Source organism: Lampetra planeri, chromosome 10, assembly GCF_965212315.1.
Source record: "Lampetra planeri chromosome 10, kcLamPlan1.2.h2, whole genome shotgun sequence".
Classification (NCBI taxonomy): domain Eukaryota; kingdom Metazoa; phylum Chordata; class Hyperoartia; order Petromyzontiformes; family Petromyzontidae; genus Lampetra; species Lampetra planeri.
In genome coordinates, this window is record NC_136116.1 from 11,134,190 (window position 1) to 11,206,278 (window position 72,089).

The following is a 72,089-nucleotide window of genomic DNA, read 5'->3' on the forward strand; positions in this document are numbered from 1 at the left end:
ACGAGGCACAACACGCATGTTAAAGTCATTATTCGCCTCTTGTGAAGCTGCTGGTTTTATAAGAGATCTGGACATCTGTGGAGAAAAAGCTTTATAGCTCATCGGGTTTCTCCAGTATAAATATTTTGATGCTGGGATAAATAACACGTGCCCTCCCTTTTGGCATTGGTGACTGCAATCTTCTCTTCTTGCGTATGGTAAAACCTTCCTTCGAAGGGAAGCGCACACTTACTCCACTTGCAGCAAGCAAGAGCCTCGGTGTTAACACGGCGGGGCGCAGGGCACACACATGGGGCCACCGTCCAACGAACATTGGCCGCATTGTCCCCATTAGAAGAAGCGCATTCCCCGATATTCTCAAGCAAAAAGATAGAGAGACCCGGCCTGTACTGTTTAAGTTTAATTGGCACCGGGCTACAACGTTTGGGCGCGAGTCTTGGTGGGTTTATATGTAATGTCTCCGAATGTTTTACGACGTGTAAACAGCCGGAGAAAACTCCGCTAATGTTGTACTTTTGAACCCAAGTGGGTGAAAAGATTTCGATTTAAAGTTTTCGTGACTGCAGGGATTCATGTTCTTGGTTCTTTCGGTAAAGTCACGTAGAAAGGAAATAATAAAAGAATAAAAATAAAACAGCGTCCTAAATTAGGACGCTGTCTTTCCGACAGCTCTGTTCTTCACCTGAGGACGGCTGCTTGCGTTGTGGCCGAAACGTCGTGAGAATTTAAGTTTTATTTTTATTATTTCATTATTTCCCTTCTACGTGACTTTACCGAAATAACCAAGAATATTGGTGAAAAGATGTCATAACATTATAAAATATACTGTTGTGCACTCGGAACAATCGGAAGCTTGTCGACTTTCACACTGACACCTATTATACATCTTCTGGGTTCTTTCGGTAAAGCCACGTAGAAGGGAAATAATAAAATAACACAAATAAAACATAATACATTTTTATTTTATTATGTGTTATTTTATAATGTTCTATTTGCATTATTTTATTATTTCCATTTTGTTATGTTTTATTTGTATTATTTTATTATCTCCCTGCTACGTGACTTTACCGAAAGAACCAAGAAGATGAATCCCTGCAGTCACGAAAGCTTTAAATCGAAACCTATTATACACCTTTCACAACGGAGTGGCTCTCTTCTTCTCCAGGGTTAACTGACTCTAAACTTCCCTTCCACCCCTTTTATCTACCCTTCAACTTCCTTAATTCCCCTTGAGCTCCCTTAACCTGACAGCCGCGTGGCTGTCCGCTTATCACAACCCATGTCACAACCACGTGTTTGCAGGGCTTGTTAGAAAATTATCATCACTGTAGTAAGTTTCCTGCTGGGGTGCCACATGCCATATAGCCCCTCAATTCCATTGTATATGAGGCAAGATCTTCAGAGGGATTGTGTTCCACTGCATGTACTATATACTCCCACGTCCAACCAGCAGCGTGGAAGAGTAGGCCAAATACCCTAGAGAGAAAAAAAACTTGATTAGAACTTTCGTGACTGCAGGAATTACTCTTGGTTCTTTCGGTAAAGTTAGCGTGTCTCTCTCTCATCATCATCACGGTGGGTATGAGATGTTAACTTCCTCGCCTGGTACACAGGAGGTCGTGGGTCCGATCCCGACCCTGACGCCTGTTGTATATTTGGAGTTAGCGTGTTTCTCTCTCTCATCATCATCATCACGGTGGGTATGATATGTTAATTATCTCGCCAGGCACACAGGAGGTCGTGGGTTCGATCCCGACCCTGACGCCTGCTGTATATTTTGAGTTTGCGTGTCTCTCTCTCTCATCATCATCACGGTGGGTATGAGATGTTAACTACCTCGCCTGGCACACAGGAAGTCGTGGGTCCGATCCCGACCCTGACGCCTGCTGTATATTTGGAGTTTGCGTGTCTCTCCCACTATGGTCGCATGGATTTTTTTCCGGATCTTTCGGTGTTTCTCTCCATATTTAGAATCAACAGCACGCGTTGAGCTATCACTTTTGATGGCCAGCTCGTCTCTGAAAAAGAGCTATACAGATCAGTGGGCCTTACCTGGTAAAATAAAACAGTTTAGTTTCGTTAGTTTAGCAATTGCGGGGCTGCGCCTCTATCCTATTTCAGTGCCTCGTAAATTAGAGAATACGGGACGCGAGATCCTCGGCCCTTCCGCCAGCAGTGTCCGTGAGCAGGCAATTGCATGGCTGTACCTTTACCCTACGGCAGTGCCTCTTAATCCAGAGAATACGGGACGCGAGATCATCGGCCCTTCCGCCAGCAGTGGCCGTCAACAGGCAATTGCAGGGCTGCACCTTTACCCTACGGCAATGCCTCCTAATCCAGAGAATACGGGACGCGAGATCCTCGGCATTTCCGCCAGCAGTGGCCGTGAGCAGGCAATTGCAGGGCTGCACCTTCACCCTACGGGAGTGCCTCCTAATCCAGAGAATACGGGACGCGGGCACCTCCCATTGACGCGGATGGGGATCCTCCTCTTCCGGTGGCAACCGGACTCCCAATAAAAGCCCGCGGTAGGCCATGACGTCACCCGTCACGTGCTCACGCCCCGCCCACACCCCCCCCGAGCTCCTCCTCCCCCCCCACCCCAACCGCGCGCGCGCATCACTCGGTCCCGGGAGCCGCCCGACGTCCGATTGGCTCCTCGTCCTCACGTGACTTCGGAATGGCCGCTGCAGGTGGGGAAGGCTGCGGTGTGTAACGGCAACCGCGCAGTTCTTGTGATGAGAGAGAGAGAAACAACCACCGGGGCGGTGTGTGGGCTTCATTGTCTGCGAGCGTTCGTGTTACCGCTCGCGATGTCGTTTTTTTTGGGGAGGGGGAGGGGAGAGTTGCGTCAAGACTTTTAAATGTCGCGAGTCCGCTCGGGCATTTATCGCGTCGGCTTCTTTTTCCTTCCCTCGCCCTTCGCTGCCTCAAACCTCTTCCACCCCCCCGCCACCCCCCTCCATTCTCTGTGAACGCGAACGAACGCCGCGTTAACCCGCCCGCCCGCGCGATCGTATTCCGTAGCGCGGATAAGACGCCGTCGCCGCGGATCCGCGCTCGTGATTGGTTCCTCGCCGCGCTCCCGCTCACCCGATTGGCTGCGCGCCCCCTCGCCGTGAGCGGCGGCAACCAATGGGATGGCGCGGTCGCCGATGCGCTGCGGGGAATGTAATGGCTCGGCCGCACAGGCCCCAGGCCTCACCCACATGGTCTCTCGTTCCCTCCCCCGCCCGCCCGCCTGCCCCATGGTTCCCGTGCGTGGCTAAAGGCCCTCGGTAGACACGGAGCAGAAATAACGAGGAGGGAAGGGTGGTGATGGTAGTGGCGACCCGCTGCAGTCCCCGGGAATGATTTCGGGGCTGCAAGCTGCTCGCAGGATGTCCCTACAGCGACCGCTAGTTTAGAGGGCCTAGACGCATGGCCCCCCTATGGTGGACGCGTGTTCACTGCAGCAAGTAGCAAGCTGGTCTTTGGGGCGTATGCATTAGGTTTAAACGTCTATTGTTGTAGCTCACGATATGTTTTGTATCGTGCGTGTCAACGTCGATGTTTGTACTGTGAAAGGACAAGTCAAACTCTGAGTACATACCAGATGGTACAAAGGGTGAATTGAGTGGGCTTCACGACCCACAGTTGAGCGTCATGTTTATACAATGAGACTAGATTTCCCGACGGTATTTTTCGTGAATCAGCCCATGAGCCTTCTGGACCTACGTTTTTAGCATTTATTAATCCTGATTAAATTTTACGCACTGGACTATACACGTTGACTCATGAGTGCTGGTTGAGTGTGCTTCCAAGCATTCAACCTCCGTGTTTTGCGCGCTTGTCTGCGTTTGTTTCATTTTGCAATACGTTTCTGATTATATTGACTTTAAAATGGGCTTGGGCAGGACTCCTTGAGAAGGGATTATGGCCAGTGATCGAAACCTACGACGGAGTGGCGAGCGTAAGATCTCGATTGAGTTTTGCATTTCTGGATAGTAATGCCACGTGGTCGTGGATGCGTGCTTCCAGCAGTGGCTAGATCATGGTTTAACATGAAGACCGTTCATATTAACCCCATACACTTGATATTGACCAGCATCCTAAACATAACGAGCCAAAGTGAAAAAAATATGAATAATTGTCCAGTGGACGTCTCATTTTCCTTCTACCTCATGAATAGCCTTATAATTGCACATTTTTTAAATCCACCGCAGGTCCATACATTTGTAAGTACCTGTATATTTGCAATATATGTAACTCAGTCGTGTACGACAATCCTAACCAGCACTATGGGGATGCGCATTTTTCTGTGTACTGAGGGAAGCCTCATTACGAATGGAGCCTTCAAAATTTGGACCATGACAGCACACAATTACATAATCTTTGCGAATTTTGTTTCAGGAAGGAGCTTTATAGCTAATCAGATTCCAATATAAATACATTCTGATTGACATACACTGAAGCAGACAATGTCCATATGTTGGTTTATATTCCTGCAGTAATAACCAGGACAGTCGCTGAATTCAAACTGTGAACCCTCTGGAGCATGTGTGAAACGTACTACTCCCCTAGGCCATGTTACCATCCCATTATGGCTGCTGATCATTAATTTTAAACAGGATAAGAACAAAGTATGTTTTTTATTAAAGTTTATGCCGTTGTCCAAGCTCTTGCAAACAAAGCCAAATAACAAAAAACATTTAACAAAAATTGAAGTGCCACTAACATTTCATGAAGTACAAAAATACACATTTAAATTGGAGTGGATACAATTAATCATCGTGACAAGATAGTAAAAAAACTGGATTGGTGAAATATGCATTAACATAAATGCAGAAAACATTAACCTTCTGATATTTTCTGACATGGTCATAACATTCAGTGGGAATTAACTGGAGGAAATTTTGGAAAAAAATTAATTGAAACAAAGGCTGAATCAAAGGTCATTTACACTAAGTTCGCTAAACAATTGGAAATACAGTATCTGCCGTAGAGACAACCTAGGACAGATTTGTGGATACAAAGTAAAATGGTGAAATCAAGAGATGAGCAGCTTGTGCATTTGAAAAGTTGCACTAGATAGTCAAAAGTAACATGTCTAAAATTCACGTTTTTAATAATTGTGTACCATTTGATATGGCATGGCTTCGAACATAGTAATTGACAAAACTATTTGGATGAAATGTGCATACAAGCATAGAGGTCGGCATTCTTGGAATTCTACTGAGACAGGAACACATGTATGAGGGAACATGAACAGGTTAATGCCATTCAAACTTTAGTGGGCTTGAACGTTAAATTTCGTAAGAAGAATATGGCTTGTGGTCAATAAAAGTGATGTAGTGGCAGCTAAGGAATTGAATGCATTCAAGACGGTTTCAATTGAGGAGATGGAGTGATATAAAATCTAGTGTGCAGGTGTGAGTGGACTATTACATGGCAGGCTTATAAGAGATGGTGCTGGCTTGGGGAGGTTTTCATTCAGCAATGGGTTGCTTTATGAATGATGAATTTAGACACGAGCTGTTAGGGTTGCTCCTTAGTGCAGCGGTTGGTGGTTTTTGCTATGTATCCGGCCACCGGAGTTGGATTTCTGGCCACGGCTATCATGAGTAGTGAGTGATAGCTCAACGTGGTCGATGGCTCCCCCTCTTTTATCAACTCATAATAACCAACGTGGTGAAGTATGGTCAGTCGATCCTCATGACTGGCGAAGGGTGAAGGTCTTCATCCAGCAGTGGTATAAAGGACTGGCCATAATCACTTGTTATATACGAGTCATCCCCATTATTACGCCCAGATGCTACCATATATTACGTATTGCTTTCATTTTGGAATTTGTTATTTAAGAACATTGTGCCAAATAAAATTTCAAAAATCGGCGTGATGCAGGGATGTCTAATCGCCATCATTGTTCACGTGTTCCCATGGGTTTAAATTATTATTTCAATGCTTAGCTTCCCAAACTATCCATTATGTTGTAAATTGGTTGTAACCCTCAATTCAATGGAGAGCTCGAACATGGTTCACCTTGCCACATTCCTCCATTCAAATGCAGGAATTGCATATTATGCATATGATAGAGGAAACAGTCAAATCTGGTTCATGGTGGGACAAAGATGACTTTAGAGAATTGTTATAGATAAGATTAACAATTAGGGGTTGTTTTTTACTAGTGAGATTGCACAATGTTTGTTTGAGTGTGAAAAACTCACCCAGGGTTTGCACAATATTAGCTCAAAATTTTAAGTCAAAAGAAAATATCAAGGAGCTGTCTGTAGGGTAAATAGTAAATATTTTATTTGGTAAAATTAGCACACTGACCATGTGTTGTTCCCTGACGGCATACTGTCCTGGGATTCACAATAAAAATGTACAATAATTTTTGGGTCATATTTAGAATTTTTTATAAATAGCTCTGCTTTATTTTTGTGTGTTGTTTGTTGTCCTTCCCCTGTACCTTCAATTAGTACTTATCTAGTATGATGCGAAAGAAGTTCAACAGTGTTAATAGTATTGAATGTAGATCTATCCATTTACAACTAACCTTTTTGTAAATGGTGTTTGAACGGGGTGAAAGACTTGATGAATATTGCATACAATACATTGTATATTTAAATTCACACGGGATAGCTTATTCTATCCATTACCATAACATGTTTTTGGTATTGCATGACATTTCTGACAATACATTATTGTATGTGTGGTCCTTGCTGTAAGAAACCCTTAGTTTATTTGTGTATTGCTGGAATCTAATTGTACACACCTGTGGCACCTTTTAGGCAAGAAAAAGCTGAAGACCAAGGGTAAGACGGTGAGTCTCAATGACTTCCTGGCAGAGGGGGGCGCACCAGCCCCTGCCATGGTCAGGGCTCCCGTCAGCTGGGCTGATGCCACCGAGGACTATGAAACAGATGGTGAGTGTTTTCTTCCACACTGCATTGAATATGTACAGTTGCGACATTTCCTTTTGCATGATTTTATAATGTATTTGTAGCTGAAAATGTTTGGTGACAAAATGGCAATTAATACTTTCTCAACTCGAACAGCAAGGATTTTAGCTCTGACATTATTTGCTTATAAAAAAGTATTTTGCGGTGCATAGTACTCGCAGTGATGCAGATCCGGTCCGGTAGCTGCCTGCTGACACTGCAGCTGGTTGTTGGATGCAAACGTACAGGGAGAAACTCCACAGTTAACGTAACTGGCATTATGTTGTTGGAATATTAACATATTACATTCAGACTACTAAAATAACAAAAGGAGCAGCAGCAACTGTATTCAATAAACATTTAAGAACTGAAACTAATAACCACAGAATTAAAAAAATGACCAACTCCACCGTTTGTACTGGTGCAAATTAACACTTTGTATTTTAATGACGGTGATCCTCAGATTCCCCGGTGTGGCCCTCTGGGGACAACTCTCCAAATCGGCGGCCTGTAATTGACCGCTCCCAGCTCCCCACGGCTCCACGTGCTGCCCGCGGGGCTGGAATTGATACTAGCCGACTGCCCAGCAAACCACCGTACACCGCTTTCCTGGGAAACCTTCCATACGATGTCACGGAGGAGTCAATTTTTGACTTCTTCAAAGGACTCAAGGTATGAGCCTTAAACATGTGCTATTGGCTTTGCAGTACTAATTCTCATTTAGACCATCATGTGAACTCCGGTCATCCTCGCAGCAACTTTTGGATAGCCGTCAAACAAAGACGGCCACTGCATTGCGCACTTTCAGATGCGCTTCTGCGCCCGTCTGGGACGCTCTTCCGATATTAGGAAGCCACTGGTGCTATGCACTTTTAAACCTATATAGAAAACAAATTTCTTTAGAATTGCTTTTTGTGCTTAGTTTGTGCTTCCACTGCACCTCCGATTTAGTGCGAAAGAAGTTCAATTTTAATACATAATACGTGGGAGAGTGGTAAAAGACTCGGATTCATATTTATTGAAACTTACAATGTAGGAACTACCAAGATAATAAAATGTAATTAATACAGTAGTTTAAAGAATGGGATGTCTTACGAATGGTGGAAGGTTTTTTCTTGCCATGTGGTTGGTGGCTGAAGTGATCTTGTCTCATTTAATCATGTGCACGGAGTACTTTACATGACTGGTAAATTAAATGAATGCATGCTTTCCTGTGGAAGAATATAAAAAGTGCATGTCTTTTGGTTACATGTCAGAACCACCCCATTTCTGTTGGCTTTTTAAAAGCCACACTGCATTATTTTCAGCACTATTCTGAGCACTTCACATTTATTTCAACCTTGTCATGTTTTAACACTAAAGCTTTTACTGAAATGGTTTTTCTGTCCTTGGAATGTCAATAAAAATGAGTACTTGTAAGTACATAGCAAGGAACTTTTGATCATGTACTTAATACGCTAACACATGGGTCAGCAACCAAAACAATATCGAGCAATTTTTTTGAAGCGTGTAAAAAAACTCAATATTTCAGAAACCGCAATGTACGTGAATACGAGATGGTCCTTTTTAAATAACATCATGAAGCAGTCCTTAAAAAGCCGCATGCGGTCCCGGAGCCGCAGGTTGCCGACCCCTGCCCTAACAATAAAGTGGAGAGAACAAAAAATAAACTTCTCAAATGCTGTGCACATTGGGGAACGAAGCGACATGTCTCGGACCGTGTTCGTGAACATAAGGCAGATTTGAAACACGGTAGGACCAATGCTTCTACCGTTGCTGATCATTATTTTAATGCGGCTGGCTCACACGAAATGTATTTCTTGAAGACGAAGGTACTTTGCAAACCCACTGGCTATCAACAAAGATTCGTTCATGAAGCCATCCATATATACAGACATAGACACAATTTCCACCGAGAAGATAGGGACGTTATCAACCAGTTCTAGTAATAAATGGTTGTAATGTTTCCATTTTAGACCTGGCAGCCCTTCAATTGGTGGAAGCCCACCACCAGGACCATCACTGCCCACTACTACCATCACCACTAGCAGTCGCACTTTATTGGTGGAAGCCCACCACCTGTAGTGGGTAATGAGGGATCATTACCCACTACTACCATCACGTCTAGCAGCAACCTCCACTGTCAAAAACATTAACAGCTGCCCCGCCGATGCTGCTACAACTGAGCTACGCCCATGTTAAACCTTTACCTGGCAGCCCTTTAATTGGTGGAAACCCACCACCAACGCCGCCGTTGTCCATCACTTACATTAACATTAGCTTCCCTGCTCATGCTGCTGACACTTGGGCTACGCCCATTTTAAACCTTTATTAACAGTTTTCCTTTAGAGGCTAATCCCCTTTTACTGATGACGACCGCTTGTCTTGCGATCGAAACATCATGGTTGTTATTTTTTCATTTTTATTCACTTTATTATTTTTTTTCTATCTCCGTGACTTTACTGAAAGATCTAACCCAAAAACCTCTTATGGATGATATTGGTCACTAAAGCGTACGTGTTAAACTTTACCGAAAGAACCAAAGAATATACATTCATAAAGGAAGTTGGAAAAATATTTTCAGTATTTGAATGCTGGGTGAAAAAGCACAATATCAATAATCATATGAATGAAGAAGCAACTTTTTTGGAGGAGATGCACTAATATTCAGACATTTTGAAGCACTTGCATAAACTATTTAAATATAACGCCTTGTTTACTTTTATTGTTTCAACAAACAGGTTTTGACTTTTCATTGTAAAGCACATTTAAATATTTTAGATTTTGCATTATTTTAAAGTATATATTTTTTACCAAAACCTGTGTTACACGTATTCTTAATTCACCTTTATTTTAGTGGCAGAATGCTTTTTATCCACAAGGTGGCGGTTGAGGGTCGTCCTTTGTTGAATATTTACTTTTTCGTGACTTAAAGCTTTTCGTGACTGTAGAAATTAATATTCTTTGGGTTTTTCGGTAAAGCCACGTAGATAGAAAAATAATAAAAATGTCACGACGTTTCGATCGCAACACAAGCAATCATCATCACGTGAAAAAATATAGCGGGCGAGCTACTGAGGCAGGATGTTATAAAGGTTTGAGATGGGTGTAGCCCAAGGGTCATAAGCAAAGTGGGAAGGGCTATAAATGAAATTTGCATGTAAATGTTAGATTGTAGAGCTGAGCTACCTCCACGACGGCGAAGCTGTGGAGGTGGCCATTGTATTGTGAGAGATTAGCATGTTCATGTAAGAAAAACGAAAACCACTGAGGAAAACGAGCAACGTTGGCTGTGTTAGTGAGACAATATGATTTACTTTTTCCACAAACAGCCCACCTTCACGAAAAACATTATTTTAAGCGTTAGCTTTGATCAACAAGTTCATGCATGTATTTATCAAGGTAAATTCCAAACAAATGTCTTATCTCGTGTAAATTGGCACCAAGTTCAGTGTGGAATAAAAAAAAATATGCAAGTACAATTCTGTTGAGTAAGAGACATGGTATGATATCGTGTGAAATTGCAGATACTCTATGACAGGCTTGGTGAATAATGACTTCCCTGTAATATATTTCTGATCGATGTATTGCACCTATTGATTATTTTGGAATTTAAATTTAGTTGTCAACTCAACATAACAAGCAGTGAATGTTAAGAGCATTTTTTCAGCATTAGCATTCCATTTGCTGGGTGCATTGTCTGTAGATTTGCTTCTCATGGAACATGGTTGGAAAACATGTTTGATAAATATAAAGCACAGGAGATATTTACATAAACAGGGCAGCAGGGTGACCAAGTGGTTATTACATTTTCTTCAGGGTGTAGGGTTTCTTAATTCAAATTCAGTGTCATACCTCTGATTATACACTGCAGAAATCATTTGTAAACAAGCACATTGCCTGGTAGTTTCTATTCACATTTAATATCAATCTACATTTACCACAAAGGACCATTGTGACAGTCAAATCTGTTTAATTACATTAACTTGCTCTAAATTAAGAGTTTGTGTCTTCATGATTGCTGGCCATGCACAGCTGTTACGGAACTATGCTAAGCATATTTTCGCTGGTCAAAACTGCTGCAAAAACGAGGGTCTGGATTGCCTACAGTACATTTTAGTTCATGATTTGTTTTATAAACTGGCTCTGACCTTGCATATTTAACCAGCCAAACCTCCACTTATGATTTTCATATGCAAAATGCAGTCATTTCATGTAGATGAAAATATGAATTACATCTGAAATGTGCGTTTTTATATTTATTAAAGATGACTATGCTGTCCCGTTATGTTTTGGAATGCGTGACACTTGTTTGTCTAGACAATAAACGTTCATTGTTACCATTGAAAGATACCCTTTTGTGCTTTTGGGTATTTAAGAAAGCCTGTGTAATACTTTGTCTAATACATGTAATTCCTCTCCACTGCAGATCAGTTCTGTCCGACTGCCACGAGATGCGCTCAACCCTGATCGGCTGAAGGGGTTTGGATATGCTGAGTTTGATGATATAGATTCACTTCTTTCTGGACTGGCTCTCAATGAGGAGGTGTGTGCAACTGCAAACACATTTTTTTTAATTTTATTCCTGAAATTACAAATGGAGTTGCATTTTGCCCTCCACATGCTGCATGCTTATATTTGCCTATTTTTACCAATACATGACTTTTTAAACTCGCATCACTGTTTTCTTTTACAGAGTTTACTCAATAGGAAAATTCGCGTGGATTTGGCAGATCATGTACAGGATAAAGGTACGAAGCATTCAATCTGGTGAACAGCGGAAAAAGACAAGCCTCCTTACACGCCTTCTATCCATTTTTTGCACCAATATCTGGACCTGCTGTTTATTGTGATATGGTATTTGCAGGTTACTGGGGCTTTGATAGCCCAATAGACGGAAGCAGTAACCCTGGCATTTGTTTTATGTCCAGATCGTGAAGAGAGATCAGGATTTGGTGGAGGACGTGACCGCGACAGAGACTGGGCACGGGACTCTGGCAAAACAGACTCATCCGACTGGCGTGTGAAGACGCCTGGCGAGGAGGAGGAAGCAGGCCCACGCAGAGGCCGTGACAGCTACTCGGAATGTATGAGCAATTCCATCCCCCCCACAATCCTTGTGTATTCGACTGGACATCTGTGAAAAAGAGCTTTATCATCATCGGATTCCTCCAGTACAAATACATAATCTGATTCGTAAAGTCTCAAAACTCTTTCTCTCTGGTTTCTACTTGTCCTAAACTTGTCGATTGATAGCTCAACTTGAGGTTACCAACACAGATTTATATTATAGTTACATTACAAACACATTTGTAATTAAGAGCCACGATTTACAACATGAAATATACTTTGTGTGTTTTTTTTAAGCCACCTGCATTTGTAAGAAGAGTGCAGCTTTTTGGCATTGTGCTTAACCCCAATTTTAGGAGATTAGTCTCTAATTAAACGTAAAAACGTTGTGACATTTTAGTGAAATGTATGTCTCATGGTTACAATGTGGGCTTTGCGCTGCTTCTCAGGGGGCCGAGATGAGCGACGGGGAGGCGAACGGGGCGGCGATCGAGGCGGCGATCGAGGTGGTGACCGAGGCGGTGACCGAGGCGGTGACCGAGGCGGTGACCGAGGCGGTGACCGAGGCGGTGACCGAGGTGGTGACCGGGAAGGTGGAGCTTTCGGGCCTCGACGAAACTACGATCGTCCTTCGGACAGTGCCAGCTGGGGCTTCGATAGGGAGTCGCGCGATAAAGGTGGCGGCGGCGGCAGTGGCGGCGGTGCCTTTGATGGTCCTCGAGACAGAGGCAGTGACCGAGATGGCCCCCCCAGAGACCGGGGCTTTGACCGCGATAGAGGCTTTGATCGAGATGGCCCTCCCAGGGAGCGCAGGGGCTTTGGCTTTGGCGGCCGAGACAGCTCTGGGGACAGGCGCAATGAAGATCGCTATGAGCGCAAGGACGAAGAAAGACGGGGAGATTCAGGTAGAGGCACATCCGCAAACACACAACACCTGATAATTTTTCCTTTAAATCGGTTACGTGCTTGCAAAACTTTTGTTTTTGGAGTGAATAAGGGACTTTCAGAAATGTGGAGATGAGGAAGGAGGCAAGAGTGTTACCCATGTTGGCCGAAATATAATTTAATTTATGACTGGGACATGTCGTAAGAGAAGCGGGAAACCCCACATTGGAAGAACATTTATGAACATGTTTGCACCAGGGTGAAGACTGAAGGGATGGTCTAGAGAGGGTTCGCTACTGTGAGCCAGCATATTAAGGACTCTGGAGTTGGTGTGGAAATTGAGCAGGATAGCAATGAGGGAATATAAAGGAGCAGACAGAAGAGCAATTGAGGGAATGTAATCAGTACTTCATAACTGATAATGCATCTAAACATAAGATGTCCCCATTACATGTTTCACAATATATCAATTTGTGTTTTGTTTCATGTCAGTGCCCTTTGGAGAATTAACCGGAATAAAATGCCAGCTCGTCTACTTATTGAATAATTTCCAAGGCTAGACCCCATTGGGCTGAGTTTGGGCCTAGCCTCTTTGCCAAAACCCCCTTGTATAATGGTGGTGAAGGTTCTAGTTTGGCAGAAAGAATTGTCATTTGTTGTTGTGGCCATCTAACAATGGTTATTACCACATTGTTGAAGTGGTGACGACTACGCTGTGTTTGTTATTTGTGGCAGTGCGGGGGGTCGATTGAGACCGTGTTGATGCTCTTGGCATGCGATGTTGACATTTGGTCTCGGCGGAAATGTATCGCAGGGCCTGTCCAGCGCCCCAGGCTGGTGTTGCAGCCACGCACAGCACCCAAGGAAGAGGTGACGAAGGCCCCGGCTGCAGCCGGCTCGAGTGAACCCGTCAGCCGAGCGGCTTCCATCTTTGGGGCGGCACGTCCCGTGGACACAACAGCTCGTGAGCGCGAGGTGGAGGCCAAACTTCTGCGTGAGCAGGAGCGGGGAGATCGCCCACGCGGTGCTGACAGGTGAGGAATGGCGGTGGCGGGTTCTGCTCGTTCTATTTTTTGGCTCCACACCAAACACATTCCAATTGTGGCATTTGGAGGCTGTGAATAGCCCATTCTTGGCAATGCTGCGCACTCACTTAAGTGCTCGTTGCATTGGAGAATGAACTCGTAAGACACCGCAGAAGTACTTCTTGTGTGACATAAACTTAATACCCATGAAGGCTTTGGCTGAATCTTATTAAACTTTTAGGAGGGTCCTGCATGGATGTTTGGTAATTTCTTTATTTTTCCTGTCGAGTATAGAGATAGGCTTTCTTTGGAATGCTGGGCATTGCACCTCCATGCTTTGCAGAGTCTTAAGTCATCACGTTTATCATTCATTTATGTAATACGGATAAAAACCAGACACCTATATGAGGTTGTATTAAATGAAATGGCAAATACTCTATTTTGTGAAATCATTGGTGACTAGGCTGAGAATTAACTCACTGCACTTGAATCACTTTGATTTACAGAGGTGAGATGCACTATTTTTTTTGCTCGGGTTCAGTTTAACAATGTTTTTTATTTGTATTTGAAATTCATCATATCCATGTGGTAATGGTATAATATTTATTCCCCTTACAGTTTGAACAACAAAAATACTCATTTGAATGGAGCCGGTGGTGGTGGTGGTTGTTGCCAGAGTGGTGTGTGTGTGTATGCAATGAGTTGAGCAAGCAGTTGAGTACTCGTCTGATCTTGCTGTGGAATCGATCAGTAAAGGTCACCTGTGCACTGATTGGAAACCAGTCAAGGAGATGTAAATGAGAGAGGCCTTCATCTCTCCACCCACGTGTGGGCGTGCATTGGCGAGTGGTCCTGAATAATAATCTGGAATCGCCATGGTAATGAAAGGCTGTTTTAAGTTCTGCCGTGGGCTGCATGGATTTTATGTTTATATAGCCGTAGTATGCATTATAGAAAGTCTAACTGTATATTTGTTGACTTTGGCAGATTACTGTATTCCTATCTGTCCTTGTTCCCATCTTCCTATTTAATGGCTCTAACGTTATGAGGCTTATTGATTGTATAATTGCATTACCATGTTCTCTTGCTGTTGTGCGGCTTAGCTTCAGTAGAAATTGAAATATCTGCAGTGATGAGATTTGACCATTCATGCAATCGTTTGTTATTTATTTTAATAGTAACTTCTCGCCACCAGATAAATGTGAGCATTATTAATCCTCAAAAGAAAAAAAAAAATCACTGCATGTGTCTATTGCAGGCAGTCGAGTTGGCACACTGACCGGGAGGAGAGGTCTGAACCCAGACCAAGAGAAGAAGAAAGAAGAGAAGGTGACGGTAACAAACAAAACTTTACACACCGACATCAGTCTGTGGCGCGCATGCTTTTGTTGAGGTTAAAGACCGAGTGGCGTCTCTGCCTGCAAAAAATGCTGTGATTCTATTGGCGCCCTGCCCCACCTCCCCCGTGGGTTTGCCTTTGGTACATTTTACCTGCGGGTGGAAAAAAAAAATTGCTTGTCTGCAAGATGGATTGACTGTGCTTTTGCCCAGTCACTTAACATCACCGACAGCAATGGTAAAATAATGGATAAGCCAAAATGTCAAACTCTTAGGTCTCGAGGTGTTGCGTCTTCTGCATGAGCACATGCATGCCTCAGGACATGATCATGGTGTTCCTCCTGTGGTTAGGTGGGGTTCTTGTCTACATGGCAGAAGAGAGATAAAGTCCATAATCTTACCTGCAATGACAACTGTAACCTCACTCGTGCATCGGCTATATTTTATGGGCTTTTTTTGTAGAGTAGTTGATGACATCACAGATGATGTCTGAAATGGAGCTTTAAAATCACTGCATGGTAGATTTGGTGAATCAAATAAATTATTCTGGCATTCCTGCGACAATCTTCGTTGGTTTTTTACATAAGCACGCCGACATCCAATGACGGTTCTTTTTCACTGCCCATTTCTCTCAAGCTGTTGGCTTCTCTCTACCTTTAGTATTTAAAACTAAAATGGGTAGCATAATGTTTTAATTGTGTGTTTTTAAATTATCTTTCAATTGGCTTAACTGTGAATGAAGTGGAATGTGGTGGCACAGTGGTTAACGAATTGCACGATGAACTCGGCCGTGATACATGGCCTTGGCTAACATCAGTCGCATTTGGTATCTGACTTAGTCCTGCTGCCTCTTTGTTCACCAACAGCAAAGTGGGGTGTGGTCAGACAACCTCCATGAATGGTGCAGCATGGGGGAGGACTTCATCCAACAGTGGATTGACAAAATGCTGTAAAATGTTATTTTCAGCTCTGAATAACTTCCTAAATTATTGGGCCTGGGTAGAGCTTACTTTGGGATTACGAATATTTATTTTAAATGTAAAAATATGAGTTTAAAGGACAATCCTAATGAGTATGCACATTTTAACATGTATTAAGGACCTTGAAGCTTTACCAATTAGGAGCAGCACCAATTATGACTTGGAGACTTTAAAGAGGGGTGGTAAATATGTGCGTATCTGCAAAGAAAACTGGAGTGTAGATGACAAGGCTTGAAAACACATGACATAGTTTTTTAAATTTATCATTAACGCCGTGTTGGAACTTTAGTAATTGACCCAAAATTAAATGTGGTTATGTTTGGAACACTGCGCAAATTTAAATCAGTCTTACGAAATGTATGCCTCTCACATAGATGTTTGGTGCTGTAAATGTAATGATTTTTTCCATCCCATTGATCACTTGCTATTTGCACTGGTTATGAACAAGAGAAATAGATAGAGGAGAAAAAATGGTATCTTATTCACCAGTTTCTTGTTGCCCGAGTCTTACTACTTGAGTTTTCAGATATGCTGAAGGCAACTTGCCTTACAAAGCACATGGATGTTTAGAATTCCCACTACAAAATACCTCCCGACTCAATGGCCCCTGTCGCTGGGAATGCTTTGATCTAACCAGTTGTTGCAGCGATATGCGAGTGTGTGAACCGTCTAATCGTGAGCAACTGGTGAGAATTCCCGTTGCACTGTGCTAAGCTGCCACTCGAATGGGTGAGCTTATTAATGCAGCCGGTGTTTAAAGGTGCCCTAGTTTTAATTACTCACTTGCTGAAAATTACAATAGCAATTACATTTCATCACAGACAGGGAATTAAGATCATTGAATTATTGATTTGTGCTTTTTCCAATTCTGTTAATTGTAGTATTACTTGTGGAGGAAAAGGGCAAGGGTCTTTGATGGCAGAAAATGCCCTGAATTCTGTTGCCTTCATTACTGGAGCTTTGCTAATGGATACAATCTGGCAAGGATAATAAGGGCATTACTCGTAAGTCTCATTTGGAATATGTTACTGGGACTGGCATCCCAACTGCAAAATTGTTGGTGCTTTAGAAATGGTTAGTACAATTATACATTTTTATATCCAAATTAATTTTATTTCATTGTGATGACATTGCACAGGCAAGGATATTGGTGTGAAATTGGGTATTCATCAAAATACATTATTCCTAACTTGTAGTGTTACATTCGTGACTAAATATGGCATGACTTGATATCTTAGGTTCTAATCTGGACAATTACCATGATTATATTATTTCAAGTATAGTGATCTGATGGTTTCACCACAGGTATCATACATTGTCAATAAAACAATGTTATTAAATGTTTTTCACTTTTAATTCCCTCCATGAGAATACATTAATTTTATTTTATAGCCGTGCGACATCTTTTTTTAGCAATATATGTGCGAAAGTGCAGCACCTCTTCTGAATAATAGGTAATTTGAAGAGGATTCAAAAGTATTTCTGTTATTTCCTCTTCCGTGGACCATTCTCCATCTCATGAAAAGCAGAGTTGAAAGGAAATATCACTCCTGACTTAGAAAAGTAAACTCACAATTCAACTTATGCAAAAACTTACACAATTGATATTTTCAGCAACGTGCAGTAGAACTTCTTATGCCAGTGAGCACTTGTTTCTCTCCTGGCAATGGATATTCCAAATGCACAACTCAATTAAAAGGCTATACAAATCAGTGGCATCCTACGTTAATTAATTGCAATACTATACGTTGCTAAAAATAACACGTTTTGATTAGCACAATGTGTCAGAGAAGCCAAGTGTAGAAATAGCAAAGCAAAAGATGCATTGTGTTTTTTTTTATAGTTTTTCATTTCAAATATTTTGCCACATACCCAGCTGAGTGTTTTGTTTATTTTGGCCCAGGTGGCAGAATGGTGAAGGTGTTCCAAGTTTTTTTTTCTATACAGCAGTATTATATAATGATGGGATTATGGCATATCCACTGGATGATGCTCTGCTCATTCCTCAGCAAAGCAACCCAAGCTTTGAATTGAACAGCAAACACTCAAAGACCATTGCAAGTTGCGTTCTGTTTATGTACATCGTCACGGTTGTTGAAAATATGCCTGTTAATTGTGTAAACTGCTGCGTTGTACTAATTGTACTCCCTGTAACCAGAATGTCCTTTTATGTAGTATGTACATTGTAAAATGATTAATCTACATTCCATTGTCAGTCTACTGCTGGATGAAGGCATTTCCAAACCATGTCAGTTCATGGGGGTTGTTGGATAATACTAAACCATGTTTGCGAGTGCAGGTAGTTCGCTGTGGTTGATATATAACTGAATTTGGGTGATTGGGTTCATAACACAGTGCGCAAACCACTTTCCTACCACTGCTCCATCCCATTGTGTCTTGTCCATATATTATAAGGGGCCCTAAAAATCAGAGTGTAAACAGAGGGATGACTATGGGATCTTAAAAAAACATGTGCAGCATTAGCATTGTTATTCTGTTTTTGTGTGAATAGGATGAATGCAACAAATTGCACATGCTTTCATTTATCTTCACTACACAGTAGATGTTTGTTAGTTATATCCGTAAGCCATTATGTTGCTGCTCCAATTTCATATTTTGAAGAACGGAGATAATGAAGGCACTCTGTTTGGCTCTACCAGAACAAAAGGCATGATTGTGGTTATTATGTAAAAAAAATCAGTGGGTATTTGAGGAGCAAATGGGAGCCTTGCTTTTTCCCCTTAGCCAGTCTGGTTTTAAGCAGATTAAGAATGTTATCAGATTGGCTTAGAGGACACTGGTCTCTGTCATGGTGGCGCATCTTGTCAAAACTAAAGCTGTTATGTTTTTGTAAACCCTGCTGGGATACCAAATTAGCATGATTTTTGAAGATCGACCTTCCCTATCTATTGGTTTGGATGGAAAATACTTTAATGAGCAGTGCAGACCAGCAACAGTTATAGCGGAGGAGTGTCCAAGGAATTAACATTCCATAGAGTCTATTTTTACCAATAAATTGGAAAAAAAACTGAAAATTGCTTTTGATGACTTCTGAGAATTGGTACCATGTACCAAAATGTTTTCCCAATGCTGCTTTTCAATGTGAATGAGATTAAAAATGTTAACCCAATGCCATCTGATGCCCTAAAGCATTTTTGGCACGTCTCATTTTTTTTTCTTTACAAGGATGTTTTTTTGGTATGCTGTACTGGCCAAAACCTCCACTTTCATAAGACCAAGAAATCTGGGAGGTTCTTGTTGGCATTTGTTGGGCGAACATTAGCAGTCAGTGCTACACTGCCCTCTGGGCTGCAGCATTAGCTGTTCAGTGTAAAATACTTTTTTAGGTGTTTACGGTTTGTGTGTGTGTCCTCTTTGTACTGACGAGGTTGCTTCAGTAACTGGCTGGCTCGACCATTAAGTAAGAATGTCTGGGGTCCAGACGGTTCCTCCAATGCTCTGTTCTGTATTGTCAAGAAATATATTGTAAACAGACTAAGAATTTCCTTTAGACCTTCATTTTACACGAATTAAAATATAATTAAATTTAACCTGAATACTATGTTGTATTTTTAAAGTTTTGTTTGCGTTTCATGAAAACAGGCTGTCATGTTTGAGAGTAGCAATGCTGCTATATTAAAAGCATTAAAGCAAGTTCTGAACCACAGTCATTCCTTAATTAGCTGCTGTGAACACTGAATGGTAATGAATACTTCAGGGAGCCCCAATTAAAATGATGCGCTTGTTTGCTTTTTTCCTTTATAATGGGCAACTTCAAAGAACAGGTGAGATAGAGCATTTCTCATTCTTTATCCAGTTCCTTCATCTCCCTTGTGCGTCTGTCCATGGTGAAGCTTGAAAGCATCGCCAACCCAGACTTCTAAAGCACTGCAGAAAAAAATATCCAGCCAGTTCATTAAGGGAAGCCACCATTTCGTTTGGTGATTTTACTGCACTTAGAAATGAGCGCGGCCGAAACATGCAAATGTGCACACTTGTTTGGCGGACGTGATTAAATCCAGCGTGCATACGTTCTAACGACTGCACCCGTGCCCTTTAACTCGTGCTTACTAATCACATCCATATAAAATGTGACATTTCAAAAAATTATCTGGTCATCGCTATTGGTAAGCTGTGTTGAGCATTGTTGTTATTTTGTAAGTTTTCATTAAAATGTGTGAAGTGTCTTTCGATGAATAGCAGTGAGTAGCCTGACTTGCAGTTCCATGGAATTTTTTTTATTTTGTTTTGTTTGCCAAATTACTTATTGGGATAAAGAATAATAAGAAACAGGTGTGCATATATTTACGTCGAATGACGTAAAACGTGTACACAAGAACATTTGATAATCACTGGAGCCGCTTTCTCGAAGCAGTGTCCATTGCTATCATGCCTTTGTTTGATTATCCGAATGACCCAGCTGACTTTGATGCTTGCCAGCATGTGCAGTGCTAAGGAGTATTGTTCCATTTGTGGCACGGAGTTTGAATGTCCTTGTCTTTGGGTGGGAGTGCGCAAACAAAGCCCCCACTCCTGCTGCCTGCCTCTTTTGATGGGCTGGCGCTGAATTACATCAGCATGAAATGTGTGCTTATTGTGCCAACGCTTTGTGTTCCAGCTGATGACCGGGAGGACAGTGGAAGCGAGCCTAGGGAGGGCGGCCAGAGCGAACACGCTCGTGAAGTCACACCGCCAAAGACACAGGCAGCGCCTCCACCCAAGGAGAATGCCTGGGCTCGTGGTGCCAATCCTCTGCGTTCTCCGGGCTCTGATGGAGATTTCAGGTCCTGCCACACTGTCTTGTAGGCAATTATTACCATATTCTTCATGATCACGTTCACCAGAACACGCTTCTTCCTATTTGAGTTAGGCCTCCTTATATTTTACAAGCTTAAAATGTAAGTCTAACCTATACCGATTTAGTGTTTTATGTTAGCTATAAGCATGAATTATCTCAAGTCAAAATGAGTCCAGATCTCATTTCTGTGTAACTCGCATGGGATTGTGTAATGTATGCAGTGGCAAGGAAGCACAAATTAATAAGAACAGACCTTAAATTCAAACCAATGCACAGTATACTGGGAAGAACTCGGGTATATTGCTCTTGTAGAGGTCATCTAAAGGGTGCCATTGTAAGTATTTGGCCTCCTTCCCAAGTTAAACAGATGTTTAAACATGTTTTGCTTTCGTAAAGGATCTAAAAAAAAAACCCTCATCTACCTACCAGCACACATCGGTTCTGTACTATAAAAAATTATCCAGACCGTGCTCACTTCATGTGGCAGTGTTTGTCGGCTTGGAAATGGTTAGGGTTTAGCGTGATTTGTCACACCGGCGCATGTTGCCCGTTTCGATGTTAAACGTAATGAGGCCAGATGCTGCGGTGGTCGCTTTACGAGCCCAACTCAAAACTGTCTCGAAGCAGTAAATCAATGAAGGAAGCTGGATCCCAACACCTTGTCTATCCTTTGCACGGGTTTCATCCACCAGAGCCCCGCACCTTAATTTACGGCTTAATTTTTTTTTTATTTCCTCCCTGATCTGATTCATTGCTCTTGCGTGACTTTCATCAGCGTTAGGAGTCAGTGCCGTCACTGTGTAATATTGACTATTATGGGCACTCTGCACTTGCTCATTACGCGGTAAATCCCGGTGGAGTTCAGGACAACTACATTTTTCTTGTACATTCACTCTTGAGGTGGGAGAATAATTTTTATTTTCTATGCATATTGCAGTGCTGTCATGAACTAAACTGTTATAATTGGCTAATTGTTATTATCACTGTTATATCATCCTCGCCAAATAGTACTATGTGATCTCATTCTTCTGGCAGCACAGTACCCATACTCTCACTCATATTAGTTAATATTTAACATTTTCGGAGGCGTTCCCTCCATGCAAACGGGCAGGGGGTGGAGGTAGGAGCCGCCCATGCCGCTCCCCCGCGGGGCGGAATGCGTGGTCCCCACACCCTTTGCACATGTGACCTCCTGCCCATTCTCTTCAGTTCAATGACTCTATCAAAGTCAATATATAATGGCCCTTGCTTGTCATCCACGAGTAGAACATGATAAAGAGTACAAAGAGAGCCTGGAAGGAGGTCCCAGGGAACCAGTGCTTTCGTGATCAAATAACGCATTCACGTGGGCGACTTCCGCCAGCAATAGCAATGCGAGTCAATCGTGGCGTTGCATCGCGAGGCGGCTGACAGCGTTGCCGCGGCGGGAGCGCATGCGTGGGAGGCAGCCCTCCGCGGCTGACTCCCAAGTGAGCCCAAGTGATCAGCGATCTTCCCACACGGGGGACTCCCGCACAGCGCACGGGGGGTCGTCTCAGGTGGCTCTGGAACGAGTGGTCCCGGTCGACCAGGGATGCATTGGCGCATTGCATGATAAGATGTGGATACAAGTTAATATCTCAATCACCACGAGACATCTTTGTGGAGTCGCAACCATCCTGTCGTCTGGTAATGGAGGAGGCTCTCAAAACCGACGTGGCATGGATTTTGGAAGTAGGGGCGATAGATGTGGTTCCGACTTCTCATCGGGGGCTGCGGGTTTTACTCGCAATTCTTTATGGTCCCAACGTCTCCTCAGGGCTTCTGGGTTAAAATGGACTTATGAAGCCTCAAAACATTCTTGAAGAACCATCGTTTCAAGATGGAGTCTGTGACATCCATCACTCGGACGATTGTCTAGCCTCCATAGACCTCACGGATGCATACCTGCATGTGGTAGTGCATGGCAAGGACCACAGATTCCTCAGGTTCACTGTACCGGGGAACCTTTATCACTTCAAAGTGCTACCATTCGGCCTCTCAGCAATGCTGAGAGTCTACCAAACTGCTGACTGGTACCCTAGTCTGGGCGCCATCAGCAGAGGTGCTTCAGAGATCGAAATGTCTGGTGGGGGACGGCCTCCATTCCAGAGACATACAGGTGTAAGGGGCAGCTATTATCAACTGATGTTAAACCGAACTCTTATCATGGGTGTGGCAGCGTTCTGGGCCGGCAGGGCAGGCGGGTCTCTGGATGAGATTTGGAGAGCAGCGGTGTGGAGCAACACAACTTAAGTTTGCACGCCATTACCGCCTTGACGTGTCTTCCTCTCAGGATTGACGTTTCGGTAGGGCTGCACTGTCATCTGCGGGTCCAGTAAGGGATTACTGGTAAGAGTGGGCAGTCCTGAATTTACCCACCTCCAGTGTCAGATGGTTCTGTACCGGCTCGCCAAGTACGACGACTCAGAGCTGGGATGATACAACTGAGGTATTAAACTAGAATTTCAGTAAAGGCTTAACGTAATCCTGGTTTTACCAAGTAGTATTATCCCAGCTCCACACCCACCTACCCCGCTGAGTTCTAAGTCATGTCCTGTCGACCTCTAAGGTGTTGTTCGCTCGTGGATGATAGTCAACGTCCTCTAAATTGGCTTTGATAGCATAGTCATTGAACAGAGGATAGAAAGGAGGTCACGGGGGGGGGGGGGGGTTTGGGGACCGCCCATTCCGCTCGTAGGGGCGTGGCATGGGTGGCTCCTCCCTCTTCCCCCCTGATATGGAAGGAATACCTCTGAAAATTTGGAATATTAATTAATATGAGGGAGAGTCTGGGTTCTGTGCTGCTGCAGAGGAACGAGTTCACTAATTATGACTCGGAGCCAGGATGATACTACTTTGTAAAACCAGGATTAAGGTAAGACTTTACTGAATCCTATTTTTAAAGCATATGAATAATTTTACGAAAAATACGTATTTTAATGCGTAAAATATGTTCTGCTTTTAAATCCTAATAGTTGTGCCAGCTTATTTTATATGATTATGAATTACACTGTTAATTCCTTCCTCATGTCTTGCTCTTTGGATCTGCAGTAAAGGCAACGTTCCACCCAAAAGTCCAACAAGCAAGGAAGAAAGTGGTGGCAGCAGTACCTCTTCAAAAGGTAATGTTATTAAAAGGCAATGATCCCCTGCTTAGCCTAAAGGGGTGTGATTTGTATGAAAATATGAATAAAAATTAATATGAAGAACTTGTAAAAAATAAGTGAATTCGCAGGGGGGCTTTCTGAGGCTCCAGTATTTAAACGCTTAGACACTGCTCGTCCACTATCGTTCGTTACACCCCCATTAGCTATGTGTGCTCTTTTTCTGTCCTCTCGAGAATGCATGTTGTGTGTTAATCCCTGTAGGTGTCGTGCAAAAGCCCCAGCAGTGATCAATTTACAAGCACTAAGCACCTTTTATGCAGGTGCATTCAAGCGACATGGTGTCATGTAGTGCGAATAGTTTGCCGAGTACAGCTGAATTGTTATGAAGTACAGCAACCCTGTTAAACAGCAAAACAGTCGGGTTGAAAAGTACCTTGTAACAAACAGTGTAGATCTTCTCTGGGGTAAGAATACCACTTGCAGTGTCATCCAGTCAGCCATGGTCAATCCACTACTGGATGACCATGGCCATAACCTTGACTTATTAAAAATGAAATCTATAATGCGAGGGAACCCAGGTTTTGTGGGCCAGGCGAGCGATCGATTAAGCCTTGAGCATAAAAGTGAACGCCACTTGAGTGGTGCAGGTAAAAGGATGCATTGTCTCGGTCATCTCTCATCATTGCTGCATGAGGTATCTGCATATTGGCACTGTTTAGAAGAACCTAGTCTCCACACTTGTAAATGGATGGTAACACATTTTATTTTACGACAATGCTGTTTTACATTAATAAAAAAACATTTACAAAGCCACTGTCAAGATAGACTTGTATAGTGGCTACCTTGTGAAACTTTCTCAAGAATGTTGACCAAGCTGGGTCGACCTTGAACAGTCTAGTTCCCCCCCCATAGATTGTGCATTGGCGTGTAGCAATAAACAGGTGCTGACGTGGGTCGTTTCAAAGGCAGGCGTTGCTCCTGTCCTAAACGTATATGCAAGCTCCCTCGAGCAAACACCTGGGACTTAGTCACAACAACGTGGAAAGCATTTGTGTTGGCTTTAGTGCCTGCCGTTGCAGTTCACTGTGTTCCCACTCGATCAGGGAAGATCACAGCGTCTCGCACGTTTGTCTTCCAGAAGGTGGCCCTGTAGGGTGCTTGAGAGCAGAACACATTGCCTGCTGGGCAAGTACTCTGTGTCGTGCAGTCAAAGCGAGAGAACAGCATTGAGAGAGGGAGAGAGCCCATATCCCACTGTTTAAGTCAAGTGTGAAATGAATGTTTTTTTCCCCCACTCTTGAATATTGAACGGTTTCCGTGGGTTGTTTTTAAACGTTGCCTCTGGTAATGTCATATCTCTGGTCATTTTGTTAAGTGGCTAAATAAATAATGACAAAAAGTTGCGTATATTGCCTTCATCACAGCAACAGTGTTGCCTCTTGTGTTAAGTCCAGCTATACAATTCAGTGTCTCAGCACTAGGTGATAAATAAAATGTATTTTTTTCTGTTACTTTTGCTAAATCTTGCACACGCATCGGTGTAATCATTGATGTATTAAGTCGAATTTACCTGAAGCTTTGTTCTCGGGACCCACAATGTTTCCTTATTTTGCCCACTGAAACACAAACAGACTTGTGGGACTTGCACGCACAATTTTTCAGCTGCTGCCCCCTGATCTTGACTGCATCGTAAGTTAGTGGCTGACCCTACAGCCCCCAGCATGTGGTAGTAATGTACTTTTATCACCATGCAAAGGAGAATCTGTGATGACCAACATATTTTTAGAATTTCTGTCTTTTGATCATAAAAGCTGATTTCTATCATCCGTAGTATTTTTTTCTGAAGCACCACAATACACTAACAAACCTATTTGCTTAAATAGTTTCGGTTATGATACAAATTTGTAACAAAAAGATATCGCCACGATCTTGGCAATTTAAACTGTAATTAGAATTTTAGAAGTTAAAGAACTCTGTAAGCGTCTTGTGATTTTAATTATCTTCATGCTTTCATAATAAAATGTATAAAATGTTAAGTCACACTCCATTTTAGATATATATTTTAAATAACAAATTTATTCAGAGGAATAAAAATCAAGTAATTATATCTTCGCTGCTATGGATCCACAGGGTAATCTGAGTCTTATTTTTACACCTGATAAATACATTACAGCGCATCGATTGATCTACTTATTAACGCCTTGAATTGCGCACCTGTCTCTTGCATGTGCTCCCTGGCATTTGTTACATCAGAAACGGTGGCACATAATTGATTGGGTCAAAAGGAATGTGCAAAATGTTTGTAATTGATTGTGACGCGCCTTGTTCCGTTAGAACATTGCCATTCGTGTAAATTGTTTTTAAAGGACTTAAAAATAGACTAATGCCATTTATAGCTCTGCATCCCAGAAAAGAAAGACATTTATCTGAAGAAAATAAATAGTTGAATTTACTCCAGAAGTACGTGAATGTGATGAATTTATTCAGTTAATATTTCTTCACGTAAAAAAAAACGCCTCGGTTGGAAAAATACCATCGCCAAAAGTTGCAGTGATACTTGGCAACAGAAAATAGTTATCCATGAATGTGTGATACACTTGGGCAAATGAGTGTCAGCATATTATATGTGCAGTGATGAATGTGATGTTAACTGTGAATGAAAATCGGCTCCGCTTTGTGCAAAAAATTGCGCACTCGTAGCAAACGTTGCATTACCAAATTTCAGGCCATAAATGTTAATAATGTGAGTGCTGTTGGTTGGTATTTTTAAATCCAAATTCTTGGATTGAAATGAAAATTTCTTAAAAGTAGAATGATACCAACACTAAAATCAAGATTTTTTTTATTAAAGCAAACATTGTAAAACTTGAATTGCTCTTTATATTACTTTTTCCATGGCGCAGTGGTTTGCACACTATGCTATGCGCTGGGCTTCATGACTTCTATACTTGGCCACGATTAATTCAACTTCAGTGGCAAGTCGATCCTAAACCAGTCCTTGCCCTCCCTTCGCGAACCTGCATTGACCAGCAAATTGAAGTATGGTCAAACAACTCACATGACCGGCATGGGAGTGGCAGGTCTTTGTTCAGCATGTTGTTGACAAAGCACTACATTATTTCAAGCATTCGTGCAGTTTTGTGGAGAGCGGAAGCTTCAGCCCCCCCTCTGTTTTGTGCCAAAACACCTTTTTGTCTTGACCAGATGGAGATGATGACAAGAAGGGGAGTGGGAGGGCGGCCTCTGCAGGTGCTCCTCCACCGGAGAACAATGCCTGGGGCAAAAAAGATGCGCCACCAGCTGATGGGTAGGCTGGCCTCCGGAAGAAATTGTTCCCAGCCACAGTGCCCCCCCCCTTCCCCACTAGCTCAATGTCGGCATTGACTTTTTGCTTCGAGCAAACAACTGCTCATTGGCTTTTCATGCAAATAAATAGTTACAAAATACTGTGCTGTTGAGAGCTCCTCAAGAATGGATGTGCTTAACATTTTAAAAGTACCGTTATATTGTTACTAATTAATGGTAACTTGAAATTCTCTTCGAGCGCTGTATTACGTGGCTACATTGTAGTGCCACATCTAGGAAATCGTCCTTGGATAACGTATGTGCGTATAATTACATATGAATCAGTAATCAAACTTTGTACGTGCTATGTTTATCCATTCTATATCATGCTGAGAAGTGTTTTCACACATTGTGTTGCATGAATGTTTTATATTCCTGGCATTGTTGCTGGAGAGGGAAACCTCAATTATGCAACATGTGCTCATTTGTGTCGGCATCACAACTTGCATCGAGATGATAGGCTCCAGGGTGGAGTCCAGCTGTGCAGGTGGGCAAGTCGAGACATCTCTTTTTGAACGTGCTATATTTATTGAGCAAAGAATTGAAAGTGTGACTATTTCACAATCACAGTTGAATACAACCAAACTGGAATTTTCATTTTTTTACTGTATTGTATTATCCATTGACTAAGGGTTTTTTGATGGGCACTTTAAATGTATCCATAAACTGTTTCATGTAATTTATAAATCACGACTTACACTGAAGTGTTTGACATTTGAACTTATTTGGTTTTAAATTGTTGTATATATCTTCACCCTTCACAAATGTGGAAATGGCCTAGCACTTAACATTTTGCAATTTGTAACAGCACTGCCACGTGTTGGGTGTGTTAAAATATCTGCAGACGTTTTTTTCTTAATGTCTGGATTTTTCTTTAAATTATGTGCAGAAAATAACAGTTTTAAGACCATCCAATGGTGAGGGTGGGATTTTTTCTATATGCTCACCACATGGCCTAGCAATTTTATAAAGTAAATGGGCACATGAGGTTTTAACTAAAAAAAAACCCATGTTTTTTTCACAATCGAGAAACTGAAAAAAAACCTTGCTTGATTTGTGTTAGAATCCCACATCAAATGGTCTGCTAAATTCCCTTACATCATGGAATAGCGCTGTTTAGTTTTCTGTTCTAAATGGCCTGTGCACTTGCTCGTCAGAGGCAGCACAATTCTCATCAGAAATCAATGCATGCGGTAGAAACTGCAACAATGAAGTATCATTGACAACTTGTCAGTGCTACTCGTTTTGGCAATGCAGAGTTTACTCAGAAAAAAGTGCTTGCGTTTCCTGGCTTTTTTCAAGATTTCAGACCGACAGTCTTGATGGCACTTGCTCAAAGCTGTGCTGTTGGGTTGAAGCTAATTGCATCTTCTGACTTTATTGGTTGGGATGATTTGCTAGAATGAATTCAGCATGTTTCTTTTGCTCAACATTTATAAAATGGTGAATGAAGCCAAATTCTTCGTTCCAGTAAGTAAATTACTAAATGTTATTCGGTTAATGCAAGTAAATGAATGCATGAAAATGCATGTTGTTTTCGCTTTGTCTTTGGCGAAATTATCTTTCATAATTAATTGGTGTGCAAAAATAAGCCTCTACGTAAAGAGGTCACGTTGAAAATTAAGATTGTACTTTTTCATAAGGATGAAAGTTGTCAGTTTTATCGTTTTCTCACTTTTTGCTCTTCACTTCCCCCCCATTGCCTTAACAGTGATTGTATGCGCTGAAGGAAGAACTGTGTAACATGATCTAATTAAGTAATTTGGTTTTTTCCCCAACCACTGTGTTTCAGCCGTAAAGAAGCTCGCAAGGACCGTGATAAACCGGAACCTCGCAAGTATGAGGAGCCACAGCCTCCTGTAAGCAGATGGATAATGACTTATCAGGGCATTGCTGGGTTTTACTTATTGTGCACGCTTAATTTTGACCCGCAAGTGCAGCACGGATTGGTGTGCGTGTGTCTGCTTTTAAGGCTTATGCCTGTGGAATCCTATCCAGTGTGTGGAAAAAGGTGTTGGCAAAGGACTCAATTCATTGGACAACCTTTCTTATGTCAAGACATAAGCCAGCAAGACGAATGGTTTACGGAAGTTGACATTCAAAAAAAATAATCGAAAGGTTAATGTAGGCTGAGTCTCAACGGAGCTTGTATTCTAGATGCTCGGTAGGTTGTGTTAGAATAATTTTTTTGGCCTTTTTTGTTATTCATGTCAGTTTGCCAAGTGGGCACATCTGCCACAATCTGTTATCCTCTACAGAAAGGGTATAAGATCACAAAGCAACTCTAGTCATCATAAAATGTTCAAAAGTGACCTGAACATTTCAGGCACAGAGGACCATTATGGCTTGAGTGTTGATAGAATACAGGCGATGATAATAGTTGCATACATCTTTTGTGGCCCATGTGAAGCATCACTAGCATGCGAGACAAAGATTCCCCGTATAGTCTTAACAGACTGTTGGGGCAAGTGCTATTAGCAAGTACCTATGAAGGCTGATGCAGTAACACGGAGGGGGTGGGTGGCCAGCACCATGCCCGACTGTCCTTTTCTCCCCAGTGGTGATGATTTAACACACCGCACCAGGTACTCATTTGAGGCCAAGTCGACCTAGGGAAGGTCTAGGACTGGTTCCGTTAATCGTCACTGGAGTGTGACTAAAACTCAGGTCGCGGGGTTCGCAGCGCGGATCGCTTACCGCTGCCATACTACTGCTCCCCCATGCCAGAGTGCAGCGTACACCCGCGTAATGAAAATAACCACGCACGCTTGCCTCCGTGCTCATTTAGCATCCAGTGAGCTGACATTCCAGCTCGGCACTTTATGGGAGAGAAAAAAATTGGCATAAAATGTGAAATAGGTGGCCAGCAGCAAACCTTTTTTCACCCCCTGTTGCAGGCTGGCTACAATAATGGTTTTTTCTCTGCCAAAAAACAAGTAATGAGCTAGTGTATAAGTTGCATTTTTTCCCCTTGGGTAACATATGGCGATCATTAATCAGCAACGCTATTAAGATACATTACTGTGTTTTTACAGAGTTTATTGGAATTTCAAAGCTTTTCTGGATTCACAATATTTAACTTGGGGTTTTATTTAAAAAAGTAAGTTTTTGTTTTGACTGAATTTGATTAATTCGCTGGAGAAATTCGGGGATTAAATGACCTTTTTAAACTGCGTATTATATTTAAATTCTGGTGGATTTAGCATATTTTGTAACTTTTCAATTGAACATTAAGTTATTACTAATATATTTTGGACTTGTACAGCGTTTGCATCGGAAGAAGCTTTACAGAACAGTCACCGTATTTTTTTATAGAGAGGAGAGATGACGGTCAGTCAAAGAAAGATGAAAATGGTGTTGCCACTTTACTTGAACTGGGAGCAGATTCGACAGCACAAATGGCTTGGCAAGGGAGTTTCAGCAATGGTCAAAATGTAAACTTGTAATTTTTGCCACGTGACTGCTCAAAATACTTTTAACGTATTCCAAGTGCATCATCTATATCTATACCTTTTTTTGTTTGCTTCAGATAGTCATTTTTGTCCATGTGTTGGAGAAAAATTGTAATATTGTGTCCTATTTTACAATGGATTTTTTTGTCAGACTTGAGCAAAAATGCATTGTAAAAGCAAAAGTCTAAGGCCTTATCCAGCGTTTTACTAAAATGCATCTTCCACACTTTTAGGAAAAAAACATTTGTAGGAATAGTGATGCTTTTTCATTTAACCGTGGGTGATGAAAATCTTTCCCCAAAATGAGAACCAAGTCCCCGACATCATTCATAATTTGCCTGCTCGCCACATTTTTCAGAGCGGAGTGGTGGAAGGCATTCATCTTTTGTGTTGGTTTTGAAATGGGATGTGATCTGTTGTAACTGGTAAATATTCATAGTTATTTCAGTCAACATTTAGTCGGTGATTTTATTATACTTGAAACATTTTGCCCTTTATCACTGGCTACCATGATAAAAATAAGCTTTGAATGTTTCTATTTCCTTAAGGCCATTCATCCAAATGTTCGAAATATTTTTGCCCTCTGACAAAAAAAGCTATTTTTAATTGCTATTCCATACATTCCCTGAAGCAGCAACGCGATACTTAAAATATTTACTCTTTACGATTGTGAAAAGACGTGGTCTGAACCAAAATGAGCCATAATTTTTTGTTTTTATTCCTTGACTCTTAATCTTTTTTTAAATATTTTTTCACAGGTTTTCTCATCAACTAGTAAGTTTGCAGCTCTGACGGTAGAAGGAGAGGATGAAGACGAAGATTGAGAGCTGGAGTTTTTTGCGCCAACATTTAAATGGCCAAATATAACAGGGGGAAAATTTAAAAAAAGAGAAAAAGGAAAAAGAGAAAAATCGAGAAACAATAAATGAACAGTCAGGGCAAGCCAATTCATTGCTGCACATCGCTTGGAGACTGCTTCTGACTCCATGCTTTATTATTCAATGTGAGTACAGGTAGTTATAGTTATTAAAAAAAACAAGTAGCTTGAAAGTGCTGCAGCTGTATTGAGATTATATTCGAATAATATACAGTGGCTTTAAAATTCTGGCATTAAATGATGGATGATATGAATGCAAATGGAATGGAATTTGAAGGTTTGCATGGACTTTATAATTTGATTAACTTGAACAGTGGGTTTTTGGCTACAGTGCTAAGAAGCAGTGGATTTTAAACATAGCAACTGGTTTTGAAGATGCTTTAAGCACTGTAATTGAGGTTACAGTAGAGCTTCATTATGGAATCAGTAAGCATCTTATTCATTGTGAATATGTTTTCTCGCCACCCTGATTAGCAAATTATGTAAATTAAGACACTTGGTGTGGTGAAAATGTACTAATTTCACAATGGCGTTGTGATGAGGTTCTACTGCATTTTAACCGTCATTCACCCATTTTAAATAGACTTTATTTCAGTGGCAATTTCCAGTAGGAAAAACGTAATCGCATAAAGTCGCTTTTAAACAATGCTGCTTTTGACGTGCTTTTTTGGTCTGTCACGGTAGTGTGTTTAGGAATTAAAAGCCCTGCCTTACAAAAATATCGCTCGACAGCTGTATTGGTTACGCTGCATTCTCTTCTAAGTTCTCAACCTCAAACGAAATAGTTTCGAAATTTATTGGCCCCCCCCTGTTAGGATGCAACTTCAAAAAATAAACTGCTTCTACAATTTGGAAATGTGGCGTGCTTAAACGAAGTGAGTTTGTGTACGAGTGAATGCTAACAATGCTGAGGGGGGTGCAGGATGATTTGCGGGGGGTGAATGTTTTGGTCGGGCAGTGGGTGGGAAAGCTGCCATAAAATAGACGGAACAATGGCGTGCAAAACATTTCATGGAGTATGTGAACGAACCATCATGGTTCATGCTGCGCGGAGCTTGTGTGTTGTGCAGCGCAAAACACTTTGCACCATTCGTTTCATGAACGACCACCGCAAGCTCAAGTTGTGCTCATTCCCTGTGTGTGGAAACAAACTTGTTTCCTTGAACCTAAATGGTGTAGCTTGCTTGACAGCCAGAAGGAATTTGTACTTAAAAACTTGCTGGATGGAGTAACACTCGGGATTATTGAGCCCAAAATAAGTGCAGTGTTAAACTTGTATTTTTAAAGGAATGTCAACACATTCAAGCTGAACATTCACATAGCTGCCAAGAGGCGATAGCAGTGGCTGCGTTTAAAGCACAGTTGCTGTCGATAAGCTTCATACATTTGATATGCTCGGCCTCGGGAAATCCACCACAGAGGTGTTTGCCCTAATCTTTTGGGATTGAGCATTGTGGCCACGCTGTTTAATCGTGTGTTCTACAAATTGCTGTATTCCCTTATTCTTGAACCCTAAAGGACACTTAAAATACATTTTGGCATCTTTTTTTTCAGTATACCAGAACACCGACATATCAATACGGAATCAAACAACATGCCGCTGGGTAACTTAATTTTGTGTCACGTGTACGTGGATTTATAAACATTCTGCTCGTGTAGTGATGTGTGGTACACTCGCAATGAACTTAAATGGTAACTGTGAGCAATTCCAAATATATACGCATGCACGGGGTGTTCATGAACTTAAATATTAAAGAATTAACAGTTTGAACTGTGGTTACATTCCTTATATAAAGGATTGTTTTTAACCACTAGGTGTCAGATGGGTACCCACCAACAAAATGGCATCCGAGTAAGTAGGCAACATGTGGCGTGTGAAGATTGCAAGTGTTGACGTGAATTTAACATCGCAAACATGAGAAAACACCAAGCGTTTGTGCTTTTACAAAATTTTAAGTATGATGGACAGGACCCTCCATATACATACTTTTTTAAAGTGTTTTTTTTTAAGTATCCATGTTTAGTCCACGTAGATTGTACAATACCAAACGCAGCAGACCACCATATACAGGGTGGTCTAGATGTATTGTGCCCCCACATTTAATTCTCTAAAACGCAAGGCCGTAGCCATGGAGTCAACATTGGGGGGGACCAAATCTTCCAGGGGGTCCCCCCCATAAAAAAAATAATAATTTGAAAACGAATTTCCTGCCTAAAATATAAAAAATTCTCGAACACATAGGATGGACTTTTATTTATGTTTTACAATGTCTAATAGTGTATTGTATTACATTGCTCTGTTTTTTCTTTTTTTTACCTTTTGTTTAATTGTATGTAATGGCAGAGATTCGGGATTAATAAAGTACAACCATACCCACAATCATATAAACAGAAACCTATTTTATAGCAATATTGGGGGCATATTTGAATATTATAATTACGGCCTTTGCTAAAACGTAATATTTTTTTTTACATGCCAATGGGTGTGAAAACAAATTAACAAAGGGGAAAATAATGGGGGGGGGGAGGTCACAAGACAGTTGAACCACCCTGTACACTTAACGCCAGACAGTCCGTGTATGCCACAAAACCGCTCATTTCATATAGTCACCCGCGAGCGGCTAGCCAGTTTGGAAGACGGCATCGCCTGCTAGTTGCTGCAGGTCATCCACATTCAGTACAATCGAAACACTCGTTTTAGTGTGCTTCATAAAATAGAAGAATCTGGACATTTGTTACTTGTGCCAATCTTAGGCTGTCACAACCGGCGGTACTGTGTTTCGTTGGCTTATTTTGCTTTCGTGGCTTTTATTAAATTCGGTCACGTGCGAGTAGTATCCAATTTGGACCACTGGCACAGATGGCCTACTCTTTTAGGAATAGCTTTACGGAGATCATTTAACGTCCACTCTGAGGGAGAGCGAATATGTGGTGCCACGGCCTCGGAGCAACTCCGCAAGTGCCGCGACTCCCCCCTGGCCCCACACTGAGCACACACACGCAGCGCACACACGTAGTGTCCTGGCGGGGTATTGCCTGGCACAACGGGTTTTCATCCGAAGGGTCCCTAGGATGAAAGTCCCCCGGTTTCCCGGTGCCAGGAGATTGGCCGACCCTTGCAGGACAAGTCACATTGCGGTGCTCCTGAGTTGGCTTAATGTTGTATGGGCTCACAAAGGTTCACCGGGCCAGCCGCAATGAGTCAAACACGACATCGGGGAGGGGGCTGGGGTGAAATATTAAGCGAGCAGAGCAGACCATGAGGTCAGGGGATCGCAGTGCCACGACCTCCCCTGGCCCCAGACCGAATACACGCTAGCAGGGTGTGTACTCGCCAGCCGGACGTCCTTCCAGATTAAACAGGTTGAGTCAGAAATCAATGAGTACGGGTGCATAGACAAGAGGTCGCAGAAGTAACCGTCGCAACGCTTCGTGTAAGGGAAGGGAAACGAGTGAGAATCACAGGTAGGCGCACGATTGGCCGCGTGGGATAACGTAACTCTGGATATTTTAAGTAAGGGGGCATAAAAAGGGGAGCCTGAAACCGTTGAGGCGAGATCTTTCCTCAACATCTGGGCCGTCAAGATCCACCACCCTGCCGTCCTGCCTTCTCGAGCCGCTCGCAGCATCCGTGTGATATCAGTGAGTGCTGCTACGAGGCAGTGATGGGCAAGGTTTTTTTCATCCTCTTCACTCCGACTCTCGCAGCGTCCTTGCGATGCCGTGAGTACAGCCGCGAGGTACGTGATAGGGCGTGTGAGCATTTGGGGACTTGGGTAGCCATATGCTAGGCTCTGCTCGTAGGATATTCCCTTCAGGCAGGGCAGGCTTTTCGCCGCGAAAAAAAGTTAGTACAGAGCATCGGTGGGGTGTCTGTGATTCCTGTGTGGAGCGGCTGCGTGGGCGGACGCGTGGCGAGAGTGAGGGCGGAGCCGCAGCACGAGCGCTCGTTGAGATCATCGCTCGCAGGTGTGGGAGCAAGTGTGCCACTGTCCGCTGCGTCAGCCGTGGTGTGCGCGGGTGCGGGGGATTAACTCTGTGCGGTGGTAAGCCAGCGGTTCAGCTATGTCCCTCAGAGAGGGCGCTAGCGCGGGGGGCCCGGTCACTCAGTCGGGGGGGGGGGGCCCGGCGGCGGCCGACTGACGCGGTGGAGGAGGGAGTGGAAGGGGCGGGACGTCGTGCCTCACTTGCCTAGCGAGGGCGGTGGGGTGGAAGTCGGCCCCCACAAATACATCCACGATCTTGACTTAAAGCTTTCGTGACTGCAGGAATTCATATTCATTTCAAGAACCAAGAATATACATCCACGATGTTAAACGGGGCAGCCGCTGGGCGTTAACTCGTGAACCTCTGCAACAAGTGGCAAATACGCACGCAAATGGCTTGGCCAAACCCACTATCCCACTTTTGAACTACCTCTGCAACACGTGCACCAAAGCGGTCCTTTATTTATTGCTTCACCCAACAGGGTTACGCGCTCAGAACTCGTGCATTGATGCATCTTGCGCATACATCGTAAGGTTACTTTGAGTTTGTTCATTTTGTGGACTTGCTTTTTGCTAGGCTGGGGTAGGGAGGTTCGTTTGTTAGTCGTAACACTGCTCGCGGCCGACTTTTTAGAGCAAATTTAAATCCTTCCATTTGCAGTTGCAGTTGCCTCGTGTTTTTACCAATCTTTCATTTACCACTCTCCATCATCTTGTTCCTCCACCCATTTCCATGTGTGTCTCTTGTGGAATATCTATGGTGTATTCTCGTTCAATTACCTTCTTACAACTTCCATCTATTCTATGGCCTTCCTCTAGGTGTGTTCCCTGTTCTCATTTCACAAACCCCATCTTGGTGATGTTTGCCCGTCCATCTATTGCGTCCAATCTTGTCCATTCCAATTTGGCTCGAGTTTCTCCACTCCAAGCTCTTGATAAACCATATTCTGTATCTGTAACTTGTTTTCCCACCGTATTCCTCAGAAGCCTCATTTCCACTAAAAGCTTTTCACTTTTGCTCTTGTCCATGATTCTGCCACATACACAATGTTTAGTACAATATTCATTTCGTACCAAACCTTTCACAATTGTGGAAATGGCAGGCTTTCCACATTCTGCTATGCCCCTTTATCTTTACATTTCTGGAAACGTCGTTACTTAATTTAAGTACTTTAAAGTTTAATGAGTTTTCTACCACTCAAATGTTCTCCAATTTGATCCCATCTGCATTTAGTTAAATTTCCTCTTAAGAGGTGTCTGCGGCTGGCTGTTTCAAAGTCACACTCATTACACACAAAGTGCTTTCCACAAATGAACCACAATACCTTGCTTATCTCCTCAAGGCTCATAAACCATGACGCGAACTCCGGTCGTCCTCGCACGGGCTTTTGGCTGGCCATCGAACAAAGGCAATCACTGCCACGCACACTTTCAGATGCGCTTCTGCGTCCGTCTGGAATGCTCTCCTTTCCGATATTAGGAAGCCATTGGCGCTATGCACTTTCAAATCTAGACTGAAAACTAATTTCTTTAGAAATGATTTTTATGTTTATGTTGTTGTCCTTCCCCTGCAGTTCGACATACATACATATAACTTTGTAGATTCGCGTGTGTCACTTCTGTTTTGATGTGATTATCAATAAACTGATTTGCCGACACGTTTAAGTGCTCCTTCTACGTGGGATTTTCCACACAGCTTGTCTCCAAACAGCTGTTGGTAAACTTTTAGAAATGCAATAACAGCGGCTACAATTGACTGCCCATGGGACCGTTGTCACGCGCTATTGGCTGGATCGCGAAGCCTCTGGCGAGTTCCGTCTTGGCAGGGCTATCATGCTAACACCGAACTGCCACCATGTACAGGGAGGGATGGCACTTCCTGCACTTTTTGAGACCCTCTGCACAGTGAGATTGCGGGGTTTGTTACCACAGGTCGGGGAGGTTTGGGCGGTGTTTTCAGTGCTTTGGGATTTTACAGATTTAACAAATGACTACAAACTATACTACTATTCATAATAGAGTTTTTTGGGGGGTTAGGTCGCGTAAATATATAAATGTGTCGTTGAAACCCACCACCACCCGGGCACAGCCAACTAGTTAGGAGTGACACGTAAACAAAACGTGCCAATTCGTCACTAGTATAGTACACCGGTGTGTTGGAGAGCCAAGCCACAACATTTACAATCTGAGTACGACGTTTGGCATGTTCTGTTTACGTGACAACCCTTACTAGTTGGCTGTGTCGGGTGGCGGCGGGTTTTAACGACACATATTTACGTGATCTAACCCGAAAAAAACCTCTTATGGATGATATCGGTCGCGAAAGCCTACGTGTTAAACTATACTACTATTCACTATTTTTTTTACCAGGTAAGGCCCACTGAGCTATGTAGCTCTTTTCCAGAAGCGACCTGGCCACAAATGATCACTCAACGAAGCGGCTTATTATGTTGACATTTAAGCAGCCAAATACTCTAAACACATGTTTATGCGAAAATTCAACGCGACCACGGGGAGAACATGCAGACTCCAAATATACAGGTGTCACGGTCGGGGACGAACTCACGACCTCATGTATACCAGGTGAGGTAGTTAACATCTCGCCACGGGTTTCGGTCACATGCGGTTGTCGCGTGGGGCTCGTACGCACATATTTTTTTATGTTTTAAAATTACATTTTGAGTACGGTATTGCATTAGATTGTTTTCAGGAAGTATTGAACACGCATTAAACATCAGCTGCAATTTTTAATCGCCTACATCAAGATTTCCCAAGGTAATCCTCACCCACCATGATCTACATTTACAAGTTAACCATTTCTTTTTTAATTGGGAGTCATTACGAATGGAGTTTGGTAATCCAATGACTCTCATCTGCTTATGACATTACTGTAGCTGTATTTTTCATCGTAACATCGATAATAATTTACGGTCATTCTGTCAATCCACTGCTGCTTTAAGGCTTCCCTTCCACTGATTGGCCGTGGCGGGGGGGGGGGGTTGTTTGACCATACTTCATCATTCTCGGCTGCGAAGGGTGGGGGGGGGTTCATAAATCACCTGCCACTTCGGATCGCCACGGCCCGGAATCGAACTCAGGTAAGCGGGTTCAAAGCGCAGTGTTGCTAACCCCTCGCCAATGCTCCACTCCACTTCCCCTTTGCCATTGTGTGTGCGTGCGTGTGCTATGTTCCTGCACTCGACACAGATATAAATGGAGGGCTACCTGACGTCAATTTTTCGTGTATGTGTACCAAACTGCCATATTACTCTAAAGTATAATGAAGCTATATTTTATATGTGGCAGCTGACACTACCACGGAATGTGTTTTATATCCACATTTATACAAGAGGGTTAAAAGTTTGGAGAAAATATATTAAAACATTCACCAAGGCATTTGGGTTTTTTTTTATATACGTGAAATGTAGTAACACCCAGAATAATATTAAATCACCACATTAGCATACAGAGACGAGGCTTTGAGAAATAAAAACTTTAGCCAGGTGCCTCAGGAATCAGAGCAACGAGCTTACACCAATGGTTAAAATCTGCACAGCCATCCCTGATGAAAGCAGGCTTGTGAGAGAAGCGCGTTCATGGTTTCGGCCGTGTCACTCGGCATGTAACTATACATTGGTGAATCGATTAAAATAAATTCCTTAAACTCATGATACGCGCGTAGCACGGTGCAAATGAGAATATATTGTGTTTTTTGTAAATTATTCGCAAGTTACAGCAAACAGACGTATACAAGTTACATAAACAACAAGAATGCATGCCAACAAGGAAGGGGAACACGTAAATAAGACAATGAATGCAAATTTGAGACATCACATGCACCCATATTCTTGGTTCTTTCGGTAAAGTCACGTAGAAGGGAAATAATAAAATAATATAAATATAAAACAATAAAAATTCTCACGACGTTTCGACTGAAAAACAAGCAATCATCATCAACAAAAAAATCACATGGACCGTTAAGAAAAGGCTTGGGCAGGACTCATCTCAGCAACGAGATATATCGGACGGGACGAGACTCGTGACAGAATCGCAGCCGAAGGAAGCAAGAGAGCACGACCACAGTGGAGATGGAACGATGAGATCAGCTCACACACAGGAGCGATATGTGTTGTGGTATCAAAGGACCATGGTGGACGATGGTGACGCGGGGAGGCCGTCATCAATCAGCGGATAGAACGTGGCTGATGATGACTTGACATGCGATGAACAGATCTACTAAAGCAGGGTCCATGGAAAAGTTGAGTGGCTCCAGTGTGGATCGGACTTCACGTGCAGAGGTCTTCAAAGTCGTCCTGTGACATCACCTGCTGTGGGCCATTCTTTAGTGTGGGGTCATATTTGACGACCCCTATAATCAAACACTGAACTGATTTTTGTGTTTAGTTTGTTGTCCTTCCCTCGGCACCTCCGATTAGTGTGGTTGGCGACATACGGTGCGAAAGAAGTTCAACATACATACACTGTTGATTTGACCCAGGCGCAGACTCGGCAACATTCTAATCTGGTTGTGACTATGGATTAGTGGTCAGCTTTTTGTCAGATGATGCAGGTTCAGTAATTGATTTTGAATAGAAACTAAATAACAGTCTACATTATGCAGATGCACAATTCAATTTGCAACAGATCTCAACCGGGTAAGCTTGCGCAATATCTATACCCCAAAAGCGCTCTCTGGTACATGTCATATCAACACTGTGTGTGCATCGTATATAAACTGCATGCCCCCAAGACATGCCCGACTGTAGGTTTATACACAAATTGATTCCGGTTCAGTTGGTTATGTAAAGGATGGTAGCATCTCTAAGAGAGGCCTTCACTGAATGCCAGTTTCATTCTGAGTCCAACCTGGGGTAACGGCCTCACAGAATGCATATGTACGGCTGATTTTGATCTGAGAGGGACACTGAAAAGCTTCATGCTTTTCAAGAAGAAGAAAAAACTACAAATCCAGATACATTCGCGAATATTCAGATCATTGAGATAAAAAAAATGGTACGGTGACAAAAAGAAAACACTCGCTCACATTCCAGGTTCCTCGAACAACGAACATTTTGATACACCCACATTAGTGTAGGTCTCCGCTCTTCAGTATTCCCGTCGTGCGTGCCACCACTGGAAGCGAGAGCCGGTAAACCTCGGCCAATATGAAGTCTCGCTAAAGCCGTGCTCTCTTGTTGCCAACATTTTTTTTTAAATCGATTGCCGACTAAAAAAAACGATTTCCGAGTCTCCGCCGTGTGCATTTGAGCTTGTTTTTGATTTTTTTTCCAAAGGAAACAATATTAAAGGGCATTGAAATTGCTCTCGGTCTGCGCCACGCTATTGCCTGCAACCCGTGCATAACTTACGTAACCCTGCCGCATTGTGTGCGCCGTATATTTAAGCGGAGGTGTCTCATTGCAACGGCTTCACGAGCAATCACTCAGTCGCAGCGAATTGGATAGGATTGTAAATTCACTCCGTGCTGCAAGCCTGATATGTTCGTCCAAATAGTGATATTAAAAAAAAAAGAAGAAAAAAGTTCACGGGATTAATGTTTTCAAATTTACTTCCAAGCTCCTTTCCTCTTGCATCTCCAACATCTGTGATTTCTCTCCCTCGACGCAGGACTCACTCATTCCAAGCGAGTGCTCACACGGAGTCTGGACGCTGTTGATAAGCGGCGTCCTGCGTTTTCGTATTCGAATCGCGAGATGCCACGGAAGAAAAAAAATGTCAGTTTTGTATGTTTTGTATGAACAGAAACACAGAAACACGATATCACCATGAACGAATGTACAGCGGCCACGGTTGCTTCGGGTAGTGACCATCCACGGATGCGGGCATTAGCAATACGCTCATAGGAAGAAAAAAACAGTACAATATTCTGCATATTCTGTATGTAACGTTATATTATGGAGACCAGAAATGCATTGTTTTTTTCTTTATAGCATCTCACACCCATATGTATTATTACTGTTTGTTTCCATATATATAAAATGCACGGGCAAGGGCAGGAATAATATCAATGCCGTTGCTTTTCTTGCAATGTTTTTGCGTATGTTCAGTCGGGGACCAAGCAATATGGAATTGATAATGGGATTCTCATTGAGTGGTGTGGGAGTGATTATTGATACAATCATCCCTGTAAGATGAAAAGTGTGTAAAGAGGCAATTCATGTTGTATTCTTTTTTATAAGAAAGAAAAAATGTTTTATGCATGCATGCATGCATGTTGAACTTTTTTCGCATCATACGTAGCCAGCCGTACATCATATATGCATGTTGTAATAAAATGCTAGATTCCAATAAATGTAGGTGGATTTAGATAATTGAATGGTTCAGGGTGATAAGACAACTACAAAATAAAGGATGGATGATTGTGGCTGCATAGGAAAATGACTGCCTCTCTTTGTCTTGTGCATTTTCCAAACATTTACCACGCACAGGATGTATGACTTAGAAAAAAACACAACAATAAATCAGCTTTTCACAGCAGAAGACATCCATATGAATCTTGTATTTTAGTGTTTAAAAGTTGTGATGCCGTCACGAAAAATAAAGTTTGTACAACAATGGATATTTCTGCACTGAACATTTCCATCCACAGCCTATAAACAACAGCTGTGTGCGGTCACTTATCCATGCTCTAGCCAGGTTTAAACCTGCTCAGCTTCTGGGATCTAATGATACCGGGCACATTCCGGGTTCTTTTGTGTGTAGCTATAGCGACAAGTAATTGTGTGTTTTTGTATGCAATTACGTCGCAGTAATTAGGAGCACAACAAAGAAAAAAAATACTCAAATTTGAGATTTAATATTAAGGGACCTTTATTAATGGAGATGTATATATGTTATGATATGGTGAGCAATGTTTTATATTTCTGATTTCTACGTATAATGTTCTGCAATTATATATTTTATTTTTAAATTAACTTTTCTGTTTACTCCGAAATCGCAGTGGAGTGCAGGACAAGACAATTGGCAACATTTTTACGGAGCCGACAGCGCTAAAACATGCCATTATGCGGACCCTTCTATAAAACACGCATACATGTTTCGAAAAACGTTTAAACAAGCCTAGTGACGCACTGGATAGATAATGTGTTAATAATACACGACAAATACTTGCGCTTTTTATTCGCCGCTGAAGCACGCGCGCGCAAACACTGCAGGTCAACGGACATACCTTCATTAATATATTGATGTAAAACCCCGCAGAACTGATGCAGTCCATATTTCTTTGTCCATGTGTACATTATTAACTTCTAGCTTGGCGGCTGTGTTACAGCCTCACGTCCGTTGTCTTGCTGTCGCCCGACTCGGTGTGGAACGTCTCCATCCTCCTTTGCACACCCGCTTAGATCAAATGCACTCGGAATTTTAGGAAACATCTCAAGGCCCCTCTCTCTCTATCTGTGTTGACCAGGGCTTTCGAGCAGCCCTGAGCTTGGATCAGTGCCTCCGAGTTGTTGACTTTTCTGCAAAATCTGGCGCGTTATAAATGGCATTATAATGATTTAAATCAGTGGATTGGTTCTGGACTACTGAAGACCTTAAGGGACAGTACCCACACTCTCTCTGTTCACACCAGCTTTCTCCCTGCGCTTATGGATCGACTACTAACTACATCTGCTGATTGGGTGATGAAGTTGCATCGCTGGTAACCCACAAGGCCTGCTTTCACTTGTCTCTCGGTCAGATTCTGTACTTGGAAACGGAGTCGATCTCTCCACGTGGAGGGTAATGCATCGATAGGTCGGCTCTACATTGTTTCAATATTTCTTCTACTGAATTCCATCGATTGCTCTCGCGTGCAGGAGTTGCCTTTTTTACGTGTGTTTCTCGTGTTACGCGTTTACAGGTAAGTCCACGCAGAGTCTCTACGGCTCTCTCCCTGTCTCTCTGTCTCACACTTTCAACGAGTCCTCTGCGGCTGTTGTTTCTCAAACTTGTTTAGGCCCGCGGACCACCCAGCTCCCCCCCATCCCGCTCCCGGTGACAAAACAATGATTCACTTCTCTCTCTAAATGCCAGTGATACAAAACGATTCATATTACGGAAATATAAAAAAAATAACCGCAGCTATACGGTTTGTGTTCAATTTATATCTTTGGGGTTATGGTAGTTCATCAGGATCGTCTACCTAACTTCATTTTTAAGTAAAGTCACGTAGGTAGAAAAAATTATAGATCACGACGTTTCGATCGTAACACAAGCGACCGTCTTCAGGTGAGAGAGAGAGAAAGCTACTGTATCTTTCTCTCTCTCTCACCTGAAGACGGTTATTTTTTCTACCTACGTGACTTTACCAAAAGAACCACAGAGTATGGATTCCTGCAGTCACAAACGCTTCAAATCAAAATTAATTTTTAAGGTTGAGTATCACGAGTAAAATATTAATTCATGTCCGAAACAAAAGGTACAAACATGGTCGTTATTGATAACTGGTTTTTTTACCCTTCTATCTGGCAACAAAACTGACACCTTTTTTACAAGGAGTCATGTTTGCATAGACCACAATACCTGCAGTCATAATGCAAACAAAAAAACATAACTCTGATATGCACTGTCCTTGAAGTTGATTGGTCCACACCCGAGACAGATTTCCTTAGAGCCTAGTCTCACATGGTGTTGGACCAGATGACGCCAAAAGGCGCACAACTCAATGACAATGCACCATCAGAGTATGAGAGCTCGGGGTAAGCATTTACACCATTGGAACCTCATTTGCCAGTAAATGGTCGTTATTGTCCCGATCAGCCTGCATTTGCATCACAGCACCGGAGACCACCACGAGGACCGTCGGGGACCATTCGCTGATGGTCCCGCGACCCACACTCTGAGTACCGCTCCTCTACAGGGTTTTTTTTATCAACTGGGAAAACGTGAATCTGCACAGGGCAGGTCGACTCACAGGAGCGGTCCTCTGGAGACTTCCTCGACATTGACACGGATCAACTATGTGACTTCATAACGGATGATAGCTTCATGAACTCGCCGTATTTGTGTCAAACAATAAATGCCCTTATAATGCAGTAAATACGTTTTTAGTCTGAATATACTACAAACGAATGGACGCCGCTGTAAACATTGTATTTGGTGTGATGTGCGTGTGGGAAGCATTGTGAAAACCCACCTGTTTCTGTGGGGTTTCTCCAGGCTTTCCGGATTCCTACCACGTGGCAAAACACGCGAGAGAATTGGCATACACTATGAACAAATCCTCTGCAGATCTTCACATTTTGAAAACAGTTCACTGGGAAAACAAGATTCCGCAATGTGTAGTTTGACACACGGTAGCAACAGCAGCAGTTTATTTTATCTTTGCATCGGTCAGTTATGATGGCTTGAGCGAAGGCAAGCTGTGGCCGATACCTTTTTTTAACGAAGCCATTAGAGACACAGCACGTAGCATATATGTGGAATTAAATTGTCTCGCGCTTAGTGCTATGAGATGAATGAAATAGATGCAGAGTGACCGTTGCCCTTTGCACCGGTGCCAAATTGATGGCAGCAGAACAGCTTCACCAGGTGTCATCAGTGCTGGATTATCCTAGTAGCAAAAGTAGCTACATATGCTACGGGCCCCGCACTTTCAATGGCCCCGCGCGAAATGCTTTCAAGGTATCAATTCCGGTTCAGTTATTCTGCACTTGCTCTATTACTATAGTACTATACTGCCTTCAACTTTTACTGGTAGGAACCTCCTGGTTACACCAGCCCACAAGGGATTATTGTGTCTGTCGTGCAGGGAGGGGCTGGGTGGGGAGGGAGGGGCTGGGTGGGGAGGGGAGGGGAGGGTGGGGAGGGCTGGGTGGGGAGAGTGGGGCTGGGTAGGGGGTGGGAGGGGTGGGGCTGGGTGGGGAGGGGCTGGTCACACCGTGGTGCCCTTATAAAATTCAACGTTTAACCTACTCACGCCGGCTTGTGCCCGCCCTCACAGTCGGGCATATTTGCGGAATACACCACGCCGCCGTTGACCCTGGCCATTGACCGAGAAACCCAACGTTCCTACCAGCTCCCTCCGCAGGAATGTGTTATGAACGACTGGGTGATTAAGGTTATCGATTTGTCGTATTATCTGGCTGTATAGAAAATGAAAAAATACAATGACTTTACTATGCAAGTTAAAAATGTGTGTTTTAATATGTATGTGTTTATTTATTTATTTAGGGCCCCTTTGTAACATATGCTACTGGCCCCACACTAGCTTAATCCAGCACTGGGGTGTAATGTTAACTAGACTATATTTGTATCACTCTGGGCAAAACCCAATTGGTCAGGATGGCAAATCAGGAAATATCGTTTCATTTTTAAATACGTCCACATTCGCTGCAGTTAATAAGCATATAATGTCCAGATTTTTTGCACGTTAACCATTTAACGGCTGTAAAAGTGTTGTTACTTTGTTATATACTCGCTACCCTCTGCCTCTCTCTGTGTTTATTGATGGTTAAATAAAAAAATAAATGTATATATATAAGAAAAAATCGATGTTCTGTGGTCTATGTGTGTATTTGTTTCTGGATGCGTGCATGTTTATGAGTGTATGCTCTTAATATGCAAGAGCTCTCAAAACATGTTTTTTATTGTGACAATTCTGGGGCTCCTCGTGTTACGGCTGCGCAAAGGGGGGCAAGAAGGGGGAATCTTCTCCAAGACTCAAACAAAAGAGGGCCCAAGAATGAATAATGATGGAGTCCCATGTGGAATTTGCGCGAGGCCTGAAGCGCAGTGCCTCCAGGTACCTCTGGACGGCCCTGCCTTCTGTTGTAGCGTAAATGCCAAAGATGGACTATTCCTCTTGGTCAAATACTGGCCAAGCACACAGTCAATTTAACCATAAGAATAAATATATACACGATATTGAATGCGTTTTAAAACATTTGTTATTTCATGACAGTAAATAGTGGACTGAGGCATTAACCACAGTTTAAAATGAATATATATAAGCCAAGGAATAATTTTCCATATTTGTCTCTATCCACTGCAACATGACTTTGTGAAAGAAAACAAAACTGCTTCCCTCCTGCCGCTGTCTTGTAAATAAAAAAACGCATATTGATTTTTGTAACCCCAGATAAAATAGACTGGCAAACACTGTGCACTGTCTGAGCACGATAGTGTGGTCATCACCGAGTAAGGGAGGTGGGTTTGGGTGGGGGGCTCAGCCCCCTTCAGCCCTCTCTGACGCACCTCCGATTAGCACGGTTGGCTACGTACGATGCGAAAGAAGTTCCACATACGCACACTGGCCTGTTGTGTATCTTCACCTCTGGGTGGAATTCGTCTTGATGCGGGGGGACCAGTATCGCCAAAACATAACTTCCCACCAAGCGTTGGGGCCTCGCCAGGTGTTGCCCATTCCACTGACCCTGAAGGAGAAATGATGGATAATAAAGTTTACGAGGCTGGGTTGTCCTTGGCCAGGATCTGAACTTTCCGTATCAGCAGCAGAAGCCCTGCTGCCCTACCAACTGAGCCGTGACCTTGTCAACTGCTTTATCTCTGTGCATTGCAGCACACTTCTTTTTAATAGTGTCAATAAATACACATATGATAACCGTGGCTTTATGACCGGGTACCTCCTCATACTCCTTGACCACGCCTGTGATGTTGAAATTCGGAGTGCATACTGCGCGATTGCATCATCGTATCGCATGCGTGAATGCGCACGTGTCTCTTTTATAACTTATTAATTGCACAATCAGGTAAGCTGTGCGTCATTCACATTCGTCTAAAAGAGAGGGTGGGTGGGTAACAAAGCCCACTGTAGCGGTGTACTTTAATGTATGAATAGAACAATTCCGATCCACCCGACTATTGTTTGTTAATTCATCATTTAATTGGAGAGACATCTGAAGAGGCTCAAAATACAGGGTGTTTAAAAAAGATGGACCCGATTTGAAATCGCTATATCTCTGCAACCACGAACCGCCCATGAATGAAACTCTTACCACTTGGAAGGGCGGGGCATAGAGAGGGCGGGGCATAGAGAGGGCGGGGCATAGAGAGGGCGGGGCATAGAGAGGGCGGGGCATCGAGTTTCAAATGATTACTGCTAGATGCCTCTTCCAGCGCACAAACAGCCCCTAGCCTCGGTCATTCACAAGACGCGCTGCCTCAACGTTGGATAGGTCGCACGGGACACCAAGACTTGGCGCTACACTCTTGGCCCCCAAGATCCCCAGACATCACCACACCCTGCGACTTTTTCTTGTGGGGATACGTCAAAGACCGTGTTGTTTTTGTGCCACCATCAGCGACTCATCTGGATGACCTCAAAAACAGAATCACGGCAGCGGTGACTTCAGTGGAAGAAGACACTTTGAGAGGCGTTTGGGACGAATTCAACTATCGTCTCGATGTTGTCCGTACAGCAGGTGGAGGACACATAGAGAATTTATAAAATGGTTAGTAAAACTCGATAACTCATTAAACCGTTTGTAACTTTTTGTGTAATTGTAACATGTTGCCATCGTGAAATATACTGCTTTGAAATTGGGTCCATAATTTCAAAACAACCTGTACTACTTGAAATATCATAATTATCATCCTATTTGCAGTAAATGGAGGATAGGGGCAATGTAACGTAAATATTCAGTGTGTGTGTAGAAATGTCCATACACAGCAAAAGGAAGCCAGTGTGTGATCTGGACCAAGTCATTTTCTTTTGCCAAGCGCGAGACTGGTCGCTCGACTGTTCCTGGGAGAAAAGTCGAGCGAGTCGGCGAGCGTAATGATATTCTGTACTGATCGTGGTGCTGGTCTGAATGTCCAATTTTCAAGAAATACATCACGACCGTGACGACAGCCGCCATTATTGAGATTTCGTATTCATCGTCGCCGTCCACCCACCCCACCCCCAGGCACGAGTCACGTGACGCGCATGCACCTGCGCGTGACGTCACAATGCATCTCGGCCCCGCGCCTTCTTTATTGAATTTTTGAAACGGACACTTTGCTTTCCCATTAGTGCTTTATTGCCGCGACTATCGCGGTGAGTATTAGATTAAAGGGTTGTGAAAATTCCTCGCCCGTGCGCGGTGATAAATCACGGGCACGCCACATTTTAGGAGGCGCAACTTCATGCCAGACAATGTCGGGGATAAAAAATAAAAGCGTCACCAGAGTGGTCATTATTGACACAGGATATTTCAATATCTCCACGCTCACCCTTGCATTTGGCCAGTGATTTTCTCTCCTCGGTCAGTGTCCTGAGGCAGCGCTGGTTATTTAACAGTGTGAATGCAGGCAACAGTCGTTAGTCAAGTGTAACCACTGCTGACACCACCAATTGCTATCACGTGGGATTTTGCCGTGGAATTTTCCAACCCTGGCTGGCGTCTTTCCTCCCAATTAGCATCTTTATTTTCACCACTAAGTGACCTGTAACGTGACATTTGCAATTCAGTAATATGCACGGTTTGTCCGCCGCGAATTGGCAAGAAAAAAAAGTTTCAAATTAAACTGCACGGAGAGCACTTTTGGCTACACAATGGAATGAGCTTAGATAAATAGAAACGTCGTTTCATCAAAGCCGCATTTGTACATGCTTGGAAAAGCACGACAGCTCAGTTGGCATGGAGAATATCAGATAACACAGAGGCTACAGCCGGTAGCCCAGGAGTCAAGGCGTGCTGTGGAAGAAAAAAAAATCCCGCAAGCTGCTGTTGCTATATAAAGAACAATTTAGTGCGCCATGGTCTAAAGCGTTTTTAGCTCCAATTTCAGACAATTGCAAGCACGGCCATTGAGCGTCTCGCAACATTTCAAGTTTGACTTTGCCCACAAATGGGCATTTAGAAAGGCCACCGAGTCAATCGAGATTTGGATGCTGTATTTTTCACGACCGAATTGAGAATGCACAGCGAGATTTCACTTGGTCAGCACATTTTTGTTGTTGATGTTGTTCCGCTTTGAATGACACTGATTCCACAAGTTGTCCTGTTGTTCATCTGTCTGCCATTACAAGTTTTTTTTTGTACTCTGAATATGTAAATGTGGCAATGTGATAGCCGGTACAATTGTTCTAGGAATTGTCACAAGTATACAGTTCACAATATCCCTCATCAGCAGACGAGAATTATCAGCCACGGCATTGTACAACGGTACTTGCAAACATCATAATAATTATACTGGTAGGAACCTCCTGGTTACACCAGCCCACAGGGGATTATTGTGTCCGTCCGTCAGGCAGGGAGGGGCTCGGTGGGGAGGGAGGGGCTGGGTGGGGAGGGGAGAGTGGGGAGGGGCTGGGTGGGGAGGGGAGGGTGGGGAGGGGCTGGGTGGGGAGGGGCTGGGTGGGGAGGGTGGGGAGGGGCTGGGTGGGGTGGGGCTGGGTGGGGGGTGAGTGGGATGGGGCTGGGTGGGGAGGGGCTGGTCACCCCGTGGTGCCCTTATAAAACTCAACGTTTAACCTACTCACGCCGGCTTGTGCCCGCCCTCACAGTCGGGTATATTTGCGGAATACACCACGCCGCCGTTGGCCTTGGCCATTGACCGAGAAACCCAACGTTCCTACCAGCTCCCTCCGCAGGAATGTGTTTTTAATATCAACACCAATAAATATTATCTTTATAATGGCCACATACATCCAGACAACGCAGCGTTAAGTTTTACTCCCCCCGTATGCGTGGTGATTTTTCTCCAAGTACGTACTCCGGTTTCCTCCCGCATACCAATCACTCATCAATGGATTTGGGAAAACATCCTAATCCAGGACTCATGCGAGCAAGAGTCCCGAGGGTTAACCTGACGACATAATTGGCATCTTCAATACCTGCATTAATGCACTCTAACCGGTCCTTTAATTCAATGTGTTAAATAAAGCGTAACATTCAGAAGTGATATTGTCATCAAAGCTCTGGGGTAACGGTTTCATTTCTCTTCCCCCCAAAGGTTTTCCTTGACTGCGCTGTCCACGTCTCGCCGTGGAATGGAAGTGTTGCGTCCGAGGCTCTCCCAGCGCGGTGCATCGCCCGATGTCAGAGAACGGTTCTCGGGAGGGAGATTCCACAAGGACCGCATCTGAAATATTTTCAAGTGACCTCTTATACCACACCAGGGGGCAGCACTTTCCCTCCCACTCTGCCACGTTTTGTCGTGCGACAAACGAATCCGTGGAGCCAAATTGAGCGCGGGACAATTAATTTGTTTTAATTCGACAAGAGCCCGGGAGAGAACGCGAGCAATATCAAGGGAAGGGGGCACAGAAACCCGCACAATGAGCTCATGGGTTAGGGGAGAGGGGGGACTGGGCTTACTGCCCCACTTACGTAGAGACTGCGAGCGAGACCGCGGACTTTCTTGTGTATGGGGAAGAGAAGGGCAAGGGAGAAGGGACAGAGTGAAGGGGAAAAGGGATGTGGCGTGTGGGGTGTGGGAAGCGTACAAAGCACGTTTTTGTTAATCAAATAAAAATAACCTACACGCGTCAAAACGAACTTATCATCGATACGAATCCTGCAGAGCAGTGATTACCCCGCGTCTATCCGTGGGGTGGTACCTCGAACGCCCCCGTCCCCTTCCCACCCCCGACCTCCAACCACGCGAACCTTCACGGCAGATTCAGTAGGAATGGGGGAACCATCTGGCCCTGAGCTCCCGCTCTCTGCTCTTGGAGCGTATGGCTCAAATGTTCCGTTGCTAAGCGCAGAATAACCTTTACATTGATGTATTTTGTGAAGTCATGGGGTGGCTTGGCATAGACCAACAACGCACTACAGGTGACAACTTAGTTTAGTCACGAACAGCTGTCCGATGTCGGACCCAGGTCTCAGTGGTACCGCCCTCAACGCTCTGACCTCTGAGCCACTGTGGCCCCCTCTCCAATTTAATTTTTTTTTTAAACATCTCTTTTTGCATTTCGAACAAACACATCTGCATACAAAGTGCTTGCCACAAATGAACCACAACACCTTGCTGATCTCGTAAAGGAACATCAACCATTACGCCAACTCTGGTCATCCTCGCAGTAGCGGCTTTTGTCTGGCCATCGAGCAAAGACGGTCACCGCATGGCACGCCTTCTGATGCGCTTCTGCGGCCGTCTGGAACGCTCTTCCTTCGGATATTTGGAAGCCACTGGAGCTATGCACTTTCAAATATAGATTGAAAACTAATTTCTTTAGAACGGCTTTTTCTGTTTAGTTTGTTGTCCTTTCCTCGCACCTCCAATTAGCATGGTGGGCTACGGACGGTGCAAAATAAGTTCAACATACATACGCACGTAATAACAGGCATTGCCTTCGAAGTGAGAAACAGCAACACGGTGGCCTCTGAATTCGACACTTGGTGGTGGTGTCTGCTCTGAAATACGGCATCATCGAGCTCGCCTTGGGATGTAATCGTACTGTTTGTCTTCAAGGATCTATCAATACTAGACCCCTAAAACGAAACCATGTAATGTTTGTCGTCTTGAGTTATTCAGGTCTCTCCTCTATATTTAATGTGAAGTGCACCTGATTGATTTTGTGAGTTTACCCACTGTGCATACTAATTTTCTCAGTATATGGGAGTCTAAATTTAAAGCTATGTGCATGTTGTTAACATGTTTAAAGATGTAAACACGTTTACAACATTGCGAGAACGCAAACATCATTCCTCACCTCCGATTAGCACGGTTGGCTACGTACGGTGCGAAATAAGTTCAACAAACATACATGATGGTGGTGATGATGGTGATGGTGGTGGTGATGTTGATGGTGGTGATGTTGATGGCGGTGATGTTGATCTTGCGGCCGTCTGGAACGCTCTTCGGTCCGACATTAGGAAGCCACTGGAGCTATGCAACTTTTAAATCTAGATTGAAAAATAATTCCTTTGGAACTTTTTTCTGTGTTTAATTTGTTGTCATCCCCCCGCACCTCCAATTAGCGCGGTTGGCTACGTACGGAGCGAAAGAAGTTCCACGTAGAGTGTACAAACATACGGTCAACAGGAAGTAGCTGTCGACTGTGGGAGTTGTAGAGCAGAACAACTGTTTCCACACAAGCAATAAGCAGACACAAATGTTTTTTGGTTGGCTTCAGCATGCGTCTAGTCAGTAGAGTCTGATGCTTATTTTCCTCGTTATACAATATGATGAGTTTCATTTAGATACATTTGCATTCTGTCCATGCAATGCACATCGCTGTGTGTTGTTAAATGTAGCTGGAATTAAAGTTTGGCACCGCAACATTTGCTCATCAGAATTATTTGACCCTACTTCACCACGCCGGTCGGTCGAGGGTGGATAAAAGTGATTGTACAGGACATTTTCAAACAACTACTTACTCTCCACTCATGTAAGCCGTGACTGGGAAGTTAATTTAGGTTTTCCAGATTCATAGCGGAAAGCGCTAATCACTACGACCCTGAATTTAGATAATATTATAACGCAATAAACGTTTTATAGTGAATTGAAAAATTATTCTTCAAATTCATGTAAAAAGCTCAATATTTGGCAATCCATTTTCATGTGAATTCAAGTATCTTCACATCACCTTCAGATCATTTTTGACAAAAAAAAATGCGAAACAATTTTCGAGAGTAAAATGGGAAATGTTGGAGAAACAAATCACAATAATCTGTGGATATTGGTTGTATCTAAAAATGAATTTTAATGGTTACCTAAAATGAATTATTGCATAGAACTGTTTCCGTGCAACCCCATTACTTTAGGGCATGCTTATTTCAGAAACATATCCGGTCTTACAGCATCTTCCTTTCTTAAATTCACGCTCTCTGACCCTGCGGCTTCTTTCATGCTGTTGAGGATTAAAAGGAAGTAGATCCTGTTATATATCTTTCATAGACGACAGTCGCTATCATTTGAAATTGCTAAAAATGATATCCAAGTGAATCCATCCCATATACCATCATTTTCCGATGAGAAAAACCTAGCCAGCCAGATACGTAATTGGAACGTTGCACATTGGTATAACAGGGCTACCACTGTAAGTGCATATTCAAACACGTTTACCCTGTAACGTTTACGGTATTGATGTTTTGTGGAAACATAGAGGGGTCAGCGCATATTATTTGACCATGGCCTGCGTAATGCAGGGAATGTTGGTGCTCCGTGCCCTGACACGTTGATGATAATAGCAGTAACTCTGCTCTGTTGGTGGCTTGTGGCCAAAATATTCCCTCAGGACAGTAGTAAGCATGGGCATGTGTCAGCTTCCTTATCACTAACTGCTATTTATGCCTCTGGACCCATGAGCGTTGTTTGCAAATTTTAATTTGCAAAACGTCGCACAATTAATAATTATGAAAAAATATATGTATATATTTTTAAGTAAATGGGGCGAAGTTAAATTTTAATTTAGTAGATACATATGCAAAAATAACCACGACTGTTGCTGATCCATTTAATATTTGACCAAATAATGGCCCAGTGTTGAAATTGTTGTGATGTTCGTATTATTTTCTCAAAAGTAAATATTTTAATGCTGCCACAGATCCAGAGTGTGCATGCCTAAACAAATGCTGCTGCTTCACGAAAGTCCAGAATTCCATTTAGGCCGAGAATAAAACGCAGTTCCAATTTTATTTCGAGGAACGAAGTGGAAGTTGTTTTTTCGCTCTCATTTATTTACAGTGGATGCTGTGTTGCGGTTAAGCAGCGGAGTCCAGCTTTACAAGAGTGTACGTTCTCAGTGAAAGCTCTGTGCTCAATCTATGTTCTGCTGTCATAGTTATAAGCGACCTTCAGGCGACACTTAAGTTGCATTAAATAAGAGTGCCCTCATATTACAGCGGGGCACACACGCACGGGAAATCATCAGCGTGCAGGTAACCTCAAGTGGTTCTTCACTCGATTTTTCTCACCCCAATCCAATGACTTCCTAATTCAATTTGGTCTTCAGTTCAGCCCGTGCGACTACATAAATGTGCACGCAACTGTTGAGAGGCAGTTATATAGAACGACGTGTTGTCATGTGCTGGCCCACACCTCGAGAGAGGCTGAACGCGACCTGAGAAACAATGAACCGCCGTGATTTATAAACACTGAGCTCTGCCCTGAGCCATTTAGGCTTTTCGATACCCGACGGGCATGGCTGTGAATATAAACGTTGTGTGCGAGCAAAGCCCTATCTTAATTTAAACATTCCCCATTTGTATGCATTTCCCAGCAAGTTTGGCAGCAGAGGGGTTTCTCGCTGCTCAATGAACCCAGCACAGGGAGTGCTTGGTCAGCCAGCGTCTAACAGACTGCAACGTGGCTAATTCCCAAAACCAGGCTCTCCAGGTTAACGGTGAATGTTTTAACGTTGACCATCACCCCATTCTCAAGCAACAGCAAGATAAAGTCCACCTGATACGAATGCAGGCACCGCTATAATTTAATTGTGAATGCTTTCATGTTTGTGACATGAGGGAAATTACGCGAAACTATGTGTGAGACCTTCTTACATTCAAATGTTTTATTGCAATGATGTTTTGTATACGTGTAGATAACGTACCAAGATTCATTCATTTTCCTGAGTTAACCTATTTTCTACCCAAAATTCGCGGTAGTCCGACTAGACGGTCGGACATGTTTCAGAATTCTGTTTGTGCACTGTGTGTGTACTGTGTGTGTGTACTGTGTGTGTACTGTGTACTGTGTGTACTGTGTGTGTGTGTACTGTGTGTGTACTGTGTGTACTGTGTGTGTGTACTGTGTGTGTACTGTGTGTGTGTACTGTGTGTGTACTGTGTGTACTGTGTGTGTGTACTGTGTGTGCACTGTGTGTGTTCTGTGTGTGTACTGTGTGTGTGTGTACTGTGTGTGTACTGTGTGTGTGTACTGTGTGTGTACTGTGTGTGTGTACTGTGTGTGTACTGTGTGTACTGTGTGTGTGTACTGTGTGTGCATTGTGTGTGTACTGTGTGTGTGTACTGTGTGTGTACTGTGTGTGTGTGTACTGTGTGTGTACTGTGTGTGTACTGTGTGTGTGTGTACTGTGTGTGCACTGTGTGTGTACTGTGTGTGTGTACTGTGTGTGTACTGTGTGTACTGTGTGTGTGTGTACTGTGTGTGTACTGTGTGTGTACTGTGTGTACTGTGTACTGTGTGTAGTGTGTGTGCACTGTGTGTGTACTGTGTGTGTGTGTACTGTGTGTATACAGTGTGTACTGTGTGTGTGTACTGTGTGTGTACTGTGTGTACTGTGTGTGTGTGTACTGTGTGTACTGTGTGTGTACTGTGTGTGTACTGTGTGTGTGTGTACTGTGTGTGTACTGTGTACTGTGTGTACTGTGTGTGCACTGTGTGTGTACTGTGTGTGTGTACTGTGTGTGTACTGTGTGTACTGTGTGTGTGTGTACTGTGTGTGTACTGTGTGTGTACTGTGTGTGTGTACTGTGTGTACTGTGTGTGTACTGTGTGTGTACTGTGTGTGTGTGTACTGTGTGTGTACTGTGTACTGTGTGTACTGTGTGTGCACTGTGTGTGTACTGTGTGTACTGTGTGTGTGTGTACTGTGTGTACTGTGTGTGTACTGTGTGTGTACTGTGTGCGCTACTCGGCAGGCAGTTGTCTCGCTTTGTGTGCCCTTATTAGGGAAAGCATTTCCCGCATGAAGTGAGGGAAACCTGCATTGCCCTAGCAATGTTTTTTTTGTGATAATACATTTTTATTTGCAAGGGATGGACAGGGTGGATGGGTGATTTCAAGCATCAGAATCTGAATATTGTTTTATACTGGAGGAACCCGATGACCTATACAGCTCTTTTTTCACAGATGTCCAGTCGTGGTAGTTCATAACGTCAATACAGAACACGATGGGAGTGCAAAGTTTGAGAAAGGTAAATAAATTACTTAAATAAATCTACAAACTAAACTATTTTTTTCGTAGCAGGTAAAGCCCACATGTCCAAGCTAATAAAACACGAGCTTGGACCCCCGATCATCACGGTTGAGTGGAGTACCGTGGGACATATCAGGCAGCGCCTGGCAAGTTCAGTGCCACGAGATACCTTGGAGTCAGACTATGTAGAAAGGTGGCTGTTGTGAAGATGTGCTGTCGATTGGTGTGAAGACACCCGAGTGATGGAGTTGGACACATCTGGGTAAGAGAGGCGATCGTAAAGTCATCACGAGAGCTTATTCTCTGCACAAAGTTGAACAACAACAAGATTGTCAATGTTCATTCTGGTCAGATTTCTACATTGTGAGGTTTGCAGAGGGTTGAAACACACAGCAAATGCATGTGCAGTTGTTGTAACCTGCTGACCCGCCTCTACTGGACATTTGTGAAAAAAGAGATTCATAAGCTCATCGTATTCCTCGAGGAGAAATACAGATTTTGATCCTGAGTTAGGAATAACAATGAACGTTTGTATAATTGATTATCAACAGAGATGGAACACTGATTAAAAAAAGGAATTACTTTATTTATAGTGTATAGCACACACGTGTTAGAGATATTAATAAAAAAACTGAACAATTGTGTTCAAATAAATACTGTAATTGCACGTGTAATTCTCATGTTTCATGTTCATATGTAGTTTACTCGTTATAGATGTGACATGATTCTAAGTAAAGGTCCTCTGTTGAAGTTGTTAACTTGAAGGTTATAATAAGAGTCAACAGATTATTTTGAAATTATGTTTTTTTTCGGTAAGAAAAAAAATGTTTTACAAAGAGAACAACACTGAATGTAAACGTTTCCGTTTGTTTGCGATGGAGATATCAACCGCCTTATAGGCAGAACGATGTCTGTGGAATTGTCATCACGAGAACGGCGTGAACCAAGGGCTTAATTTCCCCCTCAATATTTTATGGAACGCTACGCTGTGCCACTGCCTGGGGTTAGGGAGCATTGCCAAAAGGCAATTTTGCCAGCGTACAAAGTATGCCTAGCCATACTTATCTTATTATGTTGTACCCTATATTTCGACAATCCTAGCAACAAATGTATGAAATATGATGGAAACAAATTAAGGTGACATGAAGGGAGAGTGCCCATTTTTGGAACAGCATTCTGGCCCATTCCACGTGACATGAAGCACTACTGTAAAGGATGCCACATAGCCAGCCAGCGTATTGGAGAGCAATAACAAAGAATAAATTGCATCCACATGAGCACCTTTGTATATACACACACACACATATATAAAAAATGCCTCCAATAACATTCCAAACTCCAGCTCCCTTGATTAAAAAAACACAGCAAACACGTTAAACCCTATTGTGCACATCTCCACAGAGGCACAAGGTCACTGTGTAGGAGTACACAGAGAATGGGTAAAGGTCAGTGGTGAATGGCAGAGGTCAAGTCACGGAAAAACAAATCCTCGTTTGATTCCATTGATGCTGTTTTTTTTGTTTTGTTTTGTTTTCTTGGAACCATTGTGGCCGTCACTCTCACATCACTGGCTGGGTCAACCTCTCCATAGTGATTTGATATCTCAGTGATTTCTGAGCTGGTGAAACAGGCATTGATTGATAAACGTGCCAAACTCTTCCCGTTTTCATTCACTCTCACTCCAGACCTCTTTTACTCGAACGGTAGGAAACCACCAACCGCTGAGACAGACGGGAATTGCCACTCAGCTCCATGTCACACTTAGCCTCAGACTTTAGCTTGCTATATTGAGTCCATAAACGCCACGAGGTGTAGGTGCTGTTGAGAACTTTACCTGTCCTTCAGGGTGATGTGTTCATTCAATCTACTGGGAAGAGGCTCGGTGATCCTATCCTCCTCCCCAGACATTAGCAATGTGCTCTGCTATGTAATTACTGCCGCAATGCTTTTCAATGAGAAGCTGCAGATGTTCGTAATTTTATACGGACAGAATTCTCCTCTACTAATCAAGCGTTTGATGCTACACATCAAACATTTGTCTTCAACCTCAGTCTTCTCACTTTGATATGAGTTGGTCCAGCTTCTCATTTTTGCTTCTTAACAGGTGCGTGCACAATGCATCATTACAGATTTTGTGCTTGAATTAAGAATATTCATTACTTGAAGGCCCAAGGGTATGAGTTTGGGATTTTTTTTATTTTATTTCTGTAGAACCAACGTTTTAAATGACAAGATGCAACATTTTCCGTTACATGTTACTCCCTCAAAATCCTACGGAACTCCGGTAACATCTCCCTGCTGATGTCTCCGCTAGGGCCCCCAGTGTAGTGTGCAAATGAATATCAGGAAGCCTTGGCTCACAACTAGCCTCGTGTGACTCCCGTGTCTTGGGTTGGCTGTAATTAGCCTGTCCGCTGAGCACAAAGCATTAAACTCGATCGTGGGCTCCGGCATTGATTTTGTGTCCTAGTATGAGGGACGCGTTGCTTCGCCACAAATGCGAGCCTTGCTTCGTTGACACGCTTGTTATGCCTCTCAAAAAAAGAAAGAAAGAACGAACGGGTGTCAGCAATGACCAGCCATGAATGCACTTGCGCATCACTGACATTCGAGATCACGAATTCGTTCCAGAGCGTGCGCACGTGAATGCACCCAAAACGTGCTAACGACGAACAGCGTTGTCGCCTTTATTGCACGTACGCGTAATAGAGAGGACCGCTACACAACCCCGGAGACGAGGTGTAAATATGTCTACGTGGGCAAGCCAGTGCCTAGCAGTCGGGTGATTGGATGTGACACTGACACATCAAATCACGTGTATTCGACTGCTGGAGTGGTACGTCCATATGCTGAGCCAGTGACGTTGCCACTTTGGCTAACCTGCTATCGGGTAAAGAAATCTGCCACCACCAAATGTGAATCTGTATCTGGGTCTCCCCCAACCCCCCTTCACCGGGCCACACTGGCGAGCGCGGTGAAGAATGGTCTAATAATCCCGACAACATGACGCAGCGTGGCGAGGCGTTACCCCAGCAGTCGAATGACAAAGAGGGCAGTGTTGTTCCTTTGTTTGTCATTGAACATTGCACAGCAAAACATTTACTCCCCAACAAATCTCTCTCCAAATTTGTTTCACGAGAGGACGTGACCTGACCTGAGAGTGAGCAAAAAAAAAACTTTTAACGGAGTGATTGCTCGGGGTTTATTGCTTGCTAAAAGACAACAATCGAGGACGGATGAATTACAATATACTATATGTATCAAAATCATACCGCTATTGATTTATTGAAAGATGTTTTCATCGCCACCATTACCACCACCACCACCACCGTCATCATACCACAATTGATGTTTTAATATGCGTGTGTCCATCATTCTGCTTTAAAGTTGAGAAGCGAGAGTAGCACAAGGGGGGTGAGCAAACTGTGACCAGAGTAATCATCGCGCATGCACGGTTACGGTCGGGAATCGTCACCAAAGGAAGCCGGCAAAACTAATTTATTTTTGACCATGAAATGGATACATTCTCTCTTGTGAGATTGAGCTAAGTTCTAAATGTGATATGAAGTGTAATATAAAATGAGGGGGCGGTGTGGGGGGGGGGAACTCCTTTATTTATAACCACGTGCAAACTCAAACACTGCACAGTAATATTGGAAACATGGTGAACATTCGCAGATCTTTTCAAACCGTGTTATGAAATTTGTCATTTTGACGGATGAACGCAAGTATGATAAAACAATTATATGCATCGTACATAAAAAAAATACAATGTCCAGCCCTTTGTTGGGTGAATGCCTCCACATGCCGTGTTGGTCATGGTTTTTTTATTATCATATTTCACCACACTGGCCAGGAGAAGGCGGTGTCTTGCCTGGTTCAGATATCATTCGTCATTGGTGTCAGCCATGGGCAAGAATTGTAATGCATTCCAATAACTGTGCCACCTCCACCCTAAAGGATAGCACTGTAATAATACTTTATGCTCTTACATATACTGTATGTCAAAAATGCTAAGATGTATAAATCCGTATTAAAGTTGTAACACAGGACTAGAGCTGATTCGGATGTGTGTACGTTTCCAAATTAGCCCAATGTTGCAATGCCTAATAATAATATATACGGTTTGGTTCGTGTATTTCCAAATGTATAAGCAGTGGGTCATACTGGGTTGTGGTAAATTGCCAATAATTTGATAACTTGATATTGAAAGAAATTGTGGTACAGTATCTCTCTTTAAAAAAAAAAATCACAATTTTTGTCAAGCTTGATTTATTGACAGAAAAAAATAATGAGGTATCGAGTTGAAATTGCAGCCTGCCGAGGACATGACGTTGTAGAAAGCATTGTACAAGACATGTACACAAAAGAAGATTATTATTTCATGACATAGAAATCGCAATTCATAATATTTCAAGTGTCCCTACCTTTTGTTTCTACAGCGCCGCCAGGTGCGGCCTTTCCATTCAGAGCGAGATGTTCGTCCGTGTGCAATGCCACGTGAAATAAGTGTGGCTTAGTCTAACACTGACCGATATAGAATTCTGCATGCGTCCCCCTTTCCCCAGGGCCTAGTTGGTGATTTTTAAATCCCATTGGCAGGAAAACAGACTTTGTTAAGCGTGACTTCGTGAGCATGCACCGAGCCTGTCAGTCACTGTGAGAAAAAATGATTCCAATTGGAAAGCGACGCAACAGTGTAAAGAATGGCACAGCTGATGTGCCTCCATTGTGAGAGCAATTGACTTTTCTAGAAATTTCTACCGCAGTACTGATTAATAAAACGTCAGCTTGTCATTCTAACATGAAAAGGTAATTGGTAATATTACATTTTCATACAATGAAATATTTCCGTATATTTGAAAATAACATTTTCAGGTGTTTGCATGTGGATCTAACAAACTGTCATAAATTTAATTAATCAGAAATGCAATACAATTGTAAATGTACTGGTACTGTGTTTTGTTGTTTGGTCTTAATTTGACACTTTAATTCCCCATCCTTGAATCTCCATGTTTCCGTCTGCACCTTATCTATCGCATTATTGATCTGAACAAAAGCACAATGCAATACGTGCATTTGAAAGTAAAGTTGTGCGGAGGTTGCCTTTGCACGGTTAAATCTCAGGAACGCTATTTGTGTTTGCGTTTGTCAGCACACTTCATGCAGTTTCTGGGCCTCCCCTGAGCGTTAATTCCTGGAGCTGGGATTTGAAAAGCTGTTTCCTATGATATCATACAAATGAATAACCACAGCCCTCTATCTCAGTGGTTCCTAAACTTTTACTGCAGACTCAATCTCAATCGTAAAAAAAAAATGGAAATGTTAATAAATACGTTTTATGAAACAAAGTAAGTTGTATTTATGGCCCCGTGCTTAATTAGTATTTTCGATTATTTACCTTCTAAAAAAATCTGGCCGTGTCTTGCACCCCCAGAAAAGGCATCTCTTCGCACGTCGAGGGGCTGCGTGCACCCCAGGTTTTAGAACTACTGCTGAGTCTATATTGATTGAGATTCTCAATCCGAGACAATTTGACATTCACACTTTCAGCAGACACCAGGAAAGATACATACGCAGAAAAAATATCGCTACAGTATGTACAATATACTGTATATTGCGACACTACAATTTGCTGCTCGTGCCACTGCTGGTTCAAGGGCCTTATCGAGAGAGAGAGCATTTTGGTCTCCTCTTCCACGCCGACGAGACATCTTGGAAGATATGGTAGTACCCACACTTTAGCCCACTGCACGTGACCTGCCAATTGACTAACTGTGGTGGGACCAATTTATACTGATCGATAAGACAAAAGCCGATTTCAAAAAATGTGCCCATTATTTCCACTGTCAAATCTGTATATTTTTGTTCCAAAATTCCACAGTATAGTTTATACTCCGCAAACCTTTCCAAATTCACACACTGTCCTTACATGAGTCAAGTTTAATTATGCCAATGATACTCATAATATCATTCAAACTGTTAATACAAGAAAGTGGTACTTGGGCTGGACACATCGCTGGAAGGGATGGTTGTCCGATGGTCAAGATAAAGAACTGAGAGGCACCTGATGAATGTGGAGATGGAGCGATGGAATCAGTTCATGTGCAGATGCTAGGTGACACTTGGTTGAGATCACCATAATAATTGAGCACACGTATATTCAACGTATGTTCAATAGCGAATGTAAATTCAATAACGACGCTTTCATTGTTATTTCTTTTAATTTTCCTCTCTGATCTAAGCTGATTAATAAAAAAACGTGTAAAATGTCAAATCCAGAGCCCAGCAACGTAAAAGGCGAGGCCTATGGACACAATAAGCTCTGCTCAAATGGTATAAGAGGGTCACTTGTAAGAATCACCAGCTGCTGCAACCCCTTATCTTGTTGGGTTATGGAACCTTTGTGAACTATAGGCGCTGTAAATCTTGATTCATGTCAGCACCCTAAATGCTGCTGACTTGCATTCTGCTGTTTCCCCTTGCCCACGTAAACGTGAGTGGAATTCACGAGCCTTGTTGGAAATGCACAGTTTTAGTATGTGGTAGGGATAATAGAGATGAGTTTCAGATTTAAAAAACTCAATTTTTTGTATATTTAAGGAACATTTCCTCTTTTTGTTATTATTCAAATTTTCTGATCATCCATCTAACGTTAAAAATGTAATGGTTCTTTGTACTGATGAATATTACGTCACTTGACAGCACGTCGCACATTTTTTTGTCGGGAAAGCACAGTGGAAGCGAAATTACATTATGGATGTCACTAAATTTTTTAAATAACATATATAAAATTCGGACGAAATGCTCTATCTAATCCTGATTTTTCTGATGAATCTGAAATTGGGAGTACATTCCTGGTATGTGAGGTTTTGTACCATGATCTTTCCTTGAAATTAAAAAATAAAACATGTTTTGAATTGAAGTGGCTGCATGCCCTCTCCAAAACAAATCATTAATATGCATTGCATTAATGTGGGCTAGACATAGAAACACTTCATTCTCGGAGGGAGATAAAGTGTAACACTCAATGTGACTTAATTTCAGCAGCATGGCCCTCAAACTCCTCATGCAGTTCGGTTACGCTGCAATGTCAGGTGTTAAGGTCATCTCGGTGTATGTCCACAATTCACCAGTTTCCTCAATTATAATAGAGCAGAGAAATACAACATCTCCATCTATAGCTCAGATATATTTATGGCTGTGCATAACCAACATCGATACCTGATGGACAAATGGAAAATAAAAAAAACTCTCAAATGTACAACTGTGGTCATCCAGAACAGACTGTGCAACGTATAACGACGCAAGGCCCAATGCACAAATTCGAAGGAGACATCACAGCGATGATCGGGGCCAGATTAAGGCGTGGGGGCTTTAGTGGCTGCAGCTCAGCGGCCTCCGCCAGCTGGAGGGCCTCCAGAGATTAAGTGACAAGTTATTTAATTTGTGAATGCTGAATTTTATTTGTTGTTAGCCTTGTAACAATAAATTCGATTTTTCTTTAACTTAGTTTACTTTTTGAAAATATTACTGGGGGCCTCGCAGGTAACCTGGAGCCCAGGGGCCTACAAAATCTTAATCCGGCCCTGGCGATGATACAATCCGCTGCTCCTGATGCGGTCGTATGGCTTGACCACCTGAATGTGAAATTGTAGTTGTTGCTTTGCATACATCAGCTACACGAAAGAAGAAGAAGACCAACATCGAATACAGCAGATGTTATGCCTTTCTGCATAAGAATGAGACATGTTTTAATATACATAGGCATATATAATACGCAGCACCATATAAGGTGTAATATATAGGAACTAACACCATTCTTGAGTTGAGTAAAGTTATAAAGACTTGCGAAAGTAGATGAAATATGGCATTTATTGTCGCTATTTCAGGACCATTTTCGCCATGCACTATAGCCATCCACTTAAGGCATATTCAGATCAACTCCTGAAGAATAATTCAGCGTCAAAATCTTCTCCTCTTGGACGACCCTAAGATCCGCCCGACTGGGTTTGTGATCTTCGGCGAGATGACTGTGAGGCCCCTGGACACACGAGGACCAGAGCTGTCGCTGCGGTGGTGCAAGAGGGACGGCCACGCAGCATTCCGTAAAACGACGAAGCCGCTTGCCTCCTCTCGGTGTCACCCAGGTTTAATTGAAGTATTCGTTATAATAAAAATATATAGTTTATTTTCTTACGGTAGAATTTTTTTTACCAAAACAATTCTTATCGGTAAAAAAAAATGCATGTTTAAAAAAAAGGTATTCCCACGATAAGAATTGTCCTTTCAATTAAATCTGCTGCCACAATCATGTTTGCTTTATAGCCGCATTCCGGCAGCCAAAATCATGGCACTGATAGTGGTTTGCGCTTTTGATATATCAAGGCCATAAAGGCAAAAGCTAATTAAAAAGAGACATTAAAGAAACCAACCCACGTCCTGCGCGGCAACACTTTACGGCTGTTCTCATCTGCCCAAGTTCCACACGTGTGGTCATTTAATAAAGCCGTGTAATGAAAACGGGAGTCGGGCAGCCTTGACAATTCAAAATCGGGAGCATATATTACGCGTTGGCCCGACTCGTTACGCTCTAACTGGGTCCCATCATGCACCCACCCCCATGTGTCTGTTCCGGTGTTCTGGGCAGCTGGCCTGTGCCTGCCGTTAACATGAACATTTATTCTTTATAGCGCGGCATAGACCACTTGGAATGGTCGGCGCTTGCAGCCACAGCAACGCAGCGAACTCCAACCGCAGCGCTTGTGTGTTTGCGCTCCACCTCGCCATTGCATGCTCAGCACGTCGCCGGCTTGCACAGAGCGGGACATTTATATTCTCTCGTTTAATCCATCACGGGTGCTCGTCCCGAGACAGTGAGGGGGGGGGGCATCTTCGTTGCAAGCAAGTCATGCGTGTTATTGCGCTCGCCAGGACTGTTTTCATGGTCGGCTTGCTTTAAAAAGGCGTTGCGCTCTGTAATTGCCGCTAATAACCAAAACAATGCTGTCGTGCTTTTGGATGATCTGCGGCAAACGCATGAAGCCGCTGAGTGTCGAGACGGATCCCTAGCACAGGAGGCGGATGTCCGTTCGGTTGTATCACTCAAGCAGCTCTGCGCGTCTGTGTGTGTGGGGGAGCGGTAGTGTAGCTGTGAGCACGCTGCGATACGAACCCCGGTGACCCGAGTTCCGCTCACGGCCAACACCAGTGACGATTATTTGAACCGGTCCTGGGCCTCCCCTAGGTCGACTCAGCCTTAAACGAGTACCTGGTGTAATGTGTAAATATAGCCACTAGGGAGACAAAGGCGGCTGGACGTGGTGCTGGCCGGCCACCCACTCCCTCGTGTGCCGTGCAGGTCTTCGTATGTGCTCGCTAACAGCACTTGTCCCAACAGTCTGTTAATGTTTACGGGGCGTTGTTTGTCTTTGGGGGGAGCAATGTGATATAGCGAGGTTATGTGTCACAGTTATGCACGGTTATTGGTTTTTGTATGGCTGCAGTAGCTGAGTGGTTATCATGTGTCCTGGTGAGATGGTAAATAAAAATTATTTGATGAGAAAGTTTGTCAAAGAGTTTTGTTTTTTTTGTGCATGTGGTAATTATTATTTTAACGTTGCAAAATAAAGCATCGGAAATATCCCTGGCATCTCAATTTCACTTTGTTTATATTGTTTGCCTCATTACTCAAACCCAGAGCCAGCGGTGAAACTTATATAAATATTGTATTTGGGATCATGATCTTTTAATATAAAAAACACTACTCATGTTATAATTGTATTGACGTTAGAGGCATTATTTGTCGACTCGACTCCTGAATGAGGCTTATGATTGTGAGATATGTGTTATATGTCAAATCTCCCACCTTAAGGGTGCATCGTAAATTTTAAAAGTCCAGCGAGATTGAGTGATGGGACCAACGGATAATTCGGAGTGCATTTGACTTTGTTTAACGTTTGAAAATCATTGCTCTGAGGCCATCTCTACCTCTAACACGGGAAACCTTGCCTACAAATCTTTGGCATCATTATCTGGCGAGAAACACTCCAATTCACAGTCCCCTTAAGCACCATCGCTGTAATAAACTGCGCAGTTAATAATCACAAAATTATCATTCACAGGACGATTTTTCACGAACGCAATTATCTGAAACATATTTCATAACAGATGCAGCAATGGGGTGAAAAAGCATACGGTTTTATATATATGCAGTGCTTTATATAGACCCAACAACTGCTTTCTTATGACCAAAAATGATAGGATATGTGAATATGCTATAGAAGAATTGATTAGTAAAAAATTAAGTGTGAATGTTCTTAAAAAATTTGATGTACGAATTTAAAGAATTAATGTGAACTCGAAATATGCATTGCAGAACACTTGCCAGTGCTGCTTTACGTTAAGTAAATTCTTTGTATATAAATATTTTACATGCGCTGTGCAACCAACAGCCAAGTGCCCAATAACAGGGTGCAGAATAGTTTCTTGTTCTGATGAATTTTCACAATATGGTGTTAGAATTCAGTCAACGTACGTTCTTAATGGTGTGAAAGGAAACTAAAACACGAGGCTAGTGTTTACTGAATCCTGTGGTGGCCTAAACTGATACACTCTGCAAGCACTATTTAGTGCACATGTAATTGGTGTTGTCGCATTCGTTTGTGATTCATATTTAGAGACAACTAATACTGAGTGAAAAACGGTATTGCGTTTTACACCTCGCACAATTGAATTATCATAATTATCCATGCATCATTTGAAATAACAAAGTAGTTTTACGAAAAATAGGAAAACTTTAAATATATAAATATGGGTGATCCCTGACATTTATAAAGGTTATTTCGATTGCTTAATTTGTCATGGAATATTTTCTGGTGTGCCCCAATGGGGTTGGGTTGTGGGGGGAGGTGCTGAGGCGGCGAGATGTTAACTATCTCGCTTGGTATGCAGGACGTCGTGGGTTCAAACCCGATCCTGAAGCCTGTATATTTGGAGTTTGCGTGTATTCTTCGTGATCGCGTGGATTTTTCTCCGGGTCCTCTGGTTTTCCCCTCCACACTTAGAAACATGCGTTTCGAGTATTTGGCTGTTTTGCATTTCCACGTGATAAGCCACTTCGTTGAGTTATCATTGCGTGTGGCCAGGTCGCTTGTGAAAAAAGATCTATATAGCTCAGTGGGTCTTACCTGGTAAAATTAAATAAAAAAGTTCATTTTAGGTGAAACATTTAGCCGAGTTCAGTACAATTGTGGCTGCAGCATGCAATCATCAACGCCTGTCGCCGATAACGAGTTGACAGCTGTCGAATCAGCTTCTTGAACTCAAAGACCACGATAGCGAAAACTTTTTTCGTTGGTGCGAGATACTGCCAGTGTGAATACCACCAGCAAATGACCTTGATTTCATTCCCGATAATGCAATTCGTACGGCTGATTAATAAAGCCAACGTTTTTGACTTCGGACGTGCTATCTCGACACGTCCACTTTATGTGCATGTTGACGATAGTTCAATCCAGTTAGGAATTCGTGCGGCTGTTCGTCAACGAGTGTATAACCGGTCCCAGGACAATTGCATTCGCCGGGGAGCACAGCATGGCCAGCTAGCATCTTGGTTTCATCACAGGTTGGCTAAATCATTGAAAAACAGCGAGTTTGCCTGTGGTGGTGGTGATGGTCGATAAATGCACATCACGTTGATACGTTCCTTTCCGAACGTGCATTTGGCTCGCTGAGTTTCGAATGGCACTGATGTCGCGCTTGATGGCTGAATTACGACGTTATAAAATCGGAGCAATGAATCACCACAATTCCACCTCCGCAAAACCTCTTTCCCAGTCCTGTGTGTGCACGCATGGTGGAGGAGGCTGGGCGCGTGGTGCAATTCTTGTCGGATCCAGGGTCTGTGCGAGGGCGAGCAGGTCCAGGTTCATCTTCTTGGTTCTTTCGGTAAAGTCACGTAGAAGGGAAGTAATAAAATAATAAAAATAAAACACAATAAAATAATAGTATATTATAATATTATATTATTATATATATTTTTTGTGTTTTATTTTTATTATTTTATTACTTCCCTTCTACGTGACTTTACCGAAAGAACCAAGAAGATGAATCCCTGCAGTCACGAAAGAAGCTTTAAATCGAAATTTACAGGTCCAGGTTGTTGCTATCGATCGGGTCGCATGTACAAACGTATGTTGAACTTCTTTCGCATCGTACGCACGTAACCAACCAATCGTGGAACCGCCGAGCGAATGTTGAGGAGCCTGCAGATCAATGGCTGTCGCAGGGCACCGTGCGGATGGCTGAGCAGAGCGGTGGTGGTAAAAGGCCGTCCGGACCCGGGTTCCATTCCACACCCTCACCCAGTAGCAGTAGCAAGTGGGATGCGTGTTCGTCCCGAGCGTGGTGCAAACCTCTGGTCATTTCGTCATCTTGATGGATGACGAAATGACCAGAGGTTGTGGTCCGAATAGCCCCTTGTGCACGTCCCTCGTGTCGAAGGGTCATCGGGTCGACAGCTTGAGCGACGCGAGTTGGAGTTCAGCGCAGGGATGGGTCAGATCGTCGAACGGTGCCCGAGACGACGCGTTTCGTCATGAAGAAGGCACACCAGATGTGAGGCACGGCGATGAGCATGATCAGTGGGGCCTACATATCGACACATTTAGGGTTAGTAGACACAACGATTTCAGTGACTTCTGGTTGTGACCAATTTCCACTGCGAAGCGATAAATTCGCCGTTATTTCGTGGTAGAGCAGTGAAATATAAACACTATCGATAAGTGTCTTAACATGCACGTGCGTGTGTTAATTGGCAGGCGTGCTTTGATGTTGACGTGTGTGTGTGCTAATGTAAACGTCTGTTCACGTGTGTTTTAATGCGTAAGTGCAAGTATGAATATGTATAAGATTTTACTTGAAAGTATATATACGTTGCAGTGTGTAAGTATATGTCAACGTGTGCTTTAATGTGTCACAGTGCACGTGCTGAAGCACATGTTATGTTTGAGTGTATGTTAAGGTGTTTATTTAACTACATACGTTTGTATACGGATGAGTGTCTGTAATGTATGTGTATGACGTATAAGCAAGTGTGTTAATGTATTTCATATTGTATAACGTGGGACTCTGATGTTGTCGTGTTAACCTGCTGCATGTGTATGCCTACATTGTGTGTGTGTGTGCCTCGAAGCAAGACTAGGCCTCATGCAGGTGGCTTATTGTGTAATGTATAAGTGTATATACTATTGGGTGTGTTTTATTGTATAGCTATGCATTTTAATGAATAATGTGTGTGATGATGTATAAGGTCGGTGAAAAATGTTGTCAATGTGCTGTCTCGAGACAAGACGAGGCTGCAAGGTTCGACGCCAAGGAAAGACAACGCAGAGCTCCGTGTTTTGTTTAAACTTAAGACTTATAAAAGGTACGCGACACGATGAAAACATTGCCAAAAAAAAAAATCCGTATTTCAATCATACGACCAAAAGGTTACGAAGTAATATTGCAAGGATAATAAGTAGATTTAAAAAAGAGAATGGACAATCATTGGGTAATTAGTTTCAAATTGTTTATATATTTTTCTTTGAATATCAAAACTTTTTATGACGGTGGTAAATTGCACGATCTGAAATTATTTTCGGATCAGTGATTAATTCCCAAGGACAGGTTTTAAAAATGTATTTATTTTAACTTACCGCCCCAATCTTGCTGGGAACAGAATGAGTGAAATGTTAATTTTTGGGTAAATGTTTATTTTACTTCTTATAATTGTGAATGTATGGGCATATTTTATATTGAACAGGGAAGATCACCTCAAAAGTTCAAACGAATCCCCAATCGGGATGAGCAATAATTCATGCGCGCGGTGTAAATGTCGTGATCGCATGCCTCCCCACGTTTATCTAGCTGTGCCATTTACATAATGTAATCTTTTTACAAAGGTGCGCATGCTAACCCTGCACAAAACAATATTTATCAATAAGAATTAATAAAAAAGACCGGAATCAATTTGTCCATAAACAAATGAAAATTACAGTAATGATCAATTATGCACAGTCGTTGTTCAAGGCTATTATAATTATTATTTTTAGTCTGTTCGTAACAACTTACAAAAGCACTTCTGACCTGAAAGTTCAGTGTAATTACACAGCTAATGGCAGTCAGATTTGCAAAGTACACCTATTCATCTAATTAGAATGCAGCACACAGCTAATGGCATTTAGCAAACAGGGTGAGCATTTTGAATGCACGACTTTTCATCATTTACAAAATTAAGGCTGCTATAGGCAAGAGTTATTGTTCTACACGCTGTATAATCGTGTTGGCATGTTATTCATATGGTAAAGGTATGGAAATATTTCAGGTTGGTGTGTATTTTGTTTGTATATGCCACTGCTTGTTTCTGTTTATTTTGTTGTCCTTTCCCCCCACCCCCCCCGCGCCGCCGATTAGCACGGTTGGCTACGTTGGGTGCGAAATAAGTTCAACGCACGTACAAATAGGCAATTTTGGGACATAATTGATTATAAATAGAACGAGCACTTTAAAAAAAAATGTGGCCACATAAAGGAACAATTCATGGCATCAAAATCTCGACTGTGGTTGTTGTCATAATCGTCATTAATCTATAATATTGCCAAATATTAATTTTTCACGATAAACACGGGGATGTCAAATATTTACTTATCACAATTCTGAAAATAAATAAAACATTTTTGTTAAATTAATCCAAGCTATGGACAAAACAAAGTTTATCCAGGAGGTTTCAAGTGCACGTCCTTTAAAATAAAAAAAGGTTGTTTGGTACAGAAAAAAAACATTGCGTAAATCTAAGCAGGGAGCGATTTGCATACGCTACGAAATTTTTGTAGCGAGAAAGGCGAAGTTCGCATCTCCTTCACGCACGAAGATGATGCACGGGGCAGCCGTTGCCAATCGACTGCAATTGGCGATGTTGGCGCCAATTTCCACGGATGCAGCAGCAGCAGCAGCAGCAGCTCCACTTTGCCGTCTTCTCAGGGAGCAGAACTTGGCGCGTGATGAGCTGAGAGCCCTCGTTCATGATGCGGGTATACCACCTCCGTGAAATTAACCCAGCGTTCAGCGCGAGTCAAAGCAATCAAGGAGTGATGCATTGCAGAGGAAAAGCGCAGCAATGCTGTTAAGTTACATTAGTTATTATATCGCTATACATAATGTTAACCATTTCGATTTAAAGCTTTCGTGACTGCAGGGATTCATCTTCTCGGTTCTTTCGGTAAAGTCACGTAGAATGGAAATAATAAAATAATAAAAATAAAACATAATAAAATAATTCTCACGACGTTTCGGCCACAACGCCGAGAAGACAGAGTCTCGACAGACCTGTTCTTCACCTGAGGACGGCTGCTTGCGTTGTGGCCGAAACGTCGAAAGAACCAAGAAGAAAAATGTTAACCATGTTTAAAACGGATGCCAATGCTGATATTGTGTTTATTCCATCGTGAGAAATAATT

At 42.8% G+C, this 72,089-nt stretch overlaps 1 protein-coding gene across 4 annotated transcripts; it reads left to right on the forward strand.

The window, feature by feature from the left end:
- The first annotated feature begins 2,571 nt into the window (after positions 1–2,571).
- Positions 2,572–32,677, forward strand: LOC144721030 (eukaryotic translation initiation factor 4B-like). Of its 4 annotated transcripts, none has more exons than XM_078598326.1 (14): positions 2,572–2,693; positions 6,774–6,908; positions 7,387–7,595; positions 11,353–11,469; positions 11,620–11,674; positions 11,855–12,010; positions 12,443–12,898; positions 13,693–13,912; positions 15,162–15,238; positions 20,840–21,005; positions 24,092–24,162; positions 27,352–27,454; positions 29,285–29,351; positions 31,703–32,677. In XM_078598326.1, exons 1-14 carry the CDS (start codon positions 2,681–2,683, stop codon positions 31,766–31,768), a joined length of 1,911 nt encoding a protein of 636 aa, XP_078454452.1. In that variant the 5' UTR covers positions 2,572–2,680; the 3' UTR covers positions 31,769–32,677. The 4 variants fall into 4 exon arrangements, with proteins under 4 accessions (XP_078454452.1, XP_078454450.1, XP_078454451.1 ...); XM_078598324.1 differs by having other exon boundaries at positions 2,593–2,708; XM_078598325.1 differs by having other exon boundaries at positions 2,593–2,708; positions 15,162–15,232.
- Positions 32,678–72,089: the final 39,412 nt, after the last annotated feature.

Bases quoted from the DNA above. Each gene is read 5' to 3' on its own strand.
- LOC144721030 (XM_078598324.1), top strand. From the start codon at position 2,681: ATGGCCGCTGCAGGTGGGGAAGGCTGCG. The intron at 2,709-6,773 runs GTGTGTAACGGC...GGCACCTTTTAG, and splicing joins TGCAGGTGGGGAAGGCTGCG to GCAAGAAAAAGCTGAAGACC. The intron at 29,352-31,702 runs GTAAGCAGATGG...ATTTTTTCACAG, and splicing joins ATGAGGAGCCACAGCCTCCT to GTTTTCTCATCAACTAGTAA.